This window comes from Leptosomus discolor, chromosome 2, assembly GCF_034619465.1.
Source record: "Leptosomus discolor isolate bLepDis1 chromosome 2, bLepDis1.hap2, whole genome shotgun sequence".
Classification (NCBI taxonomy): domain Eukaryota; kingdom Metazoa; phylum Chordata; class Aves; order Leptosomiformes; family Leptosomidae; genus Leptosomus; species Leptosomus discolor.
Genome location: NC_141392.1, coordinates 27,411,355 through 27,483,443, shown reverse-complemented (window position 1 = coordinate 27,483,443; position 72,089 = coordinate 27,411,355). Strand labels below are relative to the sequence as shown.

Genomic DNA, 72,089 nt, shown 5'->3' with positions numbered 1-72,089 from the left:
GCTGTTTATTTCACCATCAGGCAATTATCATCTTCAAACAGACTGTGCCTTCATTTCTCTCCTTTAATACTGTTCTACTGACTAAACCCACATAAAGGTCAAGTAATTTCACAAACATCAACAGAATCACATCAGCCGGAGAGCAGTGCGTAAGAGCTACTTATACATTGAAATATTTACCTTATTTTCTTCCCAGCTCAGTTATGTTTACCCCAAAGCAATAGCCTACTTCCAAATTTACTACATTGCAAACTGTGAACCACAAAGAGTTTGTCAATGCTAAATTCCCTCTCTGGCAATAATCACTCAACATTTGTTGCAGTTTACTCTGCCTTTACTTTATTACATAAGATTTGGTAAACCTACAGGAAATGCCATCAATTACAACTGTATTTTAGATATTCTTAATATCCCTCTGAATAGCACTGAGAAACACATCTCATACACAGCCTCAGTTTTACTTACTGCATCCACAAATAGATACTTCCTCAACATGCTTGCTCTACAGGGCTGGGCCTGGGCAGAATCTGTATTTTTACTCAGAAAAAACCCAACCCAAACAAACAGCAACAACAGCAACAGCTACTAACACATTTCTAGATGTGTCACAACCATTATCTTCTACATGTGATACTCAGCCAGTACAAACTTTCTCCACCAGTTTCCAGAAAGTCCAAATATAATTCCCATGGAAGATGTGAATTTCCCTAATCATCATGAAGTACTAATTCTAATATTGTTGTTACCCATTCTATTACTCATCATTTTCACACATAGGAGAGAGTCACAGTGAAGACCAAGAAGTATTACTGAACAAGACTAAAAAAAGCAAACAAGTGGAAGAAAGGAAAAGGAGACAGACATTGGGAGAATGAACAAAGAACAGGAAAAGAATAGGGCCAAAGATGAGTTTGTTAAGTATTTAAAAAGAAGGAAATACTTCAAAAAGAAGTTGCCCCATCTCTGAGATGGATTAGTAAACTTCAGCAAAGACAGCATACTAATTGCTTTTTTAATCACTAGTCAGTTTTAAAACATAAGATTAGCAAATCACTTGCATAATTAATCGAACTCCCAAGCAACACCATTACTCACGACAAGACTCGTCGTTCTGGCCCAAATTCTGCTTCGTAGTAGCCATCTCTGCAGTCTTTTCCAACCAGATCATGAGGGTGTGGCTTGTAGGGTTCATTCTTCGTTACCAATGTGGTTCTTATTTTGACTTTTCCAAAATAGTTCAGAATCTACAAATGAAAAAGTGAGATATTTTCTAGATTTTAGATATCAAGGCTAGTGAAGTCCCCACATGTAACAGAAAATACATTTTATCCCAAAACACTCTATGGAAGAAACATCACAGCTAACAAAATGACATTATTCCTTCATAAAAGCCAGGACCATTCAGAAGTTTTGTTCATTCCATTTCATTTCTGTCCATTTTACATTAAAAAACCCAACTCTTTGGCAAAATATTTGAAAGGTGAATGGGTTTTTTTTTTCAAAAGTGTATCTCATCAAAACAACATACTTCACCTGCTAGTTTTGCCAAAGCAGCTGGTTATTTTTAATGATAGAATTTCGCTACTGCTAGTATTCGACATTCCATCCATTCAGTTCTCTAAACTATGCTACTGCAAGAACGGGGAGGAAGTCTGAAAGAAAGGACCTTCTTTTTTGGGGGGGTGGGGTGGGGGTGGGGTGGGGGGTTTGAGGCTGGAGATCTATTGCTTCACCATCTTACCAGGGCTCTGTATATGAGTTAAATTCATACCTGTGCAAAAGGCCAGAAGCTTAGACCTAAGAGTAAAACAGCTGGTAATGCTTTAAGACCAAATGTGACAGGACATATTTCATTATCACATCTAGCCTTACAACGAAAGATGCAAAGTTCTACGTGGGTGATCACATACAAATGCTTATTGAAGGACAGATCTAGCTCCAAAGATCTTAGGAAAAAACTCCTAAAGCCTCAGGGATGAGGATATTTCCTTTGCATGGAACACCATGTAGTGAAAGAAGATCTTAACAGATACAGCATGGCATAACCCCCTATGAAGTCTTTTTCTTTTTTAATTAATTCTCAGATGAATATTCAGTCTTATATCCAAAAAGGGGGGGGCACTGAATTCTCAAGCTTCTACTACCAGTGCCTTCACAGCAGTCATCAGCCTAATTCAACAGACATTTCTCAGGTGCATACAAGTCTTCCCTCATGCTGACGGCTACCACTGAAGTCACAACTGAAGTTGTGTGGCTGAGTGTAAAAAAAAAACCAAAAACAAAAAACCCAAAAGTTTGGCCTAAATTGTATGAAGCACAACCACCTGAAAGCAAATACAAGATTTGCTCAGGCACACATTTGTGCAGAGGCGAGCTCTCCATCTCCTGAGACTCCAAGGATCCATCATACATCCTTTTCAGCTGACACCTCAAACCTTTGACTTGACCAGCGCTCTTCTAGCTTCCATCATCTGTTAGCTTCTTCAGTCTTCAGTTTGGCTCCTTTCTTGGCCTTCATACAAGTCACCGTTACTTTTCACCCTTAAAATAAAACTCCCAACGCTCCTTCACCTTCTTCAACTATTACATCATTTCTCCCCCATTTCACACCCAGTCCCTTGAACTTGAAGCCTGATCTAGCCACTTCTGATTCTCCAGTTCCTCCTTGATGTTCTTCTTCACAACCGCACCACGAAATTTAATCTCTTCCTGGCCTCTCTGTTCTCATCCTCATTGATCTTTCCATCTCTAGAGGGGACTCCCCTAGCAGCTAATCAGCACTAAAGCCTCCTACGGGCTGCAGGGAGGCAGGAATTCACCTAGAAATCACCTGCTATTGGTAACAATCAATTCTGTCATCAACAGTCACCTTTAAAAAAGAACAAACTTTGTCAGGACTGCATGATCACCTACCATGTCCCATCTTCCCTTTGGGTTCTGGCTGGCCTTCACGTGCAGCGCAGTCCAGGCTAAAAGAAATTCAGGGCTTATACTGCCTGTTCAACTTGTGCCCTGACACAGCCTTAGGCTGAGAGTCTGCAAAAATATTTACTCTTGCCAGCAGCCGACGTAGTTCCTTGTTCACTTGGTAGAGGGCTGAAAAAACAGCCTGGCAAGATCTCCATTTCCTGCATTCCTTAACCAAATCTGGCCCTGTGATAGTCAAGGGGGTGGACCTCCTTGTTTACTTCTTCCCTTAGTAATTCTGGCTTCAGGGCTAGATCAGCTTCCACAGTTGCTTTATGTAGTAGAGGCTCAATCTGCTGCTTGACACATGACTGCCAATACTATTTTTCTCAAACTCTCCCTCTTCTTAAAGAACTTCTATGCCTCAGCCTAAAACATCTCATATTTTTCAGATTTCACGTCCTCTGTGCCTGTTTTTTTTCTGCTGTGATTCCAAAGCCTCCATCTTTGACTACTTTTTTTTTTTTTTTTTATACTTGCACATACTGCAAACAGATACACAACTTCTGTTTCTGGGCACTGTAACTTACTTCAAGACAAGTACTCTTAACTTCCCATTTATATTTGGGCTTTCTCTTCTAATCGCATCCCTTGACAGATTTTCTCCAAATTGAAAGGGATCAAGGAAACACCACCAACTTAAACTTCAAATAGGAGACCAGAAATTCTTCTCCCTCACCCTACCTGTCTAGGGTCTCTGACACATTCCATTGTCCTACATATGAAAGCTACTGCCAATGTGCTTCCATTCCACCTCTACTGTCTGTATTGTTGTCCCTGCTTTGATCATAGCTGCCAGGGCTACTCTGAATCCCTTTGTCCTGGATTTCCCAACCTATCCATAATGCGACCACCCAACTGGTCTCCATTGCAGGTGCTCTCATCACATAATTCCCCTTTCTCAGCTCATTTTTAAATTCTGTATCCCCTTCTGACTTCACATACTTCATGGTAGTTTCTTTTGCAGAGCCTAATCACTGAATCACTGGCTGCAAGTCACTTTCTTACTTTGCTCACTTGCACAAAGTGCCTTCTTTCACGTTTCATGCAGCAGCTTTTCAAAGCCTTTTCAAATTTTGTACGCAAACTCCTTCAAAGCCCAAACAGTAAAAACAAACCAAAGTCACATAACTAAGAAAGCAGAACAAATGTGCATATAGAAAAAGCTAATAGTGAATGACTCCCATACAATTAGTAACTTCACTGAATTCCTGCTCTACCAGCACTTTGTTGACTACGTCTACACCTTCTCCTCTTCTTGTAAATTCAAAACAAAATCTTCAATGACTAGGAGCAAATAACTCTTTTTCCACTCTGTTGCAACTACATTTGCATGTCAAGGAAAGAATAACAGGACATGAAATGAGAAGTATTTTATTTACTGCACCAAGTCAAATGCATAGCTACAGCACAATGTTCATGTGGGCAATGGTAATACACAGATAAACGCGGTATTTACCTGTATGGAAGGGAACGTCTTATTGTTTTCAGTACTGTGTTCTCCTGGAATGCTGCCTGCCGATCTTCCCTCACATTTGTATCTGAAACGCATGCCCCTTTGCCTGGGTTGTTCAAATATTTCAATGTAGGGCTCAGGGCCACCTTAAAAACAAACCAGAACATTTTCAATGCTAGTACATCGTAGAGCTTAACAAGCAGCAGAAGATGTAAGAATTAGAAAATCTAGACTCTTTGATTGACATTACCATCTTTCCACTTGGTCTACCTTCTCAGACAATCTACTCTTCTCTTTATGTACATGCACACATTGAAGGTGGGGGGTAAGGGGAGAGAACAGATTTAAATGAAGCCTCCAGGTGTCAATGCCATGTAAATAATTACCAAAGGATGCCCTTTCCTCCACCTCACCTAGAACTTAGCTTCTTTTAGCTGTCAGATCATACGTGTCTGATGAAAGAAGATTTTGTGCAACAGAAAACAAACCATTATTTTGAGGGAATAATTGATGGTTTTAATTATAATACACTTTTAGGAATGGCTGTCCTCTCAAAGTACAGGTACTGTCAAGTACTATGTTCTCTTAAATGTCCTTTGAAAGTAAAGATGTTTGCTCAGAATTGATTGATTTAGTTCCTATTATAGTGAAGCAGAAACTATGCAAATTATTAAAAAAAAAACCAAAACACCAACAGGGCTGAAAACCATCACTGTGTGCTCAGAAAATACCTGATTGCTGTGACTGAATTCTACATCTTGAGCTGCCCACCTCCCACAGGGCTAGCTTCCAGTTGCAGTATCTCTCCAGACAACAAAACCTCAGTCAAAGCTATTGGGCAGTTGTCAAAAAGAGGTTTTCAGGAAACACGAGCGACAGACAAGAATAAGAGACAGCAGAACTCTTAAGGGGGGGGGTTAGAAAGACATTAACTTAGCAAGAGTATAAGAACTTTTCAAGTGATGTTTTATTGCCTGACAGTAACAAACTAATATATCTCACTGAGAACATCAAACAGGACAGTCAATCAAACAGTGACAACAGTGGCATGGCATGTGAAAAACAAATAACAAGAGGGCAAGTAAATATAGTAGAAGTTGAATCATCATGGTGCTGCACGATCAGAAGAGTGTAGCTTATGGAAATGTCGACTGAGCTCTTTGTCATCTTCATATAATAGCATCCTACTCAAGCAAGGTTGAGCATCACAAACAAACATGACCGGCAACATCCTGTGGCATTGCACTGAAGAAAAGTGCTTGGACTTCAACATAATAAGCAAAATAGTTATTAAACATATTCAAAGCGCTAAAAGGGTAAAAGATCCCCTACCTCCTTTTGCCCAAGGTCTATACAGCCCACAAATGCATAGCATATGAGTTTTGGCAAAGAGGTGGATTCTAATCTTAACTTGTTGCATCTACAATGACTTAGGTAAACCTGCCAACACAAAGCTTGAACTTTATGCCTGGGATCTGTTGATTGCAAAATGTTTCCAGTGCTGCAGCAGTTCGTACTCAAAGTAAGAAAATGTTATAACCTAAAAGATAAATTAAGAGAGGCAGACAAGTGATGGAAAGAACTACATCTCTGAGATGTCACCTTGGTCTGACCTGAATGCACATTTCAGCTGTAACACACCGACAGACAGCTGTGGAATGGCAGTATCTGAAAGCAGCTCTTCTGCTGGAATTGCCTTCAATAACATGTGCCTTTCCAAAACCGGAATGCCTTTTACAAAGGCACACTGCATTTCAACTCCAGGCCCTATCTGGTGCCAAACGTTTGGGAACTAGAGTTTAGGACTCCCTCTATTCCTTTCTAACAATTTATCAAAATGCAACATCTAAACTGATAACCTCACATCAAGTAGATTTTAAATAATTTTCCGAAAACAGACCACGGGCTGTCACATTAAATACGCATTAGCCACTACTCTAAGTCCAGTTTCTTCAAAGGATCATCCCTTTTCTAGATACTTCCCAGACCTTACCCTCCTTTAGGTAAGCTTTGCATATTTTCTCTTTCTGGGAAACAAACAAATCCAGAAAGGGGGGTGGGGAGGTGGGGGACAATGGAGACACGGACGGGACAGGACACGGGGGACATCTGTCATTGATAACAAAAAAGCCTAGAAATTATGTAAACCTGGTTTCAAAGAGAAGTCTGAGCTTCTCAAAACCAAGCTCACACACCAGCGTATGGCTATTTAACTTACACAGTTTTACTTACACTATTGAATTTATCAGCACAGTCCAGCAGACCAGACAAGAGAGGAGGCCTGCCAGCAGTGCAGAGCACCTGCTGCATATCAGTTGGCCTTCCATTTCCATCATGCAATTGGGGAGAGAAAAGAATCTCACCTTTCCGTTCCAACGTAACACAGTATGCCACAAATATGGACACACATCCATATACTAAATTAAAAATCTATTTTAGAAGTTATAATGACAAAATTGCAGCTAAGTGCCTACTAATCATCTTTCTTTGGAGATGCACATGCTTACGTAGATGCTAACCAGACGCACAGTCCACCCACATACATTACGTATTTGTCAAAACTAGCTAGAGCCTTGCTGTTCTAAACTACTAGAGAACACAATCACTTCAAACCTTCAACTCTCTCCACTTTAACCAGTAATTTCCCTTCATGCTCTACTAGTACTTGCTTAAGAGGGCTTTTTTCTCACCTATTAAGAGCACTTTATTCTAAAACCCTGGGCTCAGTGATCTTTATGGGGCTGTGGTTGAAACAAATGTCATTAAGGGCAAAGCCACTGCTTAACAGCAGGTGTGTTTGTGGGAAAGTAAAGCTCAATGACACGGCGGCCTCCAGAGATTAACATTAAACTTCACTCTATCTTGGTTCTCTCTCACTCTATTTAAGAATCACGTTATCAACTCTACCGTGATTATTGTTTCATCATGTTTTGTGTAGAGAGGAAACACGAACTAAAGGTATTATCGGCACTCCGCAGCGAAGCGGAGATCTGTTCAGTGTTCCCTGTTTCTGTAAATCAGCAATGTGCTTGTGAAGTGGCATGGCTTAACTGTTTCGCAATTTACTGTCACACACAGAGGTCTGTTAGTTCCTACGCAGCTGCTAAAGACTTGTCCTCTTCAGGTCTTGCTGTGTTTATCAAACAAATGTGAGCCATGTCAAAAAACAAACTCTCTTCCGCTAATTCTGGAAGAGAAATGCACAGCTACTCATATTACCTACCTGCCCACAACTACTCTGAAAAGCATTTGAAATGGAAGAAAAGCAAAAGTCTAGCTAATCCTTCATCTAAGTGCTTAAGAGTTTAATTTGCATTTGTAATTATCATTGCCTATACACATGCTAGCAATAGAAACCTTATGCTACATATTACAATGTGTTTCTTGTTCTTGTTGGTATAAAATTTTTTATTCGCCCCGGTGCCATGAATGCTACACTAAATTATTTAAAAGAGAATATAGGAGATCAAGTGTCCCAATTACACACACAAGAAAAATAGGTAAAAGCCGTAACAGCTCCAAGAGCTCAGCCAGCTTATATTCATCCAAGAACTGAAGGTTGTTTTAGTCTCATCTGTTTTGACCAATACAAAAAGGATCCAAAAGATAATGCCAAATACTCAAAACACTTCCATCTGACCTCTCCACGATGAGAAACCTGGGCTGGTTTAAAGTTTAACACGGCCTGTGCCATTAGGGAGGAAGTGTGACGTGCTGTCACCAAGCAAAGTGGCAACAGGATCAAGGGTTTGTACATTTTGGCTTGTTCCTTTGTTCAAAGGAAGCAGGCTTGGGAGGGACTACACAATTTGTAGTTTTCTTGCACAACTAGGAATACCCTGTGAACAAACTCTCCAGCAACATCGGCGCGTGAAAGCAAATTTGCTGTGGGTCTTTGTGGAAGATGTGAAAGTATCACCCGAAACCCTATGATCTGAAGCGACTGCAGCGAGACACAGACGAGAGAAGTGCTGCCCTTCAACTCTGATGTCACTGCTCTGTACAGATCACTGGTGACCCTACATCCTCCACAGCAACAGCCGCTTCAGAAAAGCAAGAGCAGTCGATCTATACGCTTACAACCTTCTGCAACACCTCAGGCAAAAAGAGACGATGGTGGAAGATTTGTTATAGCACATTCTAGCTCAATCTAAAATAACCCAAAGTGCAAACACATTTTTATTTTAGAAAGCAGTAACCTACCTAGGACTCCATAAATTGTACAGATTCTAACAGAGACAAAACTGCTCACAGACTTCCTCTTTACTATCATATTACATTACAGAACAGCAACCAAAAGAGAAAAAAAAAAAAAAAAAACACAACTACAACAGCTAGCTAGTACCAGGAAGTTATGAACTTCCCCTACCGAAAAATTCTTTATCAGGTTCCTAATTACTCTGAAAATACATTAAGACACAAAGAAAGAAAAAAAACCGCCCTATCTCCTGCTTGTTTTGCCACTCTAAAGTACAGTGTAACATTTAAAAGATGCCTCTATACAAATCCAGCAGTTTTCTTGCTCTGCTCACAGTCAGCACACCTATATATTTAGCAGGAGTGAAAGTTCATACTTTGCTAAGTGGTAAGCATGCCCACACCTTTGGTAAGAACAAACACAAGTTTTGAGGCTGGAAAGCATCTTTCTCTAGAAATGCTGTTCTAGCTAACGCTGCCAAGTCTTATGTTTTGGAGTTTTTTTTTTAACCCCAAGAAAGATACCAGAGAGACACCTTCTGAAAGAATGACAAATTCAGATTAATTTAGCCTAAAGAAACTTAATTGTGCTTTTTGTTGTAATTACTCAATGCATGATCCCTATCTATGTTACTTTGCATTTATGCCATCTCTGTTTCTTGCTCATTTGCATTCTCACAGTCAAGTTCCTATGTGAACAGAATCCTGCTGAGCATCACAGACTCTTTGGCCTATTGATATCTCTAACCCAGATATGAGACCCATGTGCTTATTTAAACATTTTAACGACACCATTTTAAGACTGACCAAGATCCCGTCTGAAACAGAACAGCTTCCAAGATCTTATTGCAACTATCTGCACAACCCCATGATGCTTCCTAATTTTTTCCCTAAGGCGGCTTAACGAGCTACACGGACGTGGATTTAATATCAAAAGCAGATGCTGGGATGAGGAGGTAAACGCACTGCCACTCTTTTTCGCACTGTTACTCCCCTCCCTGCGGCCTTATGGCAGTGGGGCGACGGTGGAAGAGGAGAAGCAAACCATCCCTCGCCCCATAAAAATAACAACGAGCCGACACTTCGCATTTCCCCTAAAGCAGCAACGCGCTCCTTCAGCGACGCAGTTTAAAACACCGACAGCGACGGAACCAGGGAGGAAGGGCGGACGGAGGGAGACTCGGCTTTCCACCGCCCAGCACCGCGCCGATACCCCCACCCCACCGCCGTCGGGCCCCGTCCCTCCGCTCACCGGCCATGCTGACAGCTCCGCTCCGGCCCCGCCGCTCCCGGACCCCGCACACCTCGGAGGGAAAAAGACGAATGTTGGCTCGGAGGGACGGCCGGGCCCGACTCCCTCCCTCACGGCCCTGCCTGCGCTGCCGCGCCCCGCACACCGCCCTTTTCAGGGGGAATTTCCCTCAGGGCGGACGTGCGGTACCGCCCCCCCCCCCGCCCGCCCCGGTTCCCGCCCCCGCCGCGCCCCGCCCAGCCGGTTTCACGCCGCCTCCCCGGAGCGGGGAGGGGTGTCCCGGGGGGCGCTCAGCGCCCCCCGGGACACCCCTCCCCGCTCCGGGGAGGCGGCGTGAGACCGGTGGAGGACGCCGTCCCCGGCAAAACGACTCAGGAAGAAGCGGGGATATAGAAACGTTGACGCCTGGGGATGAACCGCGGCAGAAAACGCTGTTGTACAATCTGCAAATCCATACGCTAAACCCGTCTAGGCTGCCCCACGCTGGTCATTCTTCCCGCTCTGTGGTGCATCCCAACAGGACTTTGTTAACTGTCATTTTGCCCCAAGTATCATCCCGTTTCCCATAAGCAGAAGTTACCTTTCTCCATCCTGCAAGCAAGGCTTTCCTTCTTTGAGATTTACTGTGCACTATATTTGCATATCAAATTTATAACTAAAATCAGAATTCTAGGAGCACACAGGATAACCAAAATGTCTGTGACATTAACTTTGGAAGATTAAAGGGTTATTATTATATTTAGATATTAAGCTGAGATAATTCTATGGTTGTAGGTTAGTTTCTTGCCAGAGAACATATTTCTCATTTTCTTTCTCCCAAAAAGCCCAAGAAAGGTACAAACCTTTCCTATGAGAAATTAGGACTAGATCTTCGTGTCTTGGATTCCCTACAATTGATGATGTAAAACAAAGCAGGAAAGTGGTTTTAATATTCCAAATCAAACTTAGACACAACCCCGAAGCATGCACCGACAAAGAGACCTCACGCAAAACATTCTTCAAGCTGGTAGCTGGGGGTTGATACTTTTCTCTTGCATTTTCAGCCATGGGGTTAGAAGATGCCCACAGGATGGCACGCTAACACGGAGGGTGCAGAGAGCTCAGCATCTCCCAGCTTGTGCTGTTCCATGGTAAAAGCAGCAAATAGGAAAACACACGACCTGGATTTCTCTCCACTAAGTGCCTGCATCCAAACACATTTAGCTCATGAACCTGTAATATTAGAAGCTACTTCAGTTTAATTGATCACCTGGCTCTGGCACAACAGTTTTGGGCAGCCTTCATTCACAAGATTGAACAGCTGGAGAAATCCTCCCCATCTGAGGGTGTTCCTGCAGGTCACAGGAGTGATCTGGACAGGATTTCAACATAGAAAGGGGTGCTACTCCTCTCTGCTAGCTGAAGCTGGAAAAGCCTAGGGAGGTTATTACCCAGGAGCTGGAGTGCAGACGGGAGTTTTGGGTTTGGATGTAAAGCAAGCTGTCAGTACAGGCATATGAAACAACTAAACACTTTTCCTTTCTTATCTTCAGGCTGGTTTGCAAAATCTCAGATAGTAAAATGTGGCCTTTCAGGAAGAATGAATTTAGGTGCTTCCCTAAATACAGTTTATAGCCCTGGTTCCCACCTATTTCTTCTCTAATCCGTGACACTACTGAACAGACACAGACCAAGGCATCTGGGAATCTCTGTGGCTCAAAACAGAAGTGTCTACTCCTTTCTTCAGAAAGAAAGTGTTATTATAGGGTATACCATCTAAACTGATGTGAAACTAAGGGCAATATTCCAGGCAATACAAATACCATGTTATGACTAAAACATCAATAAACATTGCCTATTTTTCCCTAGCTCTTTTGAACTCTAACTCTCAGGGCTTGCAGGAACAGGCTGCTCAAAGATAATCCTTAGGACTGCATGTTAGAAATTGAAGTAGTAGCTCACGTACACAGCAGCGTCTATGGTACAAACTGCTTCTTGATATTATTTTTAAGAAAAAGATGAGTGCACTGCACTTCTTATAGCATCCCAAACACTTCAACTTTATCCCTACACATTCCCTAAAATGAAAATGGCCTACAGTAAAACTAGACAAAAATCCAACCATATGTAGTGTTTCACTGTATAAGATCTATATACTCCCATCATCTGAATATATACAGACTAGATCTGACTCAGGAAGTCCTTGAACGAAGTTATTGGAGGAAGGACAGTGTGAGTAGACATTTTCTTGACAGTTTTTCTCCCTCCAGCAGAAGCCATAAGCTGATGCACAGGGAAAAGCAAGACAGCAGGACAAAACAATCTTCTTGCCCAGTGTGGCTGTTTCAGAACACGTTCACGTTCCTAAACCAGTGGAAAATCTTCCCAAGTAAAAGGCAAAAACCTAAACAAATTAAAGAGGCCTTACTCAAAATCTCTCAAGCATATCGATAGATTCCTCTATCCCTGTGACTACCATGTATGCAAATTTCTTCTGCCATGATCAGCATCTATGGCACAGGGATTATCCTGTCAGAGTGATGTGAACTAGAGAATTTTAGTATAGCACCGGTAATTACAGAAACCCGGTCAGCAGCTGACATGAAGCGTAAGAACATGTCATAACTTTGGGCATATGCAGATCTTTGCAAAAAGCAGGACGGAATTCCCCTCCTGCAGCATTGCATAACGAAAGCCAGGTGCATCACTATTATTTTTATCAGCTGACTTTGGCTATAGCCAGAGGCAAGATACCAGAACTCTTAGACCAGTTTGATCCAGTGCTTCACTTCCTGTCTTCCAGTTAAAGCAAGTGTTTTAAGATCCCATTTTTCTGCATTTATCAAATCCGAAGACAAGTCATCCTTCATGCTCATCGCTGGCTGCTGCACTAGCACAGTTAACACCTAGGTTGCTGTGAGGAATTAAAGCTTCCTGCTCTGGCATGGAATGTCATGGAGCAAGCAAGAGGAGAAAAGGATAGAGTGGGGAGGAACAAAAAAAAAAAAAACCAACACCAAAACCAAAGAAAAAACCCCAAAACTACTGACACCAAAACTTCCTACATCAAAGGATTGAGTGCTTGACATGATATTTATCAAGCCCAGGATGATGGCTCTTCAGTGGTGCTTAGCACAGGCATTGCCCAATGAAGTCTGCTAAAGCCTGCTGTGATACAGAAGCAGTGCATGGAGACTGTTAAGTCTTTATTTCCTGTTCCCAGCTATCTAACTTCAATCAAAGATAAGCTGCTTGTCACTGGCCTGGTTAAGCAGCGAAGCAGGCACTAAGGTACTTTTAGAATACGGTTCGCCTAATAAGGTACATCATACTAGGAATAAAAATAATGATAAAACCATTTACTTATGTAATAAAGTTAATTCATGTTTCCTTGCCCACTGTATCTCAAGCCTGACACACTCCCCTGATTAGTAATTACCAATCCTCTACACCTTAGGAAACCTTTTGCTGGTTGAAGTACGTTTTTTAATCTCAAAGGCCTCTTGTTTAAACACCGTCAGGCTTTTTGATAGTTAAAGCTTTTGTGGTTATTGGTCTTGAGAAAGGTTCTAATGCAGAAGCCATTCCAAGAAAAGTCATGGCTCCCAGATGAACGATAAACTCAAAGGTTGTCCAAGCCATTCTGCTGGAAGCATTCCTGTATCACGCTTTGAGTTTGCTTGACATAGAACAATGTTACTGTGCCTTCTCTCAAAACAGGGTGGAGAGAAAGGAAATGCTAATACAGAAAGGTTGGTCTTGTGGATAAGGCACAAGGCTATGATTCAGGAGACTGGAATTTGGCTCTTGGCAAGTCAGCCTTTCTACTCTTAGGCAAGTCATTTAATACTCTGAGCCTCAATTTCCCCAATAGAAATCACAGGAGAAACTTCCTTGCTCCCACACTTCCACCTTATTCATTCATGATGCAACTTCTTCAGGGGATGAACTGCTCGTCACATGAAAGTGCCGAGTACAATAGTTCCATGAACACTTTAGACTGTGGTAGTGTCAGAAAAAGGCAGTCTCCCCTCTTTCTCTCCTTGCCTCCAGGCAACTCACTCATGTATGTTCTTATGCTGTTGCAAGCAGTCCTTTGGCCATACTAGAGCTTGCCTAAAAGTAACCTGGGGAAACAAAAAGATTTTTTTTTCTGCTGCTTCAGTTTTTGCCGAGCCAGTTCCACATACAACCACAGAAATGACTGTGCCAGCAGCAAGGAATGTGATGGCACTAAAGCCAGAACAAGCTTCTGGAAGACAGATTTGGGCAGAGGTGCCAGCCTCTTGACAGAGTGCTAGCTTCATGGAACTGTGGCATAACACTGTATTTTTAGCTTGATAAATCTCTCCGAAATTTCTAAATCACAAACCTTCCTTCCCAGAGTTAGTTTTCAGAGCACAAGTTCTCAGGCACCTTCTCTCCCAGGCCTCTCAAGCGTTTCCTATTCCGTTCTCCTCATCCCAATGACATACAAACACACACCACAGTCCAGGGTTGCTGCGTTATTTTAATAGAGAAAAATCTTTCATGTTTGTTGGCAGGCAAAGAAAAAAAAAAAATCGAGCAGCGCTTTCTTTTTCCACTGAATTACATAAAAGCCTCATATTACAGTGAAGCTGATCTAGTGACCTCTGAAATGGACAAACTGCAAGTTTCTTTATGCCACAATCTGACGCAGTAGTGCTGTAGCAAGAGGTGAGTTCAGGCTGAGCATAAGGAGCTAAATCAGCAGAAACCCACCTTTTTCTGCTCAGAATGATTTTTTCAAATAGATTAGCTCTACAAGCCAGATCACTGTAGCTGGTACAAGAGGAAGCAATAGAATTGCTTTAGCTGCAGCCACAAAAAAAGAAATAGGGAGGCAGAAGGAAGGATGGGAATCATCCCTTTGGCAACAGCAAGCTATTAGGGTACCTTCGTTGTAACATGAAAACTACATACTGGAAAAAAATAGGCAACATATGCTCATGTTAATTGTCGTGCCCCCCAAAACCCCAGCACATACCAGCCAGCCATTATGCACTGGATCCACCTACAGCGGATAACAATCCTTTATCCAGTTTTTACTACAAGACTTCCCTTTTTCCTCAGGGCTGGCAAGGAGTTTAGGCTACTTTACATCACCTTGAACTTCAACAGGTTCAGAAAACCATATCTACAGCCAATAGAGAGATAAAAAGGCAAAATTGTTCAGTACAGCCCCACCAGATAGATCTCCTTTTAATTTGAAGTCTTACACTTTATTTTTAAATCTCTAGCCTCATTAGTTCTGACTTAAAGGGTTAAAGGATTACACCCAGGAATCACAGAAAGTACCACTGCTCTTCAGGCTGAACATAAGCAATCACACCTTCTGGGGCCAGTTTACGCATAAAACCCTCCTACGTATGCAAAGCGTATCTTCAATTTGTAAATTGGCCAGTTACTCATCTTATCTGGACCTGCATTACCCCTTTTTACAAACTGCCTGGGGCTGTATGTCATAGTGCCACCTCACCATGCAAAGTCTTTCCGTCAATAGGTCAATAGTTGCATGTAAGCCACAATCAACACCGCTGCTTCACACCACTTGAACAGCTAGTCTCCACAGGGTCTGTTTGGATTTTGTGTGTGCATATACATCCAATTTACTAGTATGCTGCGATAAAATAATTCAGATTTACTAAAAAGGCTGACATTCTAGTAAGGCTACAATTATTAATCTGAGCTTTCTTAATTACAAGGTTGAAATCCCTTGCTTTCTCACAGAGAACAGAGATGGGTTTTGTTGTTTTGTAGTCTTGTTCATTCGGCAGCTGCTGCGTGACTTGTCAGTTTTGCTTTTAGGACATTTGGAGAAAGTTCACTATCCTTTTTGTATCTGGATACATTTGATAAATGCTCATTCATCTGCACAGCAATTCCCCTTATGAACCATATTATTGCTGAAAATAGATAAAATCCAAACAACATCCTCTGGGTTTTCAGTCTGAAATATTGTGCCTTAGGAATAGTAAATGTGTCAACCACCATGAGACTCAGAACACTTTCGAGATGCCTGGAAAGAGCATCACTTTGCTCTATGCGAGTAAAGAATATACATATCAATCTTCTGACTTTTATTTTTGATTAAAAGGAACAAGAAGCCAGGAAGAATAATAATTCTTTAAGACATCTGTTGCACAATACACACTGAGAGAAAGGAACTGAACAGATTCTTTCCCCTGTGCAGTGGAAAAAAACAGATCTAGACATATAGCTTGTTGAATGGAAACAAAACAGACATGAAGGAAGAATTGCCACCACAAGCTTCTTCTAGCAAGTAAATGCAGGAACCAGAGGAAGGAGAAGGCCTAACCCAAGAAAGAGATGACAGAAACAAGCTGGTGGCAAGAAGGCTTAATTAGAACATGGCCTAGAAGAGCAATGTCATATATCAACTTGATTATAAAGAAAAGATAACTGCTTAATGGAAAGGTTCCTTAACATGCAGATATAATATATATAATTCATCTTTTCTAAAGACACCGATGTCCTAGCTCCACTTCTGATTAGTCTCCAATGAGACCCTGGGGTGCAAGCCAAGCCAGCAGTGGTAAAAATCAACCTCTTGAATCATCTGTTTCACAAAGGCTGATACAGGTAACCGCTAGCTAAAATTTTCGATTGCACTAGCCCCATCAATTAGAATATAAGCATTACAGGCTCCAATATCAAAAGGGTAGGAACTACGGGGCGGGTGGGCAGACGGAGCAGAAATTTGATACAAAGTACCTGATTACTGTTCTACTGGCCTTACTCCTGGCCGCCGCAAAAGCTTGTCCTTTAAGGGCCTTGATGCCACTCCCCCAGTGGTGATGAGTAATAGAGTTGGGTTTGCGGTGTCTTAATGAAATGCCCCCTCGTGGTCACTACAATGATTTCCTGAAAGGGCATGCAAAATACTGCCTTCCCAGTAAATCTCACTACATCTGCTTTTAACTGCTTGTCATACTCGTGTGGTTTCATTGCTTCTTCCAGAGCAAGAGGGTAAAGATTTTCATGTATAAACAGCGAGCTTTAGTCTTTGTGGTATCTTGAGCTCTCATCTCCAAGAAAAGTAGCCAAAGAGCTGACTGTGCCTTTTCCAGGAGTTTCCATTAAAAGGAAACCTGCATAAATAACGATCTGCATAACAGAAATAAACTGAGACCAAAGCTCCCACTTGAATTTGCAAAGTATTTCTGTGAATCTACATAAACATTTGCTTTTAAAAAAAAAAAAACAACAGACAAAAAAGCCAAATCTATAGGTCTACTTGAAGAAGTTTGTTACTTCTAAAAAATTAACACAGCTGTTTCAGTTTTTGTTACCACCTCCTTTTACCTTGTAAAAGCAAAAAACAGTGAGTAAACCAATTCAGATTTAATACAACTTCAAGGCTTTTGAGATACTAGAGACTCATAGTTCAATAAGTGAGCTACCAAATCTGGTCCCAACGGCATGGATGCTGCACCATCCAGTAAGAAGTGAATTCTGTAGCTGGCTGATACTGGGAGACTCAAAGCACCATAATGGCAGGGAGACTTGCCTAAAGTACAACTACTACATGCAATTAATATTCATTATGGTCGACACCCACCTATAAACAGTCTGAAGAGAAACTAATGCAATTCAGAAATTGGTACGAAGATCTGATTCACTTCCAGATACTTTTACTGCTGCAAGTCTTTCAAACTTAGCTGGCTGAGCAGGTGAGACTGTAAGTCCCAGAAGGAAGGTCTTGCTTCAAGAAAAGCTTTAATTCCAGCTTTCTTTACAGATGGTGATCAGTTTGCTGACAGATGCTGTCTTGTACATTGGTGATACCCTGTTTCACCATGTTCACCTGTTCTCTCACTGTTTTTAGACTGCTAGTGCTTTGGGGCAATTTTGGGGGATTTATCCTGTCTCACAGCACAACAGGGCGGTCTAAGACTACAGCAACTTGGCTGCAGGGCAACCCCATGGTCAGTCTAATCCCTTACGTGTTTAGGCAACTACATGTGGTACTGTCTATGCATCGTCACACAGTCTCTACTTCAGAAGTATATAGTGTTGTTACTCTGTCACATACTTAGCAATCAGCTCTACAGGCCAGGGACTATTCTTTTGTTTCACAGTCATTCATCCAGGTGTACACTGACTTCTTTTTGGGGTTATGCTACTGCTACTAATTTCCTTTCTCCAACAGTAGGCAGGTGCAAAAAGCCCATTAAGAAGTAAACCTGAAATAATTACAATTTTTCTTCTAAAATCCATGTCATTTAGTAGCTGGATTTTTTAAAACTAGAAATTATATTCTTTTTACATATCTTAGTTACACATGGTATTGTTTCTCCTTCCTGAATATGCATCTTTAAGCTTCAATGCCAACATAAATACTGGCAGAGCTATGCAATTACAGCACTTTTGCTGTTGCAAATATTCCTATGACCTACATCACAAAAAACTCTGTGGCAGGTGACCCAGTTAGTACAGACTTGGTCAGTTCAGGACTTCACATTTGCAACATAGTTAAAACCTTATTTGCAAAACAGCACTGCTGTAACTGGTCAAGTGGAAACCATGTGACCTGACATGTTTTTAATTGTAATGTAGACAGAACTTTTCATTTACATAGCCTAGGATTAACATACACTTCTGTTCTGATGCCAGAGGACACCAGAAATGTAGGAAGTGAGAAAAAGGAAGAAGGCCGCTTGGATAATTTACTCAGCCAATTACTGCCGCTCATTACTATCCCTGCTCGGAAGAATGTTTACTAGTGCCCCTAGAAGAAGAATGGAAAAATAAAATTAAATATATAGCTGAATGGAACCACAGAATAAATTACATTTTACATAGCAATTACAGTTTCTCCCAGACTATACGTATTACGAACAACCTATATTTGTGTGGTCAACAACCCTGCCTCATAAACATCCCTGTAATTAATCTGAAATAACAAAAACCGGGGGTAAATAAATGTAGTGTTATTTTTGCTCCCTTTAACAGAGTCTTTATCTCCTTAGCTATATACAGACAGTTAATTCACCACAACTGATGAAGCAGAAGGCTCCGGCCAGGAAAGAAGAAAAGGACTCAAGCGTGCCAGGGATGAAGGTGGTGAAAAGAACCTCCTAAAGTGATAAAAACCCAAATTGATTATGATTTATGAAAACAGTAAATAGCAAAATAACTACTGCTTAACAGACTAAAGTTGGGGTTTTTTCCCCTCCCCTTAATAGCAACCATAGCTGCTCTATTCTCTAGCAATCACATCCAGGTCTCTCTCTTTTGCAATATCCTCCTTTTCATAAGCCTCTAACCCACAATTCTGTCAACTTTTGCAAAAGATACCGACTGTTATTTCAACCCAGAGCTTTCTAATGCAGCATGCATAGCAGTGCTTTATGAACAGAAGTTTGGTATCTTCATGAACTCCTGTTCTGGCTCAGTAGGACAGAGGGAAGCCAGGATTCTCTGTGGCTCCCTTTACAAGAGTGTCTTCGTCTTTGTTTATAACATGCTCAAGCAGCAGAGACTGATCAACAGGTTTATTCAGGAAAGCTAAGAAGATTCATGCTCCTAAAGCTGGAGAGAAGGGGTATGTCCACTTCCCTCAACTGAATGTTTCTTTCATCTTTGAGGAGCTTTAAGCAATGCATTAAGCAATAGCACATTGGGCTCTGGAGGCACACTCATTGTACTTTTTCACTGTGCTGAACAAGCTTTGATTGCAGGAATAAGTTTATTAAATTTGGGGCTGTGCAATAATACATTCATAACAACACAGTGCAGTTAAGAGTCAAGAACCCAATCATGTGCTTCTCTTACAGGCAAAGCTTCCACTTGGTTTGACTGGAATTTTATCTGAGTGATAAAAATACACAGCCCTGCAAACATACATTCATTTAAGTATTTTAAGGGGGATGGCTACCAGCAACTTGCTGTAAACTCTACCGTTCATTCAGAAAGATAACAATATACCAGTTCACATACATAACATTTGTAACTCAACTGGCTCGACTCAGTAGCTACAACCCTTTCCCAAATAAAAGGATTTGTCTTCTACTGAAACCAAGAATAATTTTTAACAGTGAATCTAAAGGGAGATAACTTTGGGCCTAAAATGCGTTATAATAAAGAAGTCTGGTATCACAGCTGGGAGTTGGGAGTCAAACCTATGGCAACATTGAGGTGCTATGCTGCTCAGTCTTGCAGTACTTAACACACATCTTAGGGATTCATGTTCCACCAAGCAACAAAGCCTCTCCAATTCATGCAGTTCAGCATTATTTTGTGGTATCTAATGCCTTTGGGGCTTTAACACATAACCTTAAGCATGGAGCCTCCTATGCTGAAATGGTTCCACGGGATATCCAATTTTTCATAACAGTTGACATGATACTTCTGCAAAGATTTACTTGTTCACTTAAGAGCCACATTCATCTTTCCACATCTTTCTGGTTAGATGCTGCAGCAACCATTCAGCAGCAGAAAAAGGCACCTCGAGTAGAGTGTCTAATCAAGAATCTCAATGAGGACTACATAAAAAGACACCTATAATTTGGACAGTCAGAACTGTAGTATTTTTCCCCCTTTTTTTTTTAAGGACATGCACTTAGCATCCACCCATTTTCTATAGAGACTAATGGTAACTCCTTAGAAATTTTTTTTTTTTTTTTTTTTTAAATTTACAGTTCTGCTATCAGGAATTACTGGGTTTGCCCCTTACCAACCTCACCCACTCCCACAATGGTAGGGCAGAAGAACTTACCTATCAGTACTTAGTAAGGTGTTAACTTGGATCCGACAGTCCTATGGCACTGCATGTTGTGCCAAAACTTAGCGAGACTTCTTTGTGGAGAAACAAAAATAAGCAAGAAACATGTGTGAGTTTTTCTTTCTTCTTAAGAAGGTAATCAAGGTCTGACAGGAAAAGTTGTTTAATTTGCAAGCTTATAAAAAAGCAATAGGAAAGAATAGTGGGCTATCACACATGTAGTGGCTTAAAAATCAGCAGTTGGTGTCAGTTACAGTGTCTAGAGACAGTTACAACAGTCCCTAGCCAGATGCAGTAACTGTTATGTACTGGGAATCCCCACTGCAAGCATGGACAACATGACTCTAAAGAAAAAGGGTCAAACAACACAATCTCATACATTCAGGGAATTTGGCTTCAGTTTCTGGTATTAGCCACAAAATTTCTGTCTGACCCTTCATAAATTGTTAATCTCTATGCCTTAGATTCTTCACCTGTTAAAGCAGAAATTTAAAAATCCTTCTCAGAAATGTTGTAAAGAATTACTAAGTTGAAAAATAATTTGTCATAGTGTCAGGGAAGCCTTGAAAAAATGCACTATAGTATAAAAACTTAATACGAATACGGAACTTTTGGTAGGCACCCTGGTTCATCCTCTGTCCAATTATTTCAGATAAGAAGTCATCTTAAACATTGGTGTTAGTGGCTTTTGTCACTTAAATACAAGCTCATTCCATGTTTCTCAACAAAAGCTCTCCTTAATAAGCAGTTGAAAACCAAACCAATCTAAGATAAAGGAACAGTGACCAAGAAGAGACCCAAGTTCGCACACAAGCAGGAGTTGGTAAAATAATACAGTCTTGCTTTGGAGTCGCCAAGAACCTGTGGTTAGTTTCTGTACTGAAGCCTTAAACTTTTCTAAGTAGTTGCTTTGCTTTTATTTGACGTTTTGAGACCTTCACACAAGGACAAACAAAAGTGCAGCAGGGTTTCCCCACTGACATCACAGTCACTGTAATCAGGGATGACCTTTAAGGCTGAACATACACAAGATTTGAGTCTGAACACACAAACCTCGATTTGAGCTCCATAGTCAGGCTTCTGGCCAATTAATCTCAGCTTACTTGTTACTGAAAGGTGAACTGAAAGCAACTTTAAGTAAGCACAGTCTGGAGCAAATCGAGATCCTACCTTTACTGAATTTTCCCCACTTGAAGTCACAACATGTAAGAATAAGAGAGAAAATTAACACACTGTTGATTACTTATTTCTGTAAGAGAAATCTAATTTAGTAAGACATAATTTTACAGGCATGTGCCAAATATTTACCCTGAATTACAGAAATGTAAACACCTCTGTACTTACGCAACTTACCATTTGGTGTAACTCAGTGATTTATTTAGTGGGTGAACAGGGAACAGAAACAGGGGATTCCCTTTCCTTCTCATTGCTAGTACTTAGCTGTTTGCAACACAGCCATTTTCCTCAAAATGTGACTCCCAGAGGTATATTTCAACCCATTTGATCTTCTCAACTAAATTACTGCAAACAATCACTATACAGAAAATACTATATCCATGATCTTCCTATCATTTGTGATTTGACAGATCGGATTTTTTTTTAGTAAATGCATTGAACAACACCTACACTAGGTTGCTTTACAGACTCTACCAACAGCTGTTAGCCTACATAGCAGAAAAGGTACAGTATTAATAAAGACCTGTAAAAACACCCAAAGTGAGTGGGGAAAGTTAACGTATGCTATACCATATAGAAAAAAACAGAAGTGAAAAAACCAGAAGTGAATGTAATGACCAGCTACAAGTCTTGCAAAAAATACTTAAAGACTTCTGGTTTCATATATACCATTCAGAAGCAGGAGCAACTTTCAGTTTCCTGACAGTCCCTGCCTCATCTGGGAGAGCAGAAAATGTATAACTTAAAATAGCTATTACTTCTTTAGCTTAGTTATTAGAAATCTCTGTTGTATTGCTCACGAGGACAGGTCTATGCCCTTCTGCTCAAGTAGTAGAAAAGGCTGTACATAATAAAATGTAAATTCGGTATCAAAGAAACGAGAGAAAAAACAATCCAACAAAAATCACAATGAACATACTAAAGCAGTGCTGAAGGCATACAACCAAGCACTTCTACATTGAGTGATTCACAAAACCTCAGCTTTTCTTCTTCGTGTGCATGCACTTGGATATAGTGTTTATGATAACTTTGTTCTTGCCAAGTGACCACACACAAAAAACAGAGCAGAATGAAAACTAAACCAAAATAAGTTCTAGTGTTTTCCAGCTTTAATTCATGCTGTAGCAAGTAGATACTATGTTTTATTTTTGCCATATTACCCTCAACATACTTTGTTGGTTACGGCTAGTCAACACTTCCTATTTTAAGGTCATTTTCAGTTACTCCAAGTTTGCGAAAAACTTTTTTTTGGAGTATGATTACATACTGCACCTTCAGCTGATTTTTAGGAAAAAACAGAACAAATATGAGTCAGTTATTTCTAAGAACAATCATGGGGAACATATGCTGCTTTAATTATATTCAAAGAATTGTTAAAATTTTTATTTAGAAACCCTTCTTCACATTTCAGAAACAGACAAGAAGTTCAGCACAGAGGCTGTGCTGGTGTCACTATTGGACTTTTTGCACTTCCTTTGAAAACACACACATATCTGGGCATGTGTTGAACCTTTGAAAAGACTGAACTTGCACGTGCTTGCCAGACTTGCTTAGTGGCCAAAATTTTCATCTTTCTCTCCATTGCATATACTGCAGAGAGTGAGCTGGATGGTCCTCGCAGCAGGCGGGTGATTGCCAGGCTGCCACATGCTAAAACTGAAACAGGGTTGGTAATTTCTCCTCTGGTTTCATGACTCCTGGGACTTTCACTCCATCAGCACAGAATAAAGTACCACCTGGTTCAAATGCAGAGGAAGCAAAGATGGATTTGGGTGAGAAAGAAAGATGTGAGTTATCAGAGAGAAAGGCTGGGTGAAGAGAGCAGGATGATTCAGACAGGGTCTTCCCAGTAAAGAGGAACTGCCCAAAGATGAGCAGATTCAGTTTGATTTTCTTGATTTCTACCAATTTCTTGAAGGTCAGGCAGCTAGGAGGTCAACAGGCTGTATCTTCTGGAACAAGAGAAAAATCAGCCCCTAGGCTACTGATTTGCTAAGGTACCCCTAGAAAAATACATGAGGTCCAGCAGCCTGGAGCACCGAGCCCTTGGGCCATGCTAAGAGCTTAGCACCCCAGGGGTAGATAATGGCTGAAGAAACCCTCAGCCACATGGAAGGGAGTCCATGTTGACCAGCACGCTAGGAGGCAGCAAGGAGGACTCAACAGCCCACCACTCCCCTCCTCAGCTCAGGGGTGGAAAACATCCCACTGTACTGTAGTCCAGCCTGGCCCACAGGATTTGGGGAAAGGTAGAGAAACAGCAGAGCTGGCCAGGAAGCAGGGACCTGTGGCTCATCCCCTCAACCTCTGCAGGCTGTCGGTCAGGGGTGGCAGGGAGCAGCACAGGCCTGCAGTGGTGTTTCCCAGCTGCTCTGCAGTCACATGCCAGCATCGTCACAGCACAAGCAGCTCTCTGCCCCCAGCCCGCCCCCGCCACAGGCCTTACGACAGGAAACCCGCCCCAGCCCCAGCGTGGGAAGTCTGGGCCACAGCTCCTCAGCACCCTACCGGCTCTCCCCACTGGGGAAAGGACACGCAACCCCCACAGCCACCCTGTGGTGGGCTGATGCAAGGGACAAGGCAGTGGCCCACTGGGGTGTCCTGGGGGAGAGGAAGATGCCCATTTTCACAGGAGTAGGTTACTGCTCAGACCCAGGTGACCCTCGCAGCCATTTGATTTCCTCTGGGGACAGGGTACAGAATGCCTCCTGCCCAGGGTGGCTGTTATCCCCTCGGCTGCACACATACGTAGCGCCCTACAGCCACGGCTGTTCATTTACTGGAATACTGCACAGGACCAGACTCTTTACAAGAAATGTGATGAGGCAATTGCAAAAATACAGCTAGGAGTTTTCACTTGTGTTTTTAGGCTAAACAGTTTATGTCACTAAGTATTACATAAAGGCAGTATTAATAAGCCCCTTCCTTTGATTTTTACTCATTAAGGCAAAAAGCGAGTATTCTATTACTTTCTCTCTTAGTTTCTACAGTGACATCTATTGCTACAGCAGAAGTGTAGGTGACTTCACGTTAACTGTTTCTTTGCTTACACCTAACAAGTAAAACCACAAGAGACCTTAATTCCTGCAGTGGAATTTCTTGCTCAAAGTAATTAACCATACAGAATTTCAATACAGAGCTGCTCCTGCTCAAGGAGATTGATCACGCGTCCCTCACCCCTTCCATCTGGACCCCCAAGCCACACATACAGCAAGCAGCTAAGAAAGCAGACAGAAACCAGCAAAGTTTGCAGGAAGTCTGATATCAAACAGCCTCCCTCACTGAGTCTTTATGCATAAGCAATTTTCCTTGCAATCACTTTTAAGAGAGGACTTCCTCCATAAACAAAGGAAAATATTTAAGTTGCATTGCTGCAGTTTAAACTTTATTCAAAACAAATGAAATCTAATCTGCATAGTCCTAGGGCAGTATTGAACTTCTGCAACATCCAGGGAAACTCCAGAACAGTGATATCACTCTGCACTGGACCAAGCGTTGAGTCAGAGTATACTAAGATAAAGCATGTAAACTCACCTATGCTGGATCAAGTCTTCCTAAACTACTTCTCAAAACCCCAAGAGCAGCGGGGGGGGGGGGGGGGGGGGGCGGGGCACCAGGGGAAGAGTAAGAGCAATTAGAAGATAACTGCAAAGCAAGAGTAATTAAAAAAAAAAATACCTGAAGCCATATACTTTGATATCCGTTAGCTAGGTTAGTTTGCGACTAGTTCCATAAATGCACGTGCTGACATAGAGGTTAAGGGCAAAACAGTCCTTAATAGTCTTTGAATACTCAAGTGGAAGGATTTGTGTAAAGCATGGTAATATTACAGGGTTGTAGGCTATTACAAAACACTTCATATTTGATTTGCTGTTTTATCTTATCACCTACTTCAGCTTTAACTCCTTCAAATTCATGATGGATTTTTATTTACACAGGTGCTGAAGTTATATACATACTGTAACTAGTACACAGACTTGACAACATTTAAATACCATGGTTTTAACACAGGTCACAAAACTAAGGTAACCATTTCATAAGCTCAAAGCGTAGTTCTGCTAAAAGTCACTTAAATAACATGGGTTCTATTTCTTAATTTTAACCTGTGACTTAACCTAAGCCTTGCAGTCTAAATTTTAGTTTTTTGGAGGGGAAAGAGAAGACCTCTCAAACCAACTAAGGCAAATTTTCTAAGAGATAACTTGCACTTGAAGCGAGCTGGAAACCAAAGGCAATACGGAAAAAAACTAAGTATATTGTGATATAGTCATGCTTTCTCCACAAGTTTGGAATACTAGCGAATCAAGACCTTACAAGATACATGCCTCCTCTTATTCCTTTACAGTCCTTCAGTCTTGCCACTAGGGTTTTAGGTGGATGCTTAAGGTGATCAACACTCAGAATTGCTGTTTAAGCCAAGCAACTAATTTTAAAAGGGTTATCCCCCTTGTCCACGTAACAAACTGGGACTTCAGCTGTCAATGCAGTTTGCAAACTCACTATTCAGAGGGCATTAATTCAAAACCTGGAAATACCAGAAGCAGGAAAGCAGCAGTCTCCTCAAATTTACTCTAGCATGACATTATCGTTTTATAGAACATATTCTTCGTGGCACTGCCCCCCACCCCCCGCCCCTTACATTTGGTTTAGTAGTTTGGATTTTTTTAAGCGGTTACCATCCGTTTGCATTAAAAAGACTGAAGACTTTAGATTTCTCATTGGAAGATAGTATTTCACAGTATATACAAAAATACTCTGCAAAAAACATACAACTTTACAAAACCACCAAATTATAAAGAAATTACAATAGAGAGATATTACAACATTTGTTTCATATGATCAGAATTTCTCCCCACCCCTCAAAAAATCCTAACACTTTTAACTGGGTAAGCAGTGTTATCAGTTTACAGAGCCAGACTTAAGACTGCTACAAATTTTCCTGTAACTGTTTAGAACAGCTTTCAGGGTTAATCTGAATCTACTTTCTGCATGCCAGCTGCTTTCAAGACTGCAGCTTTCAAGATTACAGGTGGGTAGCAATGTCACAACAGCCTTGGCTGTTGCAATTTTTAAGTACATCTTCAGCCATGTGGTCAGAGTTCAGCTTTACTACCCAGTGACGACAAAAAACCCTCAAATCTCATGCTGGAGCAGTCTTAAGGCAAAAATCAGATAACATGGCATGGGACATGTCTATCATCTCCATACCTTGGTGGCATCCTCTGCTGCATTTTCTTCAATATTTAGATTTATAGGCCTCCATGGGAGGCAATACTTGTGTAGTGCATGTCTGTGCTAGGCAGTGGAAAGCTACTAGCTGAGGAAGCTAAGCAGCATTGTGACAGATGCACAGGAATGTATGTGCCAAATGGGAAAATAATTTAAGATAAGAACAACATATGCACATGAACGAGGAAAGCACAAAGGAATACATCTATGTTCATACACACTTGAAACCAGAATGTGGTTGCAGTGACTAGTTAACCCTGTTTACACACATTCTGAATCCAACTCACAGGACAGGGGGTTTTTTTGGTGGCTTTTTCAAAAGCTGTTTCAGCTAGTGACAGTTAAGACTAATAAAGATAACTGTTACAAGAATATGCAAAGAGTAGTTCAAAAGGAAGCAAACATCTAACAATACTACAAAATAAGACCATGATTGTAACTGGCCAGTTGCAGTATGGCAACAGTAACCTTCCATACTTTGCTCGTAACAACAACGTGTTGATAACATGGACCATTAAAGAGAAGTGATTGTCATCAGCTTTACCTGAAGAGATACTGGTTACCCATTAAGGGTAAGTTTGATGGATCTTTTAATAATACGAATGCTATTTGTTGGAACAGGAGACGAAGAATCTGGTAGCTCTTTACTGGAAAGCCTCTACAACACACAAAAAAGTTTTAAATTAATCAATTCAGAAGTAGCAGAAGATAACCCTTTTTCTAGCTGAATATAACAACATTTTTTATGTACCAAAACAGTACGGCCCAAACCCCAATATTTACAGAGAAGGACTTTTTTCCACCACACCACTTATTTAGTCACCACCAGTTTACAGAGGAAGAGCATTTTCCCCTCTGCACACTTCTTTCCTGGCATCAGTTGATAATTGTATTCCTGGGGTGGGGTGGACAGACTAAGTTGCAAGCTGCTCAACAGCATAATAGAGGAAGCTACCATTCTGCTCAGATCCATGGATCAGGAAAACAGTGTCTCTACTGTCCAGATCACTTCCAGTATTATAACCCTCAATCTCACATTTTACATGACAGAGTTAAAGCCACTTACACACTTCAAAGCTTCCAAGTCTTGTCACAGAAATGAGTATACAAGTATTCAAGGTAAGAGCTCAGATCACCTTAGGAAAGATCTGCTTAATTAAAAAGCAAATCAGGAAACAAACTGTTTCAGTGTTTGAGTGCACACAAACTTTTTTTTTTTTTCCAAGTTCAATAACTTGGAAACTTTGGCTTCACTTTTGTGAATAAACCCGGAAGGTCATTGTTCAGCTATTCAATTTGGTGGAAGCATGATAGGCAAAAGCTTACCAGCTACTTAGATCTACCAAGTTTACAGAGATTAATAGTACATAAGTCTTTGTACATAAAATGAAAAGTCTAGTTTCGCTTTACCTATGAACACAAAGGTACAATAATTAATACCTGTGATCTTGTGTTGATAATTGGAATCAGCATGGATTTTCCTCCAAGGACACCCTAAAAAAGCCAGAAGGGATTTATTAGGCAATATTGTCATATTCATGAGTTAAGAGACAGCAAGGTCTGGCAGCTTGGATACTTAAAAGTTAAATACATACATGCATCGACAACCTTCACCTCTTGGGGTTTTTTATATACGTCCTATAAGCATACATACAGCATTTCAAGTATTTCAACCTTTACTCTACCAACAAGACCACATCTTGATTTGAGGGTGTGCCCTCAGGAGTTTATGCTTCAATAGCAAGCTACACTAAATATAAAGCTCTTTATCCTCCCTTTGAGAGGCCAAATGCTTTAGTCTCTATAGTAGTTTTAGTTTATGCCAGTGAATCAAGTGGTTTAAAAAAAAAATAAAATCCAATTTCGAGCATGGCAAGAAGATAAATACTACCAAATCATCTAGTAGTAACATTTAAAAGATAGGTCATACAGGTATAATATTCAGGAAATGAAGACTGAAATAAGTTAAACTAAAAAGCATATTTTTGTTTACATCAATAAACGTATAGATTATTTATGTGAGGCAGTCTAGACACTTAAAACAGTCCATTCAGCTTTTCAGTTAGTCTACCAAGTAAAACCACTTCAAAGTTACATTTTCTGTAGATCTGCTCCTGATATCTTCTGGACTGCCACCATCTTTGAATGCTGAATCCTGTCCACTTAACTAGAAGAATAGAATAGAGACTCAAAATAATTGCTATACTAAAATTACCTTCATCTTCAGACACAGCTTCCAGTCCATACATTAAATGTACTAGTGGCCATTCTTAAAACAACATTTAGACAAGACTACCATTACCACACAGGAATCTCAAGTCTCTCAAAAAGTCTTACCACCCAAACCTTGAAATCTGTACTTGAAATATTCAACACTAGGTAACACTAGGTCTGCAAGTTGATTCTTTACACATATCAAAACTGATTTTTTTCTAGTCGTTCTTCACCTCTGCCTCAAATCAGAGGTGAAGCCATAAGAACAGCTATTTAAGGATTTATATACAGCAATAAAACAAATCGAGCAGTAATCAAAAGCTTCCACAAACCCAAGATTTAACAAGCAACTCCATGCTGTCATTTCAGCGGTGGACGACCTACCAAGTAGGCTGCAGATTTCTAAAGCAGCAAAACTATCAATAGGCATTCAAAAAATCACCTGTCAGAACAAGATTAGCTCATACTTTTACATTTATAAGATTCATATCCTCTTCATTTTTAGATAAATTTTTTCTCAATAGTTTTAAAAACTGCTTCCTAATGACCAAGTTCATTTGGCAATTGGTAAGTGCAGTAAAATATAAGTACAGTAGTATTTAGAGACCCTGCCACCAGACCAGAAACAGTCACTAGTGCCAGATCTTGGAAAAAAATTTGTTTGATAGCTGTACAGTGTGTTCAAGACAATTTCCCATATCTTTATCCTAGTAAACTATCATTATGCTTAAATTTTAGGTTCCTGAATCCATTGGGGATGTATATATGTGTTTCTTCTCAGTTATTTCATTCATTCTACATCAATAATTAATACTACTTCAAATCCTCCCTGGCCTAGCCCCCTTCCTTACCTTTTCTCTGGCTGTTGTTTTTTTTGGGCATTCTTCCAATGGAGGCAAATGATGCCCTTTAGAGGTAGGTGAATAAGGTCGTTTAGGTGCAGGTTTCTTAGGATCTGTAATTGCAGTCCCACTTAATTCATGCTGTCCTTGGACAAGATGTGCTCTGAGTTGAGAAACTGTGTTATGTCCTGGAATGGTGCAATCAGCTGGAGGTCCCAGTGTTCTCATTGCAACTGTAGCCTCCATTTCTGTAAGAGCAACCAAGCTTTTGGAATTTAGCCTCAAAATTAAGGACTGCATTCCACCCACTACTTCAATACATACTTGAACTGATAACAGGAATGGAAAGTCCCTTAGACACTGATGGTGCAGCTACATGAAGTATCTTCTCTCTATTGTTAGCACTGTTAGATCTCTGACATACAGGATTTCTGTAACAGTCAGACACTAGAGTTATAAAATGCTAGTTTGTAGAATACTATACATTTAATTTCCAGAAAGTTCATGCAAGACAAACGTCTACCTTCTTAGCTCATTGTCACAGCTCTACTGAACACCACAAACTCACAGGCAATCTAGCACAAGATCTTCATTTTGCTGAACTTCAGACTGCAAATTTAAACTTAAGCATATTCCTCAATGAGTCTCTACATACTGCTTTTCCAGCTTAGTATACCCAGCACCCTGTGCTGCTTTCAATGAATTTATCTGCTCTATCCAGACATGCACCTCTTTTTCTTTGCATGCTGCTCCTACAGTACTAAACAGTCTGAACACAGCAGGCATTACACATTTGGTAGTATTGGGCTATTACTCTCAAGATTACATATTCCTCCCGTGCTGAAATATTTTTTGGACAGACTTCCCAGGAAGTGATACTGCCTGAGTTCTCATACTGCTCCATTAACTCAGCAGCAACTCTAGAGATTCTGTGATCAAAACCAGCACTTCATTAGAACTTAACACTTCTTGGCATTAACCATACTTTTTGTTAGAAAGAACAGTTACCTACACATAAAATACTCCATCTTCAAGTTACACACTAACCTAAGGGGATTTATATTCAAGATCAAATAGTTTCTCTGGTATCAAGTTCTTCTTCATTCTTATGTGTTCATGGCCCAAAGGAGACGCCAACTTTGTTCCCAAAGTCATTAGAGCCCTCCACATGCTTATGATCCACACAGATTCAAACAAGAAATCCTAGACCTCATCCACATTGTGCATCAGTTAAAAGCAGTGTCTTCACAATTCTAAGGTTATGGAGCTAACCTTTCTATCTCTGCTGTAGAGGTGTCCAATTCAGATATCTTATTTAATGAAGAGGAATTATACAGTGTTCTAGAGTCCATGTCTCTGGAACTGTCCAAACGGCTTCCTTCTGAAGTCCTTTTGCACTGAAGCCCACTAGCATTTTGACTAATATCTGGCATGCTTTGCTGAAATAACAGTTAAAAAAAAAAAGTAGTAATTATTAAAGAAAAGTAATTCAAGTAATTATTAAAGAAAAAAAATATTGCCAGAAGAACCAAATTTTTATTATACCTTCTTTCTTTTCTGTAAGGTTTCTGCAGGCAAAAAATAGTGGAGATGCTTTCTCTTCACATGAGCTGCCTCAATCTTCATACCTTCCTTTAGCATGTTGAGATTGTTAGCCTGCCTGTAAACTAACAGGAAATTTAGTGTTGTAGCTTAGTGGGAAAGTTTGCACTAGGTATTTTTTAAAGTTACATGTGGTTTCTTTAGAAACAGCAAGCCTTTACATCTGTCCAGCCAAAATGAAGAAGAGCAAGAAGTTTCCAGCCTAATTGAACACAAAATGCTACGCAAGCACTTCACATATAGCCTCAAGAAGACGAATGTGACCTAAGATGCCCATTTCACGTCCAGTATAGACCAGACACGTAACAGCTATTTAAGTTCAAATATGCATTTATGTGCTCAGAGCTGTGGTGTGAGATGCATGATTAGCAAATCTGAGTGGATTTTAACCTGAAGGGAATAATACTCCTCAGCCACTAGTTTTCTGGTTGAGATCTAGAGGACTTTCTGAATCAACCCAATTGTGCACAGCTGATGAGACCAGCCACCTTACTCACAGTGGTTTCTTTGAAAGAGTTCTGTAACATCACATAACTTCTCAGTATTTTAGATGTTAAAATTCTATCTATGTGTCCAAGAAAGACTGGATTATAGGCACATCTGACTCATCATAATCACTACAATTTAAACGGGTTTTTCTTAAATGCCTGCAAACAGCCTGTTGTGCAACTTAAAAATGTTATACTAGCACAGCAGTTATTACAGAATTAAGTCACATTTAGATAAGCTTCTTGAACAGGCCTATCATGAGCATAACTGGGAAGTCATCTTACCAACATACAAGTGGGAATCAAAGCAACAACATGCAACAAACCCAAAACTGCTTATAAGACCTAAGAGCGAAGTAAAAGCACAAATATGAACATTCACACCAATATGAACAGCTGCTTCGAAATAAATTCAATAATGTTTTTATGTAAAAGCGAGATAAAGGCCTTCCAAGCAGTGAGCCTTATATTCTTGAGCCCATCAACCTGAAGTTAATCTTTACCCTCTAAAAATATTCTCTCAACATCAAGGCATATGGTAAAAGCTTTCTTACACATAAGTACTGGTCACTCCACATCTGCCAAAGGATTTCACACCTCTCAAGAAATGCCTTTTCTATTCAGACTCTCTGGATTCAAACCCTGTATCCAAAACATACTGTAGGCTGTACTTCACTAAACTAAGAGCACACAGCTATACTAAAAGTTTGGGCACAGAAAAAGGATTTAATATTAGTTCTAGCCTCTTAGCAGTACATAAACCTTGTTGACACAATTTACATTTGCCACAACATTGAAACACAGTGCCACTGGATGCAACGTACAAGACAAGCATCAGTACAGTTAGCAGTGCAAATCTGAGGAAGTCACCCCACCTGGCTTGAAACTCAGACAAGAGTTATGATGCATTTTTCCGTGCTTTTCTCATATCGCAAAGCAAAAGCTACAAAGATCAGGTTTTACTGTATTTATTCATGTTGTTTGAGGAAGAGAACACACAGCTTACACTGGTACTACAAATAAACTCATCATCACTGCAAACAAACATTTAAAAAGGAGGCCACTGTTTAGAACTCTTTGTCCAAACGCACTTGTCACTTCAGAAGAGTAACCCCATTTCTTTAGTCCTTCATTATGATAGCTGGGCTTGAGCCTGACAGCACACAAGTACTTCTGAAAGGCATAAGAGCAGTCAGCCTGGGAAGAAGTAAATAGATTATGGGAAAGACCTATACTTTCAAACAACTCCTCACCTCACCCCCCCTGCATTCTAGCATTATCTAACAACATGTGCAATGTGACTTTATCTCTACATCTATCAAAAGTAATAATGGAAGATGAACACGAAGGTTTACATGCAAGACTGCATGCAACTACAATGTGACAACTCACTTTCAAAGTTCTGGGACCATAATACGTACAAACTGTTATTTTGGAAAAATACTGTCAACGGACATTAACAACTCATTTTAGAGCCTGACACAGATAATTCCCACTTTCAAAGTTCAGCAACTGACAAGAGTTTTTGACAAGTGTAGCTACACCTAGTCAATGGACATCTCCTGGCTTCACATCTGACCGTCCACTTCATGAAATGCAGTTCCTTTGGGAGCGCGTTTACTACAATCTGCAGAGCTGTTATTTCACATACGGTATATGGTCTATGACTGTAGAACACACTTTCATTTCAAGATGGACTTACTTTGCCAAAATGTCAAAATAGTGTGTTTTTAAAGCTAATTTCTATATGTTGCTTTCTATAGAAATATCTAATAGCTACCAGAAGGTAGCAGTTAGCTTTGTGAAGCAACTTGCACTGGAATAAAAGAATGAAACCCTACAAGACTAGAGCAAAATGTAGGCTTACCTGTATCTGTGAATGACTGTATAACATAAGTCAAATCAATGTTAACACTTTCTGCATTTTCCACTTTCCTAAATATGATTCCAAGAAACCACATTGACACATATCCGCTCCTAAAAGACAGAACCACAGATCTATCATTTATGCACAGATGCCAGTTGTTTGGATGCTAGTATCTACTCTCAAGAAGGGATCAAGCAAAACAGTTTAGTTGTACGCAGCAGTTAAAGATTATAGAGTCAACCTATACTTAAGTACTCAGAGTACTTCTCCTTAAGATCTTTCTAAAGAAACAAAAACTTCATGCTCAGAACCTTGCCTGTCAGAGCTCACACCTACAAAACAGTAGGTGGTACATAACTGAACGTCTCTCACAGATGAGCTTAGGTGAATGAATATAAACAAGTTACAATCCATTGGCCAAACTGTACTTCAGAAAAGTAACAAAACTCACTGTTTATGGAGTTCTTGGTTGCCAGGGAAAGACTGTGGCTTTACATGTGCAATAGTTATAAATTCATTCCTCTCCAAGTTTCCAACCAGCACACGAATTTTAGATTCGACAAGGCCAATCCTAATAAGAACAAGAGATATTTACTCATTTTTAACTGTATCTAGCACAGTAGTTTTATGCCTTTTTATAATACAATGCTTATATAAAAATGCTAACCAGTCAGTAAGTAGTAAGTTTCATTCAGCTGAGCAGATACTAATTTTTCTATCAGACACACTGTAGTTTGAGATGTTTCCAGTGACATTTGAACTTTAAAGTCTCCAAAGGCAGTTTAAGTTGTACTCTTAACAGTTCAGATACAACACTTCAACCTATAACCTATGATGGAAATATCAACAAGAAGCAGATCCCAGCAACTCCGGTTGCATTTTGAGGTGGAGCAAAACTTCTTTTTACCCCAAAGATCAAGGAGAAGAGTAGTTTAGAAGAGGCTCAAGCACAAATTCAATGCAATTCTTCCTGCAGCTTGATCAGTGAAAAGAGTTTATCCTCTTCCAGCCAAATTGAAAAAATAGTTCCTCTAATAAAGAAATTATCTAGTCACTACAGTCTCATCAAAAACTTACCCAGGCAATTAATCGTGATCACAAAGGCTTTTCATTCAAATAGAGTATCGGCATTTTACCCTTTTACCTAAAACACTGCTAACTTTGAAAGCAGTCAGAAATCTGTATGCTCTTCAAAAGTATCACATTGACGAACAACAGAGATGTGCTATCTATTCCCAAATCCATTCAAGAGTTGAACTAAACTTGTTCTTATAGCAAACTGAAGCAAGTTGATCTTTTGCTTTTTAGTTTTCCCAAATACAGTCTCATTTGCCTCCATTTCTGTCACTGCAAAAACATCTGCTAGAACTTTCCTCATCTTTATTGTGAGATTCAAAAAACTTTGTTTACTTAAAACGATTTCACATTAAAAATTATTTAGCTCTAAGACCTCTGCCCATAACTCCTTGTTGTATACCTGACTGATATCAAGCTGTAGCCGACACGATTAAATGAACATAGTGGAAAGTTCAGGTAAAAGGTATTACCTATTAGAGCTATTTTTAGATAGCTGTCTTTTAGAGATAGCACAAGAATTAATTTATTTGCCTTAAAGCACAAGCCAAACTTTGAAGTATAACCAAGGTGCCCTCAGAACAGTGGTCTGCTACACAGAGCTATTTTGCTGGCTTACTTGAAAAAAAAAAGTACTCAAAGCAGGCAAAGTACTCATTTCTTAACAAAGAATACCATCGCAAAGTTAAGAACACCACACACTACAATGCCTTAATTCCTCACCATTCCCCTTTATTTCAAGATTTACAGTTAGTCAGTACATTCACATAGGTTAAAAAAGTTATCGGCCTACTTCCCTTGAGACTGTGACAAATATGTCAAAAGCAGCCGTCTCCTCTAGCTACAACTGAAGTGCTTCTCACATTGTTTCACAAAGTAGATCAGCACTCCTGCAATTTACGTATCCACTACCAAGCATGCTGAAGTGATCACTTCCTGCACTAAATGTAAGATGTCTGAGCACACTACTAGATTAAAACCTAGAAAATACAATTTTCAGCATTCAGATGCTCTGCGCAGGCTGTCAGTTTTCACCCAGATTAAACAGCCTTGTTTCTCTTCACTGGAGAAAAGCAGGCTCTGGAACAGGCCGACTCAGTGCAATTTAGTCCTTAATTAAATAGTACATCCAGTAAGAGTTATGAAATCAAGTCTTCTAGTGCTCTAGAACAGTGGTCTTCAAAGCTGGGAGTGTGCGTACCCCAGGGGTGCACAAGGCAATCCATTGAGGTTCGGGAAGAAAATATTAGAACTTCAGTAATGTATGTGTATGTAACTTGTAAATAAATAGATATATATTGCAAGTATGCATTCAAAAATTGTTTTTTGCTGATAGGAGTGTGTGATCAAAAAAGTTTGGAGACGACTACTCTATAAGGCAGTAAAAGATCTAGCTCTCCAGTGTCAATTACACATCCGATGACATCAAGTAATCCTAGTTTGCTTCAGTCTTTGCAATAAGCAACATCCTCCTAACTGAATCAGTGTTGGGTAAGCAGTCCCCTTGCATCTGCTTATACAGACGACAAAGAGCATCTGACCCTCAGGTATATGCATGCTAACCCTCTTTGTTCCTTCTCACCACGATTCATATCTGTAGGTTAACTTCTTAAACAGCAAGATTTATGTTAACTTCCCTTCACAAGAAAGCTTTTGATTTTGCTGATGTCTGCTTAACTTGGTACTGCATTCCATGCCTAGCTGCACAGTTTAATACTTTGTTTATTAATACTGCTAACAAAAATAAAGTGCAACACTAAATTAAGTTTCAATTATGTATTGAATCCACATTTAAACCATGACTCACCACTCTAAGTGATGCTCTTCAGTAGAGGCACTAGCAGTCAGCACAATATAATGTCTAGAAAAAAAGGAAAATTAATATACTAGCTCAGGACTTCATATTCCTTCAATGGAAACCAGAACTACCTTAAAAGTCTAGAATATAACTTCCAGACAAGATAGATTATATCCTGTATTCAGCACAGTATTAACTGAACAAAAACTGATTACATCCTTCAGAATTTTGTTCTGATACATTCCAAATATCATAGTTGATTTTTTCTAATAAAAACAGTGTCAGTGGCATAACATACAGTTTTTCTACCTTCCCCATACTTATCCTTACCAAAATTCATATGACTACCTCCAGTTTCTGAAAACTAAACATTAATGCCATCTTCTATTTAGACTGCAAGCTAAAACTCACTATGCTAACCAGTAAGTAAACACCTTCAAGCTCAGACAGCAGATTTCATACATACTTGTACTTCTGAAAGAAGTTCAGTGGTTCAAAGAGCTTTGACCAGTCTGATTTTCCTTGGAGAATCTCATTTGTAACTGCAAGACCTACAATTAAGGTTGAAAACCTTATCACCATTTTGGTTTTAAGACTCACAGAGCACAATATAAACTTTACAAGATAAAGGTTTCGAACAGTAATTGACAGATCAAAAAGTAGGAATTTCCTTGACACAATGCAGGTCTACTACAACAGTTCATTGTAAAGCTGATGCCTTATTGCCTGCAACAGGCATACTTCCCAGAGACCTAGTCTACCTAAAAGGGCAGAATACATCATGGAATATAACCAATTCAGATAATGGGTTTCATATAGCAAGAATTATACTTTTTAATCAGTTAATAAGCACGGAAAGAACTTTACCATGTTTGAACTGCTCTACCATTACTGCTCGTGTTGATGTAGACACATTGTATGTAGAGTTCTGCTGTGGGTAGGCTGGAGTGATGATAGGCATTACATGGTATCGGTCTGATGGGTTCACCTGTGATGTCAAAACATTTTCGTTCAGCACCAGTTTAGGTTAGAAGAAAGTTTAAAGGCTTTTGAATGCAATGTCTACATACCCTGGGGTCCCACACTGGTAAATTAAGATTGTTTTCTTCAGGTTGTTTCAGCAATACAGGATTAGGCCATTCCCTATATAAGAAAAGTCAGTAACTAACTGTCCGTTTAAAACTCTGCCATGTAATTCAGGGTAGGATTGAATGTTGTTGATGTAAATCTTATATAAAAGAACTGCCTCAAAGTGTTACTTTTTTATGCAAGTTAAAAGAGTCCTAAACAGTAATTCTTACCATTTTGAAAAAACCAAGAAGAACTTGTTCACAAGCGTAGATGCCAAAGCGTTTGGATAGAGTTGACAAGTTCTGGCAACTAGCATTGCCCAGGAAACCCCACCAAGAAATCCCAGCATGTTGGAGTAAATGCCTCGTCCTAGAATACATACATGGTAGTTAGCCTGTAGTCTTTCAATATGCAATTATATTCCTTCGAATTTGCAGCACCAACTTCACAATCTATAGAATACTTAGCACACTTCAGCCTCAACATCAGTTATTTCTGCAGTGCAATGAGGCCAAAATTGTTGGTCCTTACAGCGATGAGAAAAACAATTATTACCACACCACTTCCCAAATACTGCTACTCTGAAATTTGCCTACAGTGCTACAGTTTCACTCCAACTTCCAGTGGCAGAAAAAAATTCTGCCATTCTTCCAGCACTTGCTCTAGCCACATGCACAAACAGTATTTTCTTGTTCCTTAGGTATCAAGCTTTTACACTTAACTTGGCATTTTTATCACTTGTAGTCAGGTTCTTGACAAGCAACGCAGCACTTTGTCTTGCAGGCACTCCCCTCTTCTTCCTAGTCTACTCCCTTTGAAAAACACACAGACTCTACCACATGGAGAGACCTTGAACCTAAACTAAAAACCAGTTTTTCATTTTAAAACTGTCATTTAAACAGCTACCCAGAGCTGAAGTCCTTCTAATGGTCTTATTCTTTCAGCATGAGGTGCCTCTGAAAAGTTTAAAGATATGAACCACCACATTACTCACGTTTTGCCCACAATTTAATTGCACGGAGCGTGAGCCGGAAGTTCTCTTTATTCGGCACTAGACGTAGTATTTCATCAGTAACCCTGCAGCCTGTAAGAAAAAAGTACAGAAGTTCCCAGTAACAGATACAAGACAGGTTTATGCTATACTGAATCAATAGCTTACAGGTTATCTTTCAAGTCTATGAAAACAAGTTTTGATTACTTGCTTTTAATCACCTTAAAAATTACAGATTACATATAACATTCAGTATCACTTAATTTCACTTGTGCCCTGAACAGCTTTTTCATTGTTTAGACTACAGCCAACAATTTTTAATAAGGCCTTTCTAAGGATTCCAAAAGCTAAGTCTCTTATGACAGGAACAATTAAACCAGTCAGTATTAAACAGTGAGCAAGTTTGGCTTCAGATATTTTAATTTTTTTTTTTTTTTAATGAACTACCACACATTCTTCTCTATCAAGCGCCACACCTATTCATCTGAAGCAGTTCCTGTAGCAAACCAGAGCACTGCACACACAGTGATCAAAGAAACATGAAATACAGGTCTATCTAAACACAAGACTCATTGAAACATCTAAATTTAAGCCCATTTTGCCACCTCCTCAGATCACAAGTATATAGGAGACCAGCTTCTGCATCTTGTACAGAAACTTGGGTCATGTAATGTGCATTCTATACCAATTTTAGTAACACTTTCTTTTTAAAGATCTGTATATATGCTTACCATTTAAGCTCCGTATACATCTTATATCCAGGCTTCTGAGACGCGAGTCATCTCCGAGGTCAAGATTATCAGAAACAGTTTGCATAGGCAGTCTTGCGAATACGAGATCAATCTTCAGAGAAGAAAAGTGCCAACCATGAGTAAGAATGCCGCACTGCTTGTGAACAGCACACTAGTAGGGGACAGTTATTCAAGTCTAAATGGACATAGTTAACATTGGTACTTAGCATTATGTAACTATAGATACATCTCCCAAGAGATTTATTTGCCAGAAAACTCAAAATATGTAACTTCTAGCCATTTTCTTATTTACTAAACCTTCACTGCATCCCCTTTTCTTTTTAAGCTAGAGAAAGGTGATGGTGTTAAGTTGAAAAGATTACTCCAAACTTAGAATTTCCATTAAACAGGCACTTAAAATTAATCATAGAATTAAGACACAAGTTCAATCACCTCAACTCTACTTTGGCTAAGTTGAGAGCATTTTCTTTATGCAGTAAGCCCTTTTGATCCTCAAGTATCTGGTTTTTAGTACAGTCTGAGGCAAGAAAATTATTCTGTGGATGTCTGTACCAGATAAAGGCCACAAAAAGGTCATTGAATTAAGTATATTCATGATAGTGATACCAAGCAACTTGCTTAGGTACTACAGCATGCAGGTCTTTATTCACTGTGTAAGATTAGTCAAGATACAAGGATTCCTGCAACTGACAAGTCTAGCCAGGAGTCAAATGCGTACTTTCACTTTTCCAGATTGTCTGTCTCATAACCACCTCATTTTTGATTTGCAACAAAACATTCAGTCTGCTCACACGATTCACACAGTGAACTATAGACATCCCTCTGTCAAAAGCTAGCTTGTCAGAGCTAAGAAGAGTTAGCCAGGACAGTGCCTCTACTCCCACTCTGCACAATCCTTGTGAAATAAATTCTATTCAAGTAGGCTACCCTGGTCTACAGCACAGGTTAAGAAAAAAGATGTCTCCGATGTTCCCATGCCTGCCAGTCTTCCTAGGGGCATGTTTTTCTATAAGCTGTCATTCTACTGCAATGTGCTCTCTTGGGATAGGTTGTGGTCAACAATAGCACAGTCACATGTCCCTGGAGAAGTTATCCTATTTCAAAGGAAGAAAAAAAAAATTACTCACTTAAAGAATGAAATGCTTACCTCAATGCCATCAAACTCAAACTTGACAACCGGTACATATGCATCTTCAACTGCCTGTAAAGGAGATAACTGTGTAAGAAAACATTTTTTGCTACTTTAATGTTTTCCCTAAACCATGATAAAATACAGAATTTACACTGCTAAACAAGTCAGTACAAAGACTGAGCTGCTTCCAAGTCAAAAAAAATTGTTAATAAGCTGTAAGCAGTGTGGCACTAATACGGTTACTAATACTAGCTTTAAAAAGTTATTTAGACAAGAGATTCAGAGCCTGACTATGTATTGTAATGAACAAACAGTACACAATGAGCCACCAGTATCAGCGGCTGTAAGGTACTAACCTTGGTAGTGAGGAAGAACAGTAAGAGATTTCTGTAGCTATCTTACTACTGGTTAAATCCAGAGAAATCTAAAAAATTCTGTCCACATTCGACTGTGTGCACTAGCCTTCTGTATTTTTATTTTCTACCGTGCCCGAGATGCTATCGGCTACCTTATAGGACAGTTTTCAGTTTTGTAGACCACTTGTTAGAACTGTGCTGCAGCCCACCAGGAGTCTGTTTTCACGTGACAGTCATCTAAACGAAAGCTCATTAGCTATGCACATGAGGTCTTCCAAAAACGACTGCACAAGGAAGACTAGGCTAAGAGAAACACTTCTCAGGAGCTCAGTTTTACACCCAAGGTACACAACATACGCACCTGAGGGTGATTTTACAAAGCAGTTTTGCATGTTCACAGCACAGCTCCTATTAACTTCATGCAAAGCTGACAGTGTGCATCCCTTCTGCAAAGTCTCAGGCTGACCAGCCAGAGGAACATGACCAGAGAAGAATTAATTAGAGGTCCTAACATACACCCAGAGGAACACCATGGCAAAGGTACTGACAGAAGCCTTTCCACATCACATTCAACTTCCTTAGTTTTCAGGCTGTCCCTTCCTCTTCCTGCATGCAGTTACCTTATTTCTAAGCCCCTACTACATCTAAGATTAAAGCAAGGCTCCTAGGGACAACCTTGCTTTTTGATTCAGCTGACTCATTCCCAAACCATGGGTAGGGGAGTAGTATACCACAAGGATTCCTGTATGATGTACAATCATCGGGGAAAGGGACCAAAAGCTTGACTTAAACATTTTCATGTTGCATAAAATAGTATTTCAGAAGGTGCTCAAAAACAATTTCTTTTTTTGATTTGGCTTGTAAGACATTTACTACCAATACAGGTCTTTAACATCAATATTCTTATTGTATAAGTTGCACAATCTATCAAGGAGAGATCTTACTCACTCTTAGATTTTTTATTTCTTCCTGATGTTTTAGTTTTTCAAAGAACGACTGAAAAAAGTCTGATCTTTCCACATGTCTAGGAGCAACGCAAACAGCATCTATGTCAGCACCTGCAAAGAGATTTAATTTCCTCTGTTATTACTGGAAGTCACTTTCAAACATTAGAACTATGGTCTAGTGGAAGGCATCCCTACCCATGGCAGGGGGGTGGAACTAGATTATCTTTAAGGTCCCTTCCAACCCAAACCATTCTATGGCCAGACAACAGAAGTTCTACCTTTAGTGTGTACTTCAAGCTTGTAAGAACCAAATGTAAATACTTTGCCACCAACATTTTCTGCTGCTGAAGGCGGAAGATTCTGTGGGTAGAAGAGAAAGAGTTTACTTTAGAATATAAGATACACATTGACCTATGTGCAAGTTTAACTAGCATATGAATTATTTAGAAAGACTAAACCAGCCTCCATAAACAATGTCTTCTCACTCCCGTACAGAGTTGTCAGTCTAATAGACACATACTGTTTTTCTGAAGAGTGCTTGCAACTCAGATAAAAAAAAAAAAGATGAGTAACGTAGCTGTCCTTTCACTAATTTACAGAAATGAAGACCTATTATTAGTCTTCCCTGCAGCAGACACCCGTAAATTAACACAACCTAAGACCTATACAAAAGGCAAGCCTAGTGTAATAATTTCAAACTAGATTGAGTGCTGTAGGCTATTTGAGGCAAGATCAGTGCCCATTTACCATTTATGTCATCCCACAACACATTGTTTCAGCTTTAACTGCTACAAGTCAACCGATAGATCCACTTCACAAATTTATTCAGAGCCCCAAAGACTTCCAGATCTTGATTTGAAGTATCTTTTACACCTTATTTCAGTGGCAGTTACCACAGCTCTACTCAACACTTAAGAAGAAAGTTAAAGGTTGAACTTTAGCATGAATCCTAGTAGTACAGCCTTTAAAAGAAAAGGCTTCCGCTGTTTTGATAAGAGTATATAAAAAAATCCTTACCTTGCTCGCAGCAAGCTCAGAAATCCATTCTTTGACTAAGTTGCTCAGTTTGCCAAGAACAACCAGCCTGTAAAGAAAACCCATGTTAAGCTTGACTTAGAAACTCCAAGAGAATAACAAATTTTAAAGTCTTGTTATACCTGTGTTTCAGTTCTTCCTCATCTTCAAACACCCCAAACGGCTTCATTGCTTCGACCAGCTTCTGAGTGTGAATGAAATCTATATTCTTAGGAGGAGCCAAGCTAATCGGAGAAGTAACTCCATACTGCTTTTGAGGCTGGTTCTGCAGCCTAGAAGTACTGTGGGAGAAAATAAAATACTGAAGACTTCACAAAAGCAAAAAACCACCTTATTGGAAAACACTGTTCAGCTTACAGGTTTCCAAATCAACTTCTGCTCTTTTACCCAGCATTAACATAAATGAGGAAAAAAAAATCTTGTTTATGATTTTTAGGTAACTTGACCTAATTTAGAAGTCACAACTTCTTTTTTTTTTTTTTTTTAAAAAAAAAGGATACAAGAAAAGATCCAAGATGCTACCATTTTAATACAATTTATTTGCATTGCTCTAAACAGTTAGAGCTGATCACCAGGAAATGAAATGGTTTGAAATCCACTAAGGGTGACAGTACATATAGCAGCAGTTTTGGACACATTGCAGTTTCATATCAGTTTTGATTTAGGACATTTCCATCAGCTTCCTCCTAACATTAAACAAAACACTTTTAACACTGGCTTCTTTTAAACATATTTGCTCTGCTTCTACTGATTCTGGAGGGGCATTATAATTGCTTGTAGAGGAAGGACATATAACAAAGTGGTCTGTTAAACAGAGTTGATGCGGTAAATTCAGTATTACCTTGGTTTTGTTTATGGAAGAATATGAACGAAAACATAACCTATCTGCAGCTAATGTTGCTATAAGAGCCTCCTGCTCCTAACAGAGTGTTCAATTTTTACAGTTCAGAGGCAGAGTAGAACACCAGGCACCTGGGTTTGGAGGCCCACAAGGTTGCTGCCCGTGGAACTCCAATTACAGCAAGACATAATTTTCACCTCCAACCCTCCTCTTACCTTGCGTGTCTAGATTTATTTGCTATCAGAAGTAGCATAGAACTAACATGGCAGGACAACGTTAAATTAAAGGCAGTAGTAGCTTTTTTTTTTTTTTAAACACCATAAACCCCTTGCTTTAGAAAGGGAAAAATTGTGGAAAAAACCCCTACTTTCCATTACCAGCTGAAACCAGGAGAGAAAAAGGAGTGGGACAGCAGGCAAGAACTGTACTTAATGGATCAAGGGTCTCTACAGAAACAATTGCAGCAAAAGGGGTAGACACATTAAAAGGTCTATACAATTCATCATGCTCGCCAGACAGTCCACATCCAGACCCTAAGGCTAAAGGGATTAATTATGCCATTATTCAAACTGGGTATTTTCCTACTTCATATACGAACAACTTCAAATATTAGCTGGGTTAGTCAAGAGGTGCTTATAACTGTTTAACGTATCTGACCCATTTCAGCTGGAATGGGATTAGGAAATGCTCAAAGGAAGCTTCAATGCTTGATTTCAAAAAAGACAGCTTATTACAGCTCTCTATTTCTAATTGTTCCCTTTACTCTTCCATTGAGGTAAGACAGATTTGTCTCTCCCAGAGTAGCTTTATCCAACTACAGACAGAGCTTTTAGTCACCTAGTGGGTCGTCCCCCCCCTTTTCTATAAGCTCATTTCTCAAACTTTCTTCAATGTATTTTCCAAAATGCTGGGGGGGGGGGGGGGGTATTAAGACTGTAGCCCTATTAACTAGCCTCTCCAGTCAGAAGGGCTGTTTACTTACAAGTATAACTAGACCTTGACATAATTTGCCTTGTTTATAGGCATTGTTGACTTCTGCTTCACAAGTAAAACTATTCATAATGAGTATTTTCCTTCTTATACCATTTTCATAACATATAGAGAAGGAAAGCCTATGTTTAATTGCTGTGCATTACAGCTAAATTAAAGCATCTGCAGCAGCAGCTTCCTACATGTTTCAGGTATTACTTGCATTGTACAACTTGTACTTCAGAAAGTTTGCACAAACCAAGAATGGGTTTTAGACTTTGCTAGCATTCAAGACCTTTCCAGCATGCAGAAGGTCACTGTCTGCCTTTTGTTGCCCCATTCTTCCTAGAGAGACTATAATTTGAGATTGACATAAAGGGCAACATCAATTAGATATATCAGATATTATTATAAAATTCTTCTAGTCACTAGTAGATACTTTTCCATTGCTTGCACATATTACTAGACATTTGATCTCACAACTTAGAAGCTGAGGAAAATGGCACTTGGGAAGTTTTATTGAAAGAGTGACTTATGCCCAGTAGAATTTGTTCCCCTTTTGGAATTTGAAGAATAAAAATCTTACTTCTCTCTCTCTCTCTCAAGTGCACCAGACTGCCAGGCATATACACAGAAGGGAACTTAAGAGATAAGCAGTATACATGGCATAGTACTATCAGCCTTCTGTTTAAATGAGAAGTCTGTTGCAGCTTAATATTTTGCCAACTCTTGCTAGGATTTGTCCACCACAGCGAAGAGCTCCAACATATTTCTGTTCTGACAGATCCTGATTTTATAAAAGAAGTCAACTTTAGTTTGTTCCAGGTTTTGTCACTTATTTATAGCTTTACAAAGCTGCCAGCCATTTCTCCTGCACACTCTGAGAGACGATGGATAAGTTTACACCACTACAGTTTAGGGAGTTGCCTCCAGCCATCAGGGCAGTGCAGGAGCTTTCCCTGTGAATGCATTTCTCCTACTCATGAGGACAGCTTGCCTCCGTCACTCCGGCCTCTTCCACCCTCACCACTTGGGAAGAGGAATGACTGGAAATCCAGCTCCTGAACCACCAAAATCGATAGCACCAATCAACTGAACCCTGTGACCTTCACTGAAATAACACCGGGAACAGCTTTCATTCCTATCACACAAACCCACGCTAAAAAAGAAAAGCCTGCAGACACACTCTGTCAAGTTAAAGCAACCTTGCTCTTGACACCAATGTTCAGAGAAAGCCACTCTCTGTTTTCCAACCTTAAGCGGCAAAGCCGCCCCTCGCCCAGCCGTTACCAGGCTACAGCGACAACACAGCGCAGCACAGAGAACCTGACTCGCAACCACGCCAAACCCAGGCGCTCCAACAACGGCGGCCAACCCCGCGGAGCCCCTAACCCGTGGAAGGGTTTATCATTTATTTTCAAGAAGAGATTTCCTCGACGGGAAACAAATTTCCCGCCCCCCCCCACCCCCCCAGGTCCCGCAGCCTCCCGCCCCGCCAGGCCCCTCACGGGGCTGAGGCGGGAAAAGCCCCTGAGGGAGGCGCGAGGGAAGGAGGGGGCCGCCGCCTCACCCGCACGTCTCCTTCATGGCGGGCGTGCGCGCGCATGCACAGACACACACACACACACCACACAGCCCAAACCGCAAATGCCGCCCAGCGCCTCGCGCCGCTTCCACGCAACACGTCACAACCACCTCCTTCCCGACGGCCACTGAGGATTTCGGCCAATGGAACGGGGGAGGGCACCCGGAGGGGTGGGGCTTGGCGGGGAGGCCACGCCCCCGACGGCCCGCCAGCACGTCGCCCCCTGGCGGCTGTTGGCGGTGTGCGGCTGAGGCGGTTCCACACCCCCTCCCCTTCCCCTCCCCTCTCCTCACGGGCGACACGGTCAGTCACGAACCGGGCTGAGACGCACCCATACCGGGGCGGATATTCCCCAAACCGGGAGATGCACAAGCTGTTCTTCTCCTCACAGGCGGGAGGAGGTGGGCAGGTGAGGCAGGGACGCAGCGGCGGCTGCCGGCTGAGCGGAGGGCAAGGAGGGGGATCCCCCCCTGAGGAGAGGCTGTGCGGAGCGGGGAAGGCTGCCTCCCGCTCCCGGCCCCCCGGGGGCGGAGGCTGAGGAGGCGGGGGTGGTGTCTTACCGGCAGGACGTGGCGAAGATGCGCCTCGACATTCCTGCCACTCGCCGCCCCGCTTGGAAGCCGTGGGGAAGAAACTCTCCCGGGCCGGCCGCTGCCCCGCCGGGAGCTTTGCGCGGGGAGTGAGGCGCTGCCAGCCCCGCCGTGGCGGGGGAGAGCAGAGCTGCCCACGGGGCGGGACCCGCTGGTGAGCCAGCCGGCCTGCCACGGGAAAGGGGGTCCCGCCGACACACCTGTCCCTCCTAAAGCTCAGGGACGTGATTCCCATTGACGTGCCACCTTCCCGACACCCCCTTTCAGAAAGAGAAAACGACAGAAATCACCGTCGTGGTAGTTTAGTTTCATTCAGTAAGTGCTGAAAAGCGAGCTAAGTGGCGCTTGGCTGCCGCTGGTATCGGGAGGATTTAACACACGTCGTTAATCACAGCAGGTAGTTTTGAGTGCTCACTGCAACTTATTGCCATATGTCATTTTGGGCCAACATAGTCTATTTCAAACTAGGTGTTAAAGCAACCAAAATATCCTGAGACTGTTCTGCGCTGTGGCATTTAGATGACAATTCCCCACTCACATTTGAGCCTGCAAAAAGTTGAAAGTAAAGCCATTATGTTTTTGTAGATTTCAATAAATCTTTGGGAAAAAGTTTGCTTCTCAACTGTCTTGATGTCTTGCCATATAAGAGACTTTCTCTGAGAATAGCACACACATCATTTCTGTACTTTTCTGCCTTGTCTGTAGTGCCTTTGTTGAACCAAAATAGAGTTTATCTTGTAAAATACTTTGAAGAAACACAAACTTAGCTTTTGTCCTGAAGTTTTGACAAAGTAACAAAACAAATGTTTGGTGTTCAGACAGGAGGTGCTTTTAGCAGGATCGCCTTACCTACCCTTCATCAAATAACTTCGTGCTATGAAGAGTAAAAAATTACTTTATTTATTTATTGAATATTTGCATGGCAGTACTTGTATTTCAAAGTGTTTGATATCAGTACTTAGTCTGTTAGAGGGCATTACTGACTTTATGGTGTTGTGCTTTATAAATATAAATACATAAGCTATGTGTTTTCATATGTTATTTTAATCTTAACTGTAAAGTTAATGGTAGCATGATGTGTTTTAGAAGTCACTTGTGGGAGACTGTGTGTTTGATAGACTTGTAAAATTCAACAGACTAAATTCTCATTCCTGGCTAAAAGAAGCTGTGTATGTACTTGGTATAGACTTTGCTGTCGTCGTTTCTTACCCCTTTTCCAATCTGGTATATTCAGCTGCTGCCCCTGTATTCCATAGGGGATATTTGCTTGTAAATTCCTGTCTCTTTTCAGTGGAAGATGGCAATCTTGTCCTTTACAACTCTCCCTCACCCCTTCCCTTACAACCAGTTCTTGTTTATTCAAAGTGGGCTAACTAGCTTTTTGCTCAGAGCACAATTCCTCGAAGTTGTTTAGCCTAATCTTTTAAATTTAAGTCTTTGCAGTGTCAATTTTTGGCTGGGTAAGTCAGTTCAAGCGATTGGTCATGTAGGTATGTGGTCAGAAATACTGACCCAAGGGAAGGAGAAAGCATATGGAGAGGAGGATGAGGTGGTTTCTTTCAATATCCCCAAGCTAAATCCTGTACAATATACAGATAAGATCCTTCGCACTTACTTAAACTATACTCTCACAGAGTAGTTCCACAGCGTTTAAACTGGTCTAATCCAGGCTGATGTGATTTTTCTCCTCCCCCTCAAAGTCTGTGCTGAATTGATGTTGAGCTAGATCTTTTCCCTAATTGTCTGCATATGTGCAGGCTCCCTCAACACTGCTGGTGGTGCAAGGGAGAAGCAGGACCACATAGTTGTGGAAGTGGAAATGTGGGATGATAGATAGCAGCCTGGATTTAGATTGCTTTACAATACCCGAAGATTTGCATCCTTTTCCAGTATATCAGTTTGTTTCAGAAAAGTTATAATCTCTCTATACATTTCCTCTGCTTTTATCCTCCTTTGGCAATTCTGTGCATTGTGAAATGTGTACGGCTAGGTGCGTGTATGTGCGTATCTGCCTGTCATGTTTGTACTTGTACACAAGCGTACCTGTGAATGCATAGATGAACACAAGTTGTGAAGTACTTGGCACTTCTGCATTAGCGAGATAGCTTGGAGGTTTTCTTACAGGGAAGAATACAGCTGTTATCTTTATAGGATGAACTCTTATCCATAGAGGGATGCACATTAATATTTTCATGATGCACATGCCACAGGCTGAACTCTCTGTGTCTTATGTGGATGTGGATGATTATATGTTCAGATCTGTGCTTTAACACATACAATCTATAAGCTGACCTTCTGGCACCGTTGGTTGTCTGTTTGGAGATCGCTCTTTTACTAAGTGGGATGTCTCTGAGGGGCTGATACTTATGAGGAAGTGTGTAGCCGAAGTCATGACAGTGGTAAGAATAAGCAATGTGCCTATGTGAATGGAAAGGTGTGATATTTTACTCCATTTTCTTAGTTTTGTAGCTTTTTTCTCAAATGAATTGTGTTTCAGTCCATAAAAAAGGACGTCTTTGCCAATAATACAATACAACAAAGATCTTCCTGGACAAAGTGCTTCATGATGCTTATTACATTTTAATGTTCTAACATTTTAAAGCTTAAAGGGAAGTGAAACTTTACACAGATTTTTGAAGGCAGTTTTGGAGGAACTTCAGGTATGTGCATGAAAATTTATGTACCAACTACTGCACCTGAACCTTTCTGCTTCAACATACAAAATCTGACTGGAAGGTGGAACTGCTACAGAGGAAAATATTTGTGTGATATTAAAATACTATCCACAGAACAGAGAAAAACTTATCAGCAAAAGATTTTGTTCAGACTTTGGATTTTTCTTACAAATGCAGAAACTATTATCGATGTAATGTACCATATTTCACTAGAGAAAGATTTTTGTCAGCAATAGTTTGTATATATATGTTTAGGCTCTGATGAATATCAGCTAAAAATAACATGAAATTCAATTCTGGAAAGCCGTATTTTGTGATAAATATTCTTAAAATTTACTAATGTATCATATTATGTCGAAAGATATATGGTAAGAGATAACAGTGAACAGCAGAAGGTGGGGCTGCTGAAGACAGATTTCAGATAGGTTGATTTGAACAAGTGGTTGTTGAAGGATTTTTAGTTGTTTATTGTGGTTTTGTGTTTTTTTTTCCCTTTATCTTTGAATTTCATCAATTTACTTAAGGGACGCAACACTATGAAATATTGGTATTGGTAACCTAACAAGCTACTCAGAAATGTGAATGCATAAAACATTAATATTTTGTCAGTCCTAACTTGCTGCTGAGACATTAAGCTTGCCTTGGAGGGCATGACGTTGGGGCTTACTTACACTGCTGTATGTCTTTCTAGCCTGGCTCGTGGCTAAAGCTCCTCATACTGACAGCGATGGTGGATTCCTAGCTTAACTGCAATCGCTTGGTAGGATTTCAACTTGCCATTGTGTATTGAGCCAGCAAAACAGTACCTCTGCTTCGCTTTCCCAGGGAAGTCTTGAATGCTCGTGCCTTGTAGTGTGAAATTGTTTACAGCTCTTCACCTGGTCCACAACAACAAAAGACTATACATGAACTTGCACTGGCTTGTAGGGCAGGTGCAATGTCATCAGGAGATGGACGTGTCACTCCCTTGTTTCACTTCGAATTGAAGCTAAGATTAATTACAGTGTTACCAGCTTCTAAAACAGGTTAGTTAATGGGAACTAACTGTGAGCTTACTGAAGCAGCACTAATCTCGCTGCTTTCAATGAAGTGTCTTTTCTTTGATCAGCTCATTTTCTCTCAGCAGGCCAAAAAATAGCCACAGGATACGAGTGCTTAGTTTACAATCATGTTAATTTTGCTTCAGGTTTGTCTCTAACTGTTGGAGATTAATGAATCAAAATAGTGTTTAAATTTACAACCAGTTCTCTTCTAATCACCTGGCAGTATTATTTCTATCTGTTTTCTACTTTGATTACCTGAGCCAATCATCCAAAGGACTCTGCTATGTGATAGTGGGGTACAGCCTTAAATAGCAAGATGATAGTGCAGGGTGAAGATTTTTTTGCTTTTCCAACTGTTTCCTGTGCTCTGTGTGTGCTGCAACTGTGTCCAAATCCACCATTGGCCTTTCCTCTTCACTCATTTTTGCCTGTACAACAATCTTCTGTAACCTTAGAAGAGTAGCAGCCTCCTTTGATTCCACCTGCATGCATCAGACACAGTGACAGTATGTTGGGGTTATTCATTTGCATGGAAGTGCTGACAGGACCTTAGCTTGACGGCTAAGTGCAAACAAAGGGTCTACTTAACAAGGTTTATGTATGCTAGTGTTTGGATAAGCAGCTGACATATGGAGTAATAGGGTTCTTCAATTTTTGAGGGGTCTCACTGTAAGTGGAAAACTAACGTGGTGAGTTTGAGTGTCTTTCTGAAGTGTTTGCATCTCCTACAGACAACCTGGATGGTTTGGTTCTGCAAAGATTTGAACTCTAGTACCCTCTAAAGGTATTCTGGACATAAAATTCTTTGCTATTGCAGTTTAAGGTGTTTCCTTTCAGGGGGGAAAGTTGAGTGGGAAGTGCACTTTTTCTAGAGAAATAACCTTAATTTACAAGAACCATGATCTCTGCTAGCTAACATCTGAAGAAGGGGAAAAAAAAAAAATCTTATGTGGTAGTGTTGGTTCAGAAAGTTGATCAGAAATAGTTGCCAGGAAGGTGTTGTCCAAATTTAATGGGATATGCCTCTTGTATGGTAAAATTAAAAAAGCTACTACCTTCATTTTTACAGGTAATATTTATTTTATAGGAGTGCTAAACAGGTGCAGCTTGTTAATGCTTCAAAACTATTTTCTCTGACCTGAATGGAGGTTTCTGCAGGTGAATGTGCTGTGTCTTTGTTTATGAATAGCTTTACATAGGGAGCAGATACACTTACTACTTTTCTCGTGATAGAGGAAGAGAACAAACCTGTTTAATCTTGGCATTGTTGTCTACTTTTATTTTGGGTGGGGGTGGGGACCTAAGTCCTTGGACACAGATGTTGTCTAGCGCTGGTATTTGTTCCAGTTCCATTATAGTTCGAACGTGGCTGTGAGACTGTTTTTGAGCATTAAAGCCTGATGATAATACCTCTGATGCACTATCTCTCACCACATTGAAGAGTCTTCTTTGTCATGAATTCATTAGTTTCATGCAGAGATGGTATATAATTCTGATTGCTGCTTGCTGGGAAACTTTAAAGAGAGGCATGGATACTGATAATTACTGAAACACCTCAAGTCTGTGTGAGGATTGGGAGAAATTTTCATATCCATTAACCTTGTGGTAAGACCTTGCTGAAGGTTTTTTCCTCACCTATTTATGTGATAGCACTCTGTTCAGCTTGTAGAAACTTAGCATCTGTCAAAAAATAGTCAATTTGACTGTAAACTTGAGGCCATAGCAGGGAACTCTCAGCTGGCCAGCTTCATCTAGCTGTTTTCCCATGCTTGAGGAAGCAGAGGCTTACCTTTTTAGCTGGCAAGGCTCTAGGGAGGTGTAGGTGTGCTTGTTTTTAGCTAGTTCTTGATATGGCCCATTGTTTGAAGGGAAAAAAATGTAAAACAAATAATAAATAATTCTGCTCTAATGTAAAACACAAATTATTTTGAAACTTTTATAACTGCTCCCTTGACAGCAATGTAGATGGGCAGTGCGTCCAAGTACGTATAATCTCTCTGGGTGGAGTTATGCTCTTGTGGAGACCTGCTGGCTCATGGAGTTTACCAAGGAAAATGCTGTTTGTGCTACTGCTGTTTGTGCACAGTATCTGTTTTCCCATAGTGTGGGTGTTCTCACATTCCTTATACTGAAATGGGGAAAGCAAAAGGTAAAGACAACCTCCTGATATTCTCTGTATGCTTGTTTCCCTTCTGGGCTTCCTATTTGATATTTGTATATTTGTGGTCTTTTTCCTGGGTAATTATGAAGGTGCAACTCACAGGGGTTACATGAACCATATTACAGAATGAGGAAGGGGATGAGAGCTTTGAAAAACAGTGTGACATAAATACTGTTTTGGCTTTTCCACTGTCCTTATACCTGCAAATTTAGAGGAAAAAAAACCCCAAACTTAAAATTAACCAAAGCCTACTGCCATATGCTTCTTCAGTAGAAATATAATTTAAAGTAGTTGGAGAGGAGCTGTAAAAGAAGAGCATGGACATAGCTAGAGCTCATCTTTTAGAAGGTTTTGTGGTTTTGGTACCTGTACCCAGCCTGGTGCATTGTTTACAGGGCTTCTTCATTGTAGTTGATAAAGTAAACAGTACATAGTTGTCCTTTTCTGTTTGAACAGTTGTCTAATCAGGGAATTGGTGTGTGCAAGGTAAACATGGAAATAATGCTGACTTTCTCATAAACAAGTCTTTTAAAAAAATTCTAAGTGAAAAAGAAGAGAAGACGAAGCAAAGGAGAGTGACAAGTCATGGGCTGAAAAATTCGGAAAAGATAAGAGGAGCATTACAGAACAAAGTTTATTGCAATTCTGTAGTTTATGTGTGTATCCTTTAGGGCTTCTTGCATATTTCTGTTTGTACATGTGGATATGCATATTCAATCACTTGTGCCTTGATGACTAGAAAACAAATATATGGGGCAATCAACATCACATACAAATACGAAATTCCAATTAGGTTAAAATTTTTCTAATATATCTATTACGTATTTTCTCAGCTACAGGTGCAAATTGAGTGAGAGAATAGAAAGTAAGAGATGAACAAAAATGAACAGTGGAAAAGATGAGCGGAATGATCATGACAATTGCTTGTAAATAAGGGCTGCCTTCAGGAATATAGCGCCTGGGATGGGTGTTTAGTGTGTCTGGGAAACACTGAAATGTTTTGAGCTCCTGAATACAGGGTTCATTCTCAGATACATCAAGGCTACTAAAATACAAAGGGTTTCCAGGTGGTATAAATATAACTTAATCCTGTGTGAAGTTTTCTTTATGCTATAAGAAAAGAAGAAAATGGCAATTGTGCAAATAAGCCCACAGTCTGTGGGAGCTCACAAATTCTTACTGTACATCTATCAGTCACATTTATGTTTTTATTGTGCTTTCATCCACCTGGTTCCTCTTAGAAAAAGACCAAATATATGTTATTTATTAATAAATTTCATTTTGGTCTGAAATATTTTCGTTCTTTTGCTAACTGCAGCAATGTAATAAAAGGGAAGTCTTCACAAGGAAGATTGCTGTGAAGATTTCACAGGTACTGTTATGGTTTTCTGAGATTATTGAAAACTGATTCAGTAGGAATTTGTTGCCAGATAAGTTTTCCATCTTTGAGGCACTCTGTTTTCCCTGAGGAGCTCTTATCTAATTGACAACCAGATATGGTAACCCCTTTCTGGGATGGCTCAGTTCATTCTTTGAAGAGAAGTCTCTGTGTTCTTTGCTATTTTGTACAGGTACGTTTAATTATATCAGATTTTTAGGAAATAATACTAATTTGTGCAAGGTTGTTCTTAATTGTGATGTTATCTGCCAGTGTGAAACCAGGGACAAGTGTGAGCTCAAAGTTGTACTTTAATGCTTAGCCTTACATGATTTGCTGCACCACCTGCGCAAACAAGCAACAGAGATGAAGAGTTGCACAGCTAAAATCATGCACTGATAAAGAAAATAATTCTGGTCGTATCAGCATGGCCATGAAAATACTGTGCCATTTTAAGATAGCTGAAAATTGTGTGTTTGGCATGTTCAGTTACAACTGTTGGGGGGGGAAAAGGAGGGAATAACTGTGGTCTTCATGTGCCTGTAAATTTCCCAGGTAGTTAACATAGATGAAAATATCTTTTTTTGTTAAACTACTGGTTCCTTCTCTTGATAGATGACCCACAGGTTCTTAATGTTTCAAGGGACAATTGCATAATACGTGTGAATAATAACACTGAGTATGCTCTCCAGTCCGTATAAATACGGTTTGTTACAATGATCCTAGAAAGTGATGGGTACTGTTAAGCTGAACTCTTTGTTCATGAATCATTTTCTTAACACTTGAGTTAGGTTTCGGTGCTTGGTATACGGTACCTGCATCACTTCAGTGTTATGTTGCTGAAATGAATAATTCTTGTACAAACTTTAGGCTCCAGAGGCTTATGCAGGGGTTTTCAGTGGGCATAAGATCTTTCTACATGTGCCATACTGTATGAAGTGGATGCTGCTGTGACTCTCCATGTTCTCTAACCTGACTACTTTTGTACGTGGTCCTCCTGGCTATACCATGTAGTTTCCAGGTCATCTGCTGGGGGAACGTAGTAAGAGAAGAGCTCAGCTCTGAAGCTCAGGGCTGAGAGCTTCTGGCAACAAAACTACAGTGATCTTGCTGCTGTGAGAATTGTCCTCAATGTGGCATCCACATGAGTGCAACAGTATATATGAATTGTCTGGGTTTTCTTTAGGATTTCTTTCAATGCTCACAATTTCTTGAGGATAAAAACAGGAAGTAAAATTAATTTTTTTTAGGCTTAAATAATGTAATTAGGCATTTAGATGTTTGTGGTGTGTGTTCTCCACCCCTAGTCAGTCATGGCTGTGGGAAGAACCTACTTGCCAAATACTTGATTCATAAATATGCTGTGCAAATGTTGTTGTGTAACAGTATGAGGTAGAACATAAATTCTGAGAGAAGGTCTCTCCTAAAGGCTAGGTCCAAAGTGAGATCATAGACATGGATCTGGAACTGTTACCCTGCAGCTCAGCAACTTGGTGTTTATTTTTGCTCATGTGGAAGTCTTCTGTATTTTTCACTAAGCAAGAAAACTAATGTGTAGACTGCAATACCTCTTTCCTGGGACTGTAACTTTATAGATTGATTATCCTTTTTAAACTACATATGAATTCATTCCATTTCTCCTTTCATGTACCCCATCAATGAAGCATGTAGGAAGATAAAAGTATTAATTACTTTCAGCTACTTAGACTGAGAATAAATAGGTTTTCATATTGCTAGTTTCATACTGTACTGTAATTAACAGCATTCAGGAGTGCCTGCTGCTGTGAAGTGAAGAACTTGAAAAAGATTAGAAAAGAAAGCTCAGTGCTGTTCAGCCTTTACCTCCAGCTCTTCAGCTTTCCAAGAAGTATACAGTAGATTTTCAGTCTAGTGAATACTTCTCAGCTGGCAACAGATAAAAGCCCTCAATTTCCTGGGAGAGGACAGGACATAGAAAATGGTGGTTGCGTAGTCACTAGTGGAATCCCTTTAATGCCGGCTAGGTGATCTTGAGAATTTTTAAAATAAAGATAAGGAGAATCTAATTTCAGTGAAGCAGAGTTTATGCTTGATAAAAGTATTTCCAGAAACCAGTTCGTTGTAACTATAGAAACACCTAAATTTTCTAATCTTTGATGGAGAATGAGAACAGACTTTTTTGAGTTCTTGGTAAATCCCAGAGCTGATAGTGAATGCTTAACACATTGAATGTAGTAGGAAAGAGGCTCTTTGGAACTTGCTTCCGGTAACACATTCTCTAAATCGGAGTAATACCCTCACTAAGCTGCTTAATAATGAAAACAGTGGTCAGAGGAGTGTAGCGGTGAATGTCCTTGGAGGTAGGAGAAAAAGGCTGAAACAATGCAAATTAATTTTCTGAATCTTTCGTAAAGTGATTATTATGTTTGATCACAACCTGCTTTTAGGAAATTGGAAACAAACCCAGATGCTCTTCTTTTGCACTTCAGAGGGCAGAAAAATTTTTGGTAACACTAAGTAGGAGCAGAAACAATACGGACTGACTGTTATGTAGGCAACCAAAAATCTGGGTAATACAAGGAAGATGAAAGGTTACCTTATAGCTTTACTGTAAAAGGTAATTTTTAGGTGAAAGTCACTAAAAGTGATCACCCTACTTAAATTTGAACAGGAGTTGATATGGAGCAGGGTTCAGACTGAACTGGTACACTCTGAATCTGAACTAGTTCTTCAAATTTTGCTGGAAAACTTGTTGCTTCTTGTTTAGCTGTTGTCAAATGGGAAGGAAAGGAGAGGAGGGAGTGATGAGAGATTTCCTTGAAGGTGCTTCTGGTTTTTGATGTAAGGGGATCTTTGTTTATTTTGGAACATTCTCCCCTGTAGGTAACATGTAATGACGTGCTTCAGAATGTTTGTGAAGGAATCTAGGGAGCAAAACGCGGTTTAAAAAAGTTGGTATGAGCTGAGTGATACCACACTAAAGCAAATAATAATGAATGATAAAGCACAGCAAGGTGTTCAGTGTGACTTCACAAATAGTGTATTCGATGCCATGCTTCATGAAACACTTGGTTTCCTATTCTTCCTCTTGCTAATTCTGTAGATCTTGTCACTGAAAAGTAATGAGCTACGCTCTCAGCTGGTAAAAATCTGCATATGTAATCAAACTTGCATAGTTTAATTGCAGCCACCTCAAGTACTGTGAAGACTGTAATTTTTCAATGGATAAGACCTCTGCCAGTAGTGAATGCCTTTAATGCAATGCATGAAATCTTAGTTTGCAAGCAATGTTGCTCAAGAAGGATGATTCTTCCCTCCACTACCTCCTGGAAGAGGGGAGAATATAATGTGAAGGTAGTCTCTTAAAATTTCTCGAGGAGCTGCATTAGTGGTTAAACACACAATGAATTTTTATTTAAGACAATTTAGCTTTAATAGGAGGTATGTGGCTAAATAGCCATGTAGCTCTTTGAAAATATGTTATCTGAGCTGCAAACAAGCCATAGTGACTGTAATAGGCACTTTAAACCCAGTAACTCAGTGTTGTTGGAGAAAGCTTATCTGACGGTTCAAACCCTGAAATTGGAAATCAGCTAAATTATTTTTCACTCTTTCATGCAGTAATTTTTCTCTCATGAGAGAAAGACTTCCTTTTTTTTTTTTTTTTTTGTTTGGGAGTAAACAGCAGGATTTTATGATGATTTTTCTTTGACAGCTGTAGAGTTAACTTTGTGCATGTGTGGCTTTAGTTCTTTTTAAACCTCCTTATGTGGTCAGGTAGAAAGTTTTCTCCCAGGTTTGACCTGAGGTTTCTCCCTAGACTGTAATTTAATTTGTCATTCCATGCTGCTTGCTGAACATTCGCACTTTTCTGTCTGAATAAGGCATTTTGCAGTTGTCATAAAACTGTTGTGTATCATTAAATGCCAATGCAATTAAATACCATAAGCACCTCTTGGAGAAGGAGGCTACAATTTCAGATACTGCTTAGTTATTATGTAGGGTGACTTATTCATGATTATCCAGAAGAGTATACTTGTCTCCCTCTTCCAGGATCACATATGTGCAGGGACTTGCCTCTTGGTTGAGCTAGAGAAACAGAATCCAGGAGTGTGGACTAGGATTCAAAACCCAGCATCCTTTAGACAGTGCTAATTCTCAGTTTGAGTCTGAGAGATTGAGACTGGCATTGCTTTCTGCAGGTGACTCACCTGATGGATCTCTCTAAGCTTGTCAGTCACTCAAACAGTCCCTGAGGTCAGGAGCACAGATCCTCTGGTGAAACCCTGCGCAGATGTTCCGTACATGAAATGCGGGTGAGAATAACCATAAACCGATATCTGACTAGTGCCCTCTACTGTGTAATTTATTTCTCTCTTGGAAATACCTTACTTAATACATTCTACGATTTCATTTGTGGGCTTTTTCCCTTTTGTTTTTCAGACTGAGGTAATTGCCGTCTGGAAGAGCTGGAAAAGACACAAATAAGTCTTTAATATTTTGGTTTTTTCTTCCTCCTCTGAGTCACCTTCTAGAAGTCCACGTCATTCAGCAGTGTCTGTCTAGAGAGCTCACAGACTAGCTTTCTAACACAGGAATTTAAATTGCTGAAGATCAGGTGGTAAACTTCTCCAAATCCTTGGAAAATTTCAAGGCATGTTTCAGCTTTACTGCAGATAACCTGAAGCAAAAGTGCATGCAAACAGTCTTTGCTTTCCATCAGCAGCAGTACAAAAGCCTCAAAATTCAGGTTAGAATCTAGAAAAATAGATATTTTGCCTATTTTTATTAGAATTTTTATAACTAGATGCAGGAGAGTAGCAAGATCTGTTTTTATTTGACCTTAATATCATGTTTTGGCCAGCATCTGCACAGTTACATGATCACAAGTGACCTGGATTTATGTTGTACCTTCAACAGGGTAAGTGAGCACAGAGCTTGGACAGATTAACCTGAGTATACACCTGTGTATCTTTCCATCCGTGTGTAAGATTTATTTATTTTTTTAATAAAGTGTGTAGTTCTTGTCTGAAACTTTCTTGTGGCAGATACTCTTCTCTAAGTGCAGTTTTTCCTGAAAGGGAAAAAAAAAATCTCTCCATAGTCTTTTTAAACGAATAATGAACAAAGGGTGCAATCTTTTGTCGTCTCGGGGACGGAATGTAATACTTGCCATCCAGAGTTATTTTTCTGGGGAAAGCTACAACCTACTACTCCCTCTCCTGGCCTCGTAGGGGAAATATATGGAATTGTCAAAAGGGGGCATTCTTGCTTTTTCAGATAAATGAAAAATAAGTCATAAAATAAGTGTTATAGTTAGATCTGTCACTTTGGTAGAGCAGAAATTGCTCAAGTTGACAAAGTCTTTAGCCAAAGCAAATATAACAGATGGAATATTAAATATCAAAAGTGATTTCCAGACTAATTTAATCTTTTATTTTGTGGACAGAGGTTTTATCTATCTCAACTAAGTTTTATGCAAAGCTTTTATTAACTGATGAAAATGCCCACTGCAGTTGCACACACTCTGTATTAAAAAAAAGTCCACAAGCCCCCTCAGTTATCAGTTAAATCTCATACAGAACAATTTGCAATATGCCCACGAAAACACACGTGACAAGGTCCTGCCAGTCTGGTATAAGGATTTACTACAACTGATTTTGCAATTCGATCTGACATATGTAGAGTTGCCAAGTAATAGTTGGGCAAACTGTGCCTTACAAAAATGTCTTGAAAGGACAAATCCTTATGTATAGCCAATGGAGATGTACCTCTGGAAAGTGAAAAATTACTTATGCGCTGGGTAGTTCTTTCTTATTGAAAAAAAGAAAGTCTAGGACTGACTGTGCAAACAGAGAAGGATGTTGGTTTTAAGCTTCTATGTTAAGAGATGTCAACAAAGATGTTCACTTCTGAGTTTGCCTGAGCACTTACAGATTAAACCTGTTAACAAACAGGTTCAAACTGGTGCTGATAGATCCTGTTTATAACCAAATTTTACTCTGCCTCTCACAGGTATTTATAATATTTTTATTTGTTCTAGTGAAGAAAAGATTTGTTATGGTCTTTATGATCAGGTAAAGTCTTCCTATACACACGATAATTAACATGCTTTACCATTAATATTCTAGATTGACTAGGGGAAAGCAAACATGTGAACTGCATTTAAAAAATCACATCTAAAGTTAGTTTTTCCTTTTGCTTAAAGAATAACTTCTGTGTCTTTGGAATTCAGTTTAGCTAATGCAAATAAAAAAATTACTGCTATCTGCCCCAAGATTATAGAATATTTTAATTACCATGTTCTAAAAAGATGCTGTTTTTTTTCAACCAAGATTCTGGTTAGTTTACACCTCAACATCTAAGTGTAGTGCAGTGTTAGGGTTAGGATAAAAATCTTTCTTATGCTAGAAGGTATAATCGGAGGGTACCAGCACAACAAACAGGTTAAGCAGTCAGATCTTTCAAAGGATGTAGCTTTAGAGCAGCTGTAGAGATGGCAGTAAAATAGTTTAGTTTTAAAACAAACAAAATTCTGATGATCTTTCTGCACTACCAGTCACCTCCTGTAGCCATTTATTCTTGAGAAAAGTGTGTGCAAGGCACTACCAGATACTGCTTACTCACTCAACAAATTTATAAGTAATCACTAAGCTACAGAGAACTGGACAGTGTTTACACTGACAATTTTTCTCATGGTAATGGAAGAAAAGCATTGGCCTGAAGCACTTGCTTCTTGGTGCCTCATATCTCTACTTAGCCAGGGTGGGAGGTTAATTTGGAGTTAAATATTTGCATCAAATACTCAAGATCGTTATGCTTTAAATTGGTAGTGTAGACATACTCTTACAGAGACTTGGGCCTGGGTATTTGAAAAAGATTAAGTTGAAATAAAAAGGAGGAATAGAACAAAGGACTATAGAAAAGTAGTTGTAACTATAAGGAAGAAATCTACTAAGTAGTAGATTTGTACCAAGTACTTTTTTGTACTAAATCTGTACTCACTGTCAACTTGGAATAAAAATAAAATGTGAGCAGATAAAGAAATTGCAATTAACCCACTAAGCAAAACACTAGCAAAAGGATAAAAAAAAAGGTTAAAAGGTGGGCAGAAAACAGAGGCAAGATGGTCAGTCTATTCCTTTGGTTAAGTGACTTGAATATATGTTTGCTGGGATTCTGCCTGCAAACGTATTCTTCCCCTACATGTAGTGTGACCATTTTTAGGATTGCTGACTGGGTCGGTGGGCGGGAATTCTTCCTTTTCGTGCCTGTTTTGTACTACTTTGCACAGAGTGGTGCTCCTTAGGGTTGACTACAGCAGGATTTAAATGTAAAGATTGCCATTTGGTTTTGGGTCAGATGATGCCCAAGTGTGTGCTTTAAGCATGGTTTTACTCTACTGCAAGTTAGTATGTTTCCTAACATAAATGATAATTTATTACTATGACTGTTAATTAGGTATCTATTTTGAGTGGAAAACAAAATGCTGTAGTAGAAATGTGGTTGTATTTAGAATGTTTACTGGTATGTTTGCAGGTAGGAGGGGGAGTGTAAGATATTTAGCTGTAAAAACAAACAAAACCAAACAACAAACTATAAATGATCTTCACAGACCATGAAATAGAAATCAGGTAATGGATTACTTCTAGACTACCCCAATATTATGTTTGTGTGAGAACAAATGGAAATATCCTTAAACAAGAGACTTGCTATTGCACAGCAACACAGTTCCTCGTCCTCTTCCTTAGTGTTGTAACTTCCCCATCACATGTGTTATTGACACACATGGCTAGCTTAGGGTTTGATTCTGCAAGGTGCTGAGTGCTTTTGCCTTGAACCCGTAGCATACTAAGGATGTGTGTAAGCAAATGAGTAGGCTCCAGTGGGATAAGTTGTGTACTTGATATGAAGCACGTAACCTGGTCCTCGGGCAAGTCAGGCTCCAAATGACTTTGCTACTGAGGAACACAGGCCTAGAAGTGAACTGTTCTGCAGTCTTAAGCTTGTTGAATTCAATCAAGAATTCTTTATTTACAGCATCGTGTCACACAGCAGTTTCACAAATCTTAGTGTGCTCTTCTGAAAGGTCTGTCCTGTCTCTTTGTGCTCTGGTTTTAAGTGTTTTCTTCTCACTAGAAATCAGTGAAGCTTTTGGCTGCTCTTTGGATGCTTCCCTTATTACTGATGCTGCTGCTCTGGAAATGATAGTGAGTTTGTAACAGTACAGCTGCTTCTGTAATTGTTTTATTGAGCTGTAGTTTGGCATCTCTGAGACGGTTTTGACTGCTGAATTTGCAGGTGGCTTTAAAGTTCCTGGGAACGTATAGCTTACACATAGACATGCTGTGGTCCAGAGATCTGCGCATTTCTGTTATTTCAGCTTCAGCTATGGGAAGAATAGGAGCCTTGCATGCAGTGTTTGTGTAGATTCTTCTTGTGCTTGCCACTGTCCTATGGTTAGACCTAACTCCAAAATGCAAAGGAGGAGGTAGGGAACTTGCTGTGGGAGGTATTGATCAGACTATAAGCTAAAAGGATAAAGAGCCATGCAAACAGCCAGGAATAATCACTTGTGGGATAGCATGGAGTAAGTTCTACATCCTGAAGCTCTGCTATCTATGATATATTCAAGCAGTCAGTTATTTCAATAAGACTTTAATTACACAATGAAAGATCTCTGTTATTCCAGACATTGCTCAAAGAGCTGGAGAAGAAAAAGAAAAAACAAACTAAACAATCTAGTGATCTGGAAACAGACAAATGTCTTAAACCTCTACTAGTTCACAGCACTACAAAGAATATAATGGCAACCAAGTGTTGCATAAACACAGGGATCTAACTCCTGTGGGGAATAAACTTAGATTGACAAGAAACAAGCTAAGTAATCTAAGGACATGCTATTGCAGCAGCCTGATCCAGTAAAACGTTTCAATTAGGGACCAGCCTTGCCCAGCTCATGTTTAACCAAATGGATTTGTGAGAACTCAGTGTTTCACGTTACTAGTCCTTTAGCTAGCTTCATAGTGAAGTTGTCAGGATGACAATTGCTTCTGTTTTATGTCAACGCCATGCTCTGGCTATTCCAGATGAAGGAAACAATTACGATTCCTTTAATAATAGTAATGAATTCTGTGTCTGTCCAGTTTTGGAGTAAACTGGGTACACAACACTGCTAACATCTTTCTGTTTTCACTCAAGACAGCAATGATCTCTTTTAGGCTCTTTTCAGCTCATGATAACTTTGAGGTCCCAAAAGAAGCTTCAGATGCCTGGTTCTTATTTGTCTCAGTATCTCTTGGGACAATGCAAGGTATAATTGTTCTCAGCAGTGTAATGGACTACAGTTTAAGTAAGAATCAGTATGAGAAGGTTCGATGTAAAATTTGATTCTGTACAGAGTTCAAATTTGGTATCAAAACTATCAAGATTTGCATGTCAAGTTGGCTGTGAATTTCCACGTGGGCTGCTGGCCATACTTCACTTGAAACTGTACTCCTGTAGACATTGGTTTCATTTAAAGGGGAGGAAAAAAACCCAAGTCCTTGAGAGGGAAAGCCAGGGAGCTCTGAAACCAGTCTTTGAGGTTGTGCTGGTAATTAATGTAGTGCAAAACTTTCTCAGGACAGCACTTTATTAGGAGAGTCGAGAGAAATTAAGCTGATCTGTTCTTCAAACTCCCCCACAGAAACTACTCATCTGATATCACATAGAAGATGAACATAAGCTGAAATTTCCTGGTCAAGCATCTGCTTATCTCACAGGTAAGAGCAAAATGCTGAAGGATTCCTGGCATTTGGGAAAATGCAAACCAAGTTCTGGAATGCTTGGCTTTGGCTTCAAGTATTAGTGCAAATATTGTATTAAGTAAGAAACAAAGCAGGGAAGCACTTCTGGAGTTGGTGGTGGGTGGTGAGAAAAGGTAAGCCAGAGCAGAATGATAAATAAAGTGTTAGTCTCTGAAAGGAGAGGTGTCGTCTTATTCCTGACACGCTGTCTGGAAGATGTTTCACTGGTTTGACTTTCTGCGTTGAAGAAGACACAACAGTTACTTAGTAAGTGGTTTTATAGGGAATCTCACCCATGTTACAATAAACTGAGCTCAAGATATCTTTTATGCTTTTACGCTTTTTGGATGATAACTGTGAAAAATCACCTAGTGAAGGTTAGCAAGCTGTACCTGTGGCCATTTTCTCATGACCCCTGAGTGATAAAGTTTACTATCTTGGATCGTGATGTGTTGTCAAATGACAGGTTTGCCTGTCTGTCTGGCCAACAAAAAGTAATTGAGGAGTGTTATAGTTTTACAATCCATGTTTCATCAAATTTGTAGCTTTTTGAGCTGTTAGACCTGAACAAAATAGGTCAACATTGACAGAATAAGGTTGGCTCTCATTTTTCTTCAGTTTTTGAATACTTCTGTGTGTGTGCCTTGTTCCTAAAAGCATCATATAGGAAATGCATAGTTTTCTGGAGGTATTGCTATTATAATTTCACTTACAGCTTGGGTTAGGATTTTTTGGTCTTATGTTACACTATTTTTTGTGGTTCCTGTTTTAAAATCTGTGTCTGGAATCCCAGATCTGCATGAATTTAAACAAGTAATTTGACAGACTCCTGTAAGTGGAGAATTGGGAAATCTCTATCAGCTGGAACTGCTTAATAATGGAAGTTTTGCTGACCTTGGGTTAGCTGTCCACAAGCCATTTTTTTTTTTGTAGGTATGGGGCCAAGATATGGAGCAGCAAAATTGCTTTTCTCTTGCCCTGTTTCTCGCCCCTATCCCTTCAGTAGTGGTTTCATCTGCTTCACCCACATTGTGTCTTGAAATACATAAGTAATTGGAGAGAAAAAAAAACCACAAATGTGTTTTTGTTTTTAAAAAATATTCTTTTAGGCCTTAGGGCAGCAGTATCTGTGTGAATAGATCCTTATGGCTGAATTTCCCTCTAGCTGTTCAATACCTGCTGACTCTGTGACTAGCTTGGTGATTTTTAGATAGCTTCATCCTTAGATACCTTCATCTGCATGAAATGTCATCTTGCCACTTCGAACTTGTATATAAGTCTAATAATAAATGTGTAGCAAAGTATAAAATCTAAGATAGGCTGGTTTATATCTATTACACTTTTCCAGGCAAGCTATGCGTGGAAAGAGGAAACATTAAAGAAAAAAAAAAGACTGCTTTGGCTACAGAAAATGACTTATTTAAACTCCTGTAGGGGAAGAGACTTAACAGTGGCACCAAACACAAAAGATAAGCATGTTACTCGGAAAAGGCTTTGCATGTGGTACTGTGCTATCTAGTGTAGCATGCAAGATGCTCCATTTTGAATTACACTCTGACCTTAGGTTTTGGGGCTTGACAGGGTTGCAGGCAAGGAGGGAGAGGTGAGATTTTTACTTAGTGAACTTCCACTTCTCTGTGCTTTAGGATGTTCTCGTGGATCTCAGAGGTATGTTCTTCAGGAAGTCTATTTTTGTGTCCTTCCTTTCATATGCTCCATCGGAACTGGATAGACATGTTTACTCTTTTGAGCCCTGATTGCCTTTTATAGGGTACAGAAACCACTATTGAGAAACAGTCGATGATACCATGCTGGTGGCCAAAAGAAAACTAATTATTTGGAACTTTCTGTAAAAAGATGAGATTTCTCAACTTTCCTGGAAGTTTGGCTTCTACAGATGGGCTTCTCATAGAAGTCTTGTATGGTGTTCTGCACTAGAAAAAGATATTTAGGGAACACTTTAGATGCATTAATTTCTTGCTGACCAGAAAACAAAGCCTTACACTAGTCAAATGTTTTGATACCTATGTGGTGGCTGTCTCAGGCAAACAATTTGGTAAATAGACTGCACTGTAACCCCAGAACAACACAAGTACTGAAAATCCTACACTTCCATGTACTGGAGAGAATGGAGATCTGTATTTGTGCTATAGCAGTAAGGTATTACACGATCAAATACAAAGGGGAAAAAAGTTTTTGTTTCAGGTGTTGGATGAACTGAAACACCGCAAGATGAAAACATGTTTTTCAAGTTAGATGTAGTATAACTGTGGTAGCACAGCTGAGATGAGACTGGAGTTCAATATGCATAAAACAGTAGAAAAGGTGTTAAATGAGCTGGAAAAATTAGGAATGATGGAATTAGTGTGGGGACCAAATGCTTCTCCTTCACATGAAGTGCCTGAACTCCTTGGTACAGACTCTATGTAAATATGTTAAGGGCAAATGAAGCAATTACAATATCATAGGAGTTATGAACTAAGATTCCAAAGTAAATGAAGTGCTTAAATATGTGCAAGAAGTGAAAATACTGTTATATTAGCACTCGTCTTCAGCAGAGCACATGCTAGACTGAAGCAGCTTTGTAAAGGAAAACATTTGGGGGAGAAAAATATGTAATGGACGGAGTTTAAGCTTATACCTTGTGCTTGAATAGTGTGAAATAAATGAAAACTAGATTTTTTTAAGAAACGTTTTACTATGTTAGGAAGGATTTTTTCTGCTCATGTCGTACTAGGAAAAGGTTTTTATGGGATGCTAAGGTATACTTTTTCCAGCCTGTGGTTACAATGGATTTTATTAAATTAAAGAAATCACAACAACAACAAAAAACCCAACTTGAAGTGACTCTGGGGGATTTGCTAGCATATTATTTTGCCTTGAGGCAGGATCAATTCTACCAGTTATTCAAGACAGAAAGTTGTCTGGCTTCCCTTTTAAAAACTGTTATGATAAAGACTAAGTCTTCCTGCTTTCATCTGTTCACATTTGACTATCTTTACCTGATATGTAGGAATCTAAGTCCATTATTTTCTGTCTTATCTGTGCTGAATAATTAGTGCATCTTTGCAGCAGTCTTTTGCATAGTGGAAGACTATTAGTGTCTCCTCGAATGGGCTTTGTTTCACAAAACAGCTTTGCTGAAGGCAGTGGGATATAGCACAAATAGAAAAATATAATGTAGGAAAGACAAAGATGATGCTCAGAGCTGAACCCAAACACCAGTGTAGAAACACTCCCCCTGTTTGCTTCCCAAATCTTTCCTTCTTGATGCAAGTGTCTGTCTTTCTAAATATGTCCTTAAAGGACAAGAATAACTTTGTGGTTTTGCAGCACTGCTCCTATTGTTAAAAGGGTACAGCAGCTTCCTTTGCAACGTGGGTGTATGTGTGGTTTTTTAAAGTTTGTAGCAAGTGGCTTTTTGCTGTGGTCTGCATTGGACAGGATACAATCCTATGTGTATTTCACTTCCACATTACAGAGGGGAGGGACTAGATAAGTTGTTTCATGAACTACTCTGTCAAATAGCCTGAGAGACACCTAGCCTCCCATAAGACTTTGCACATTTGAATCTCATCTATCAAAGGAAAGTCTGATATTTTCTAAGATGCCACAATTTGTGGAAATGAATGAGCTTAATTAAGCTCATGGGAAGCTCTTGCAAATGGCTAGAGATAAATATCAAATGGGGTCAATACACTGTCATGAGACTTTTGGCTTGTTACTGGATGTTCCCATCCCTTTGGGATGGCCTAGAGGGCAAGGACTTCTGAGAAGATTGGGGTCGGCCATGATTAAAGCTATATTTAGAAACTTTTTTAATTGCATAGACTTCAGGCACATTAGAGCTGTCTGATTTTTTTTTTTTTTTATGGAATAGTTTTCTGTTAGAAAATGCAGTTTAGTGGAAATCAGAATGTTTCATGGGACTATGTCAATCTGACTAGCTTTTGACAGGAAGAGAGAAAAGGAACTCAATTTTTCAGTGTTTTAGTAATATAGAATGTGTCATTTGGACAACGTATGCTTTATTGAACTACTTGATGTTTCATGTTGAAACCCAAAGCAGAATTGGAAGTAATCATACTATCCTACCAAGGTATGAGTTCAAATAAAGTATTTTATCAACTAAACAATAATTTGTTGACAATAATTCATACTAAAATGGAACATGTGGGTAGCCACAATTTTTTTTTTGCCAAATGTCACTTCCATAGAATGTTATGTTTTACATTCTAGGTTGCAACAAAATTAAACTTAAAAATGCTGGAATTCCTTGGAAAATAGAAGTTCTGCTCAGCTTGAGAAACACTTGGCAGAATAAAAGCTAAATCCTGATATAAATCAAATCTATCAGTGGAAAAGGTATTGGCCAGTCCTGTGAGTGGGGCAAGAAAGCTTTTACCAGAGGCTACATAGAAACATTGGCAAGTACCTAATGAACACAAAGTGATCAATGCAGTAGAAATCAGAGGGCTGGGAAGAGACACTGTAGGAACAAGGGGACTAGATGAAATAGCTTGGAAACCCAACCTCAGGGAGAACCTGCCCTGCTGTTCCTGATGAATGGCTGGAAATCAGGAGCAGGTACTAAGACACGAGGATATAATCATGGGCAAAAGCAATATAATGGTCCTGGATGCACCTTAACATTTTTTGTATAGATAAATCCCACAAAGAAATTCCTCTTGAGTAAATTAAACTCCTGTACTTACAACTTGCCCGATTGTCACTTGCCAAGGGGTACTGAGAAATGTTCATTGGGGTGGTGGAATCAGCTCTTGGATTTACTGTTGCAACTTGCCAGCTACTACAGTGGGTTGACTAGCAACACGTGTTTATTTGCATGTCTTCACTGGGGAGAGAAGGGTGCCTATGAAGGCTGCCTATGAATTTTGAGTTCACTTTACATGGTAGGTGAACTGCTTAAGACTAAAAACCACAGGACTAGTTCATGATTACAGTGCTAGAAACACAGAAAAGGAAAGTGTAAAAACATAGCACAAGATCTGAGAGTATCTTGCATTAGTCTCTTGTTTTAGCTTGTACTTGGGATTTCCCCTGAGGTGTTTGTTACCAACGGCTAAGGATCTGTCCACTAGTGGTGTTTCTCAAGAATTCCACATCTAGGTTTGATTCCTGGTTGCATTTCCATAGCATGTTACAGTTTTAGACATTTGTGGTCTTGCTTCTTGCTGTTTGGTGTAAGGAAGGATGCTAATATTGATATACACAGTCTGGCTTGGAAGTGGATCACACTGTCTGCACAGTCCAAGTGCAAGGAAGACTCTGCAGAGTAGATATTCCTGCCTTCATTCTTTCAGAAAATCAGACGCATTGCAGTTACAAATTTAGTTTAATGTTTTGTGAGCTACCTATTGGAAGTGGTATTTTTAGCATTATGGCTTACTTTTGTGTTTCCCTTTCTCAGCAGCGTGATTGTATTGCATTCATGGCTTTAGTGTTTCCACGTGATACCAACACTGACTAACGCTATCAAGCATATTTTGGTGCTCCAGAATCCCAATGCAGTTCTCCAGTCTCTAGATCATGCTATATAGTGGTGGCTGTAGGAGTAGTCGCACAAAATATACTTGTATAATAAACTTACTCTGCTTATTCACCACTTTCACAGCTTTTTTTCTTCTGTGCAGGTGGTAATGTGTTCTGGTGATTTATTTTTTCTGAAACATGCAGGAAATGCAAACAAAATCTATTGTTGCAGCACTCACTGATAGCTAGTATGCACCACTCATATGCAGATGTCAGCAGTGGCAGATTGCAGACTCTGGCATTTCTGTTTGCAAATCTACCTCTCAAGCCCTGCTCCCCCTTCCCAGAGCAGTTCCAGGTTAGTAACCTTGCTTCTACTGCTACATCTGGGAGAGTGACAGAGCCTCAGCCAATGTTTCCTGTTCCTGCCTTGTTAATTATCAGTTCTTCATGCATCTCGCTGAGAAGCAGAACCATACTAGTTCCTGCGGTTAGAATTCTGGACCCACAAGTTAAAATTCTTAAGTGCAACTGTTGATGGAGGAATAATTGATTTTTTTGCATTACATGGGCACACAGGAGGTTTTTTTCTTGGTACATTTTTCACATCAAAAATACATATGAAAATCAAGTAATACAACTTAATACATGCTACTGTGTCCCTTCTTGGGGGATGAATATGTCATTCCATATGCTGTAGCTAAACATAAATGAACTGTTATTAATGATTGCCATAATGTTTTCTAGCAGTTAGCTGGCTGTGATTCTAGGAATTTTTTTCCACTGTGTTTTGAAGGGTTAGGTTATTTAAACTTACTATCAAATAGAATCAGATCAAAGTGAGCTAATTTTTCTTAAACACTAATCATTTTAAGGCTATTGAACTAAATATAGAGGCAGTTCATTAAATCATTAAAACAGCCTGCAATAATGCTCACAAAGTCATTATAGTGCTATTCCCCAGCCAGAGAGGTGGTGTTGCCTTAAGCACAGTTTAATCAAATTAGATGGTGGGCTATGTCCTGGGGTTTCTCCTATTGATATTCATTAAAAATACATGATTTATCACTAATCTCTGTAAGGTATATCCTACTCCTCCAAATGAATTTTGTAAATGTCAGGGGGAAGAAAACAGAATAGTTTATTGTTGCAAGAATTTGTGTGGTGTGATCACATTTACATTTGTATACTATGTAATTTAGTGATAGATAATAATTTTAATGTGCCTTTAAAATTTTTGTCCTTCGTTAAAAAGTTAACAAAAATGGAAACCCCTCAGGAATAGCCACTTTATACTTTAGTACTGTATAGGCATATGAATTAGCTTTAGAATTAATTATTTTGTAGATCATCATACAGTTTGCTCTTATAAATCGTCTGTAAAAGTTCACTGTTTAATCTCATGTACTCCTTTTGGTACAATTTTACGTTTTTTTTCTTCTTTGTATTTGGAAGAACTTTGGTGTTGTAACTCCCCTGTCCTTCTACCTTCACTCTTTTGATTTTAAGTATTTTCTTGTTTTAAATTTGGAGGAAACATTAGTAAGATGCCCACAAACAAACATTCCCTTCTGCTGTCAGCAGTACTCCTTTTTTTAGTGACAATTTCTTCATTTATATGGCGCTCTAGTCCTGTAACACTTTACAAATGGGATAGAATGCTGATGTCACCTAACACCTAAACATGTGGCTGATTAATGGTGCAGAGTGAGGCTCTACCACACTTCAGACCAGGAAGAAACACATTTCCGATTACAATGGTAATTTGGAAATGGTACAATCTAATTACTCAAGCTGGAATTTGCCTGAATTATCCTGACTCTTAAGTGCCCTGTAAATTTCCATAATTTTGGTATTGTTAGTACTTACAAATCTTTGATAGTGCTTGGAACCTCAGTTGAAAATCCCAAGTGATGCCTCTGTTTGAGAAATTCATGGTATTGTATTGGGTCACTTCTGTTGAAGGGAAGAGCCACCTACTGAACTTAGTTATAGCCACCTGCAGTGCTTATCCAGGACCAGAGTTCACTGGTGGCAGTTTTTTTTTTTTTTAAAAAAAAAGCTATAAGATTTCTGGGGGATGTGGATCAAATTCTGTGTCCTGAAGAAGTCTTCTGTCAAAGCTCAGAGTTTACCGAATGCTGCTTAGCTTATGGGCTTTGCCATGCGGACACAGATTAGTAAGAAACTATTTACTTGATTGTTGGGTATTAATCATGTTACCACAGAATTGCCGCTTCATGGAGACTGACTTGAATATAAAACATAACAGTTTTGTCATAATTACTGAGGTGGTGGTGTAATTACTGAGATGTTCATATAACAATCTTTGCACTAGGAACTTCAGATGTGGTTTTAAAACACTGTCCCACTTGCATTTGTCAGATATGCTAA

At 39.7% G+C, this 72,089-nt stretch overlaps 2 protein-coding genes across 2 annotated transcripts in view; both read right to left on the bottom strand.

Annotated features, from left to right (window-relative positions):
• The window catches only part of REL (REL proto-oncogene, NF-kB subunit), a 24,399-nt gene extending 19,865 nt beyond the window's left edge, over positions 1-4,534 (bottom strand). Inside the window, exons 1-2 of the mRNA XM_086460804.1 lie at positions 4,427-4,534; positions 1,096-1,244 (exon numbers count right to left, since the gene is read on the bottom strand). Coding sequence (XP_086316930.1) covers positions 1,096-1,244; positions 4,427-4,519 — 242 coding nt within the window. The 5' untranslated portion in view covers positions 4,520-4,534. The remainder of the gene's footprint in view (positions 1-1,095; positions 1,245-4,426) is intronic.
• A 23,049-nt stretch (positions 4,535-27,583) lies between these two features.
• Positions 27,584-46,590, bottom strand: PAPOLG (poly(A) polymerase gamma). Its single transcript, XM_086460803.1, has 22 exons — positions 46,574-46,590; positions 43,316-43,474; positions 43,176-43,242; positions 42,437-42,518; positions 42,160-42,269; positions 40,871-40,924; positions 39,703-39,814; positions 38,975-39,064; positions 38,211-38,349; positions 37,980-38,052; positions 37,777-37,897; positions 37,376-37,460; positions 36,919-36,972; positions 34,489-34,608; positions 34,038-34,147; positions 31,626-31,747; positions 31,353-31,519; positions 30,405-30,511; positions 30,090-30,328; positions 29,120-29,191; positions 28,465-28,518; positions 27,584-27,682 (listed from the first exon to the last, which is right to left on the bottom strand). The coding sequence occupies exons 1-22, from the start codon at positions 46,588-46,590 to the stop codon at positions 27,584-27,586; spliced, it is 2,253 nt and encodes a 750-aa protein (XP_086316929.1).
• Positions 46,591-72,089: the final 25,499 nt, after the last annotated feature.

Bases quoted from the DNA above. Each gene is read 5' to 3' on its own strand.
- PAPOLG (XM_086460803.1), bottom strand. The intron at 31,748-34,037 runs GTAAGCCTACAT...ATTTCCTGTTAG, and splicing joins ACAGTCATTCACAGATACAG to TTTACAGGCAGGCTAACAAT. The intron at 30,329-30,404 runs GTATGTATTGAA...TTGCTCTTACAG, and splicing joins CATTCCTGTTATCAGTTCAA to AAATGGAGGCTACAGTTGCA.